Source organism: Dipodomys merriami, unplaced genomic scaffold (genome assembly GCF_024711535.1).
Source record: "Dipodomys merriami isolate MVZ:Mamm:240054 unplaced genomic scaffold, mDipMer1.0.p SCAF_1444, whole genome shotgun sequence".
NCBI lineage: Eukaryota > Metazoa > Chordata > Mammalia > Rodentia > Heteromyidae > Dipodomys > Dipodomys merriami.
In genome coordinates this window covers 88-72,176 of record NW_027202765.1, presented here as the reverse complement: position 1 = coordinate 72,176, position 72,089 = coordinate 88, and the positions used below count along the sequence as shown (strand labels likewise).

The 72,089-nt window shown below is 36.8% G+C and overlaps 1 long non-coding RNA gene and 1 pseudogene across 1 annotated transcript; both read right to left on the bottom strand.

The window, feature by feature from the left end:
- Positions 1 to 22,741: 22,741 nt before the first annotated feature.
- On the bottom strand, positions 22,742 to 70,216 carry LOC138826593 (uncharacterized). Its single transcript, XR_011371762.1, has 2 exons — positions 69,931 to 70,216; positions 22,742 to 22,884 (listed from the first exon to the last, which is right to left on the bottom strand). It is a non-coding gene; the product is annotated as an uncharacterized lncRNA (long non-coding RNA).
- Positions 52,473 to 52,572, bottom strand: LOC138826595 (U6 spliceosomal RNA; annotated as a pseudogene).
- Positions 70,217 to 72,089: the final 1,873 nt, after the last annotated feature.

The window sequence follows — 72,089 nt, the reverse complement described above, 5'->3', positions numbered from 1 at the left end:
GCAGAGGATGTGAGGCGGCCTGCAAGAGGAGTGGAAGTAGAGAGAGAGAGCAGAGAAGAGCAAGGATAGGCACGAGGGTATGTGGCTTCACATGCTCTGTTCGTGGATCAATAGAAAAATAGCCAAAACGAGAATAAAGGAAGCAAATGTACAGCCAAGAAGAATATAGTTAGAATAAAGATAGAGGCAATAAAGGTGCAGCCAAGTATATAGGAAGCCTTGAACCAATACCCCCTTCCTGCAAGCATGCTTCCATGAAGCTTATGCTTTGTCTGGCGTGATCTCTCACACAGATTCAGCAGGAGGTGTCATGGCATTTCTTCCTTTTTTATTTTTTAATTGAAGCTCATGAATGTCTTGGTGCACAGAAGAGATAAATCTAAAGATCATCCGGAAAATGACTGGAAATATAAGAATAAGAATTGGGAGAATTGATCTGACAATGGTAATTATAATTATTACATTAATCCAATCCAGAGGATTGAGGGCCTCCACGTTATGCTTAAAAAATGCTGCCAAAGATTGTAAGTATTTTACATCTAAATGAGCTTTACTAACTGCTGTAATTTTATCCTGTAAAGCCTCCATAACATGAGAGATATCTTTATCTCTCCAGACTCCTAACAAATGATTTTTGGTGGCATTCGAATTAAAAGAAAAGTTATATTTTAGAACAGTAACACAGATATATTTCAAACTAGCATGACATTTAACTGAGAGTTTTGTTTTTAAATTTTTAACTTCCTGACCTATAGCCAGAACCACTTCTTCCAGAGCATTTATTTTCATTTCTAACTTTTTATCTATAATTTCTTGTTCTGCTAGGGCTAATGAAACGTATTTGTTTAAATCAGTAACAAAATGAGCAGTGTTTACTTCATTTACTAAGGCTGCTGTAGAAATAGCTAAAGAGCTAATTATTGTTAATAAAGCACTTATTCCTAAAATCAAGGCCACAACAAAGTGTTTTGGCTGCAACACAATATCCAGAATTTTCAGCATTTGTAAAGCAGAATTTTTAAACCAAGGGTCATTTTATAGATCTACATGTAGCATTACATACGAAGGTCTTTTTAAAATAAAAATTACAGAATATGTTTTATCCAGAGAAGAAGTAAGACAATTAGTAAAAATATAATCCTTACAGCTAATATAATAAGATTTTCCTTGATTAATAGTGATTAAATTATCTAGTTTTCTAGATAAAATTCCCATAGGATAATCTACACATGCTCTTACCCCAATTGCAGTACTCTTAGTTTCTTTGGGCTTTTTCAGTAAAATCATGTTTGTTGCTGCAAAAAGTCTAAACAAATACAGATGAATGCCCATTTTATTGTGAAAGGGAGAGTGACTCACCAAAACGGAAGCCACCCACGCTGGAGTGAGCCATCTTTTCAGGGGTTCCCCGTGCCTATCAGGAGCATAGCCATTAAACTTTCCTGAATTATGTTTTAAGTAGGCGGCATAATCATAATCGGGGTTAGCAATAGAAAAATCAAAAATACTATCTGTTGACCCAAAAGGTTGTAAACAGAGGCCTTTTGAAATCCACATTCTCACCATTTCGGTGAGGTAATTAATACATCCCCAAACTGATCTTTGTCATGACATTTTTGTAGGCAGTTACCTAAATGTATATTCCTCTTGGGAATGAAAAAGGATTCGTTATAAGTATGAAAGCCTAATGTCATCATGCCAATTTCCCACATCAATCTTTTTTTGAACTTTTTATCATTGGATTGATCAAGGGTATCAGTCAAAAAAGTTCTATAGTTTATAGGCAAACACCCGTGGAGATTTTCTCCTGATTGCGTTATGCAAATTGGAGTGGTATCTGTCATTCCTTCATAATTAATTGTTTGAGAAGTCATATGAGAATTAGAATAGTCCTCCAAACCCCCTAGCAGGTCACTATTATTTGTCATTACTTGTATTATATCCTCATCCCCCCACCCCATCCCACAGGATGTAGAAGAGGAGGATTAGGAACATATGCCCAGTATTGTTCTCCTGAAACAGACACTGCCTGCACAGCAATAATGGCAAGCATAGCAAAAAACGTATTTTCAACAGTGATAGTCTTTGCTGTAGAAACAACAATCTCCTCTGCAGAATGGGTGAGCCTCTTAATTTATTCCCAGGTTGGTGGTTGGGCTTCTTTTGTTGTCTTCGCCTGTTGAGGAGAAAGGTGAAGACTTTTGAGCTTTGGCATCGCTTTCTTCATTTCCATCTTCTGTTTTGTTTTTTTCCTGGGTTTCTCTTATTTTTGTAGGGCACACAAGTCGGTTGCGATTCCACATGGGTGACTCGGCTCCTGTGGAAACACACATGTATACCCTCTTCCCGAGGTGATTAATACATCAGGCCCTTTCCAGGTGCCTCTGAGCAAATCTATCCTTTTAACTTTTGGCTGAACTTTAAATCCAATTTCACTCCAATGTTTATGCATAAGTGTAAGATTTTGTTGATTAGTATTAAGGTGATTAATTACAAATAAAGCATGATGGTTTCTCTAGTTAATAAGTCAGCCATCATATTTCCAAATGAAAGAGGACCCGGTAAATTTGTATGTCTCTTATGTGTTCAATAATTTTTTCTTTTCTAAGTTGAATTAATTTTTGTAACTGTTGTAACAAGTCTATAATTTTTGATTGTCCTGATAAAAGAGCTGTCTCTATGGCAGGAAATAAGTTAACCACATGCTCAGAGTCTCTGTAAATGTTATGCTGCTGGGGAAATATGGTTAAAGCTTAAATTACAGCAATAATTTCCGCCTGTTGCTCTGAAATGTCAGATCCCTTTTAATAATAGGGAAGTGGTCTGGAATGTATACCACCGAAGTCCCATTTGAGAACCCACCAGTAAAAACTGTTAGAGCTCCTTCAAAAAGTGTTGTTACCACTAATGGAAAAATGGTTTTTACCTCTTACACAAATTTTAATGAAGGATGTTGAGGAACATGAAATTTTATTTGTCCTGTATAATTTAATAATGCTAATTTCCAATTCTCATCATTCTGAAATAATATTTTAATTGTTTTTTATTTTCAGTTATAATTATATTATACATTTCTTTCTCAAGTAACCCTCAGGACCTACTCCTTGCCTTGACAATGAGTTGGCTGCACAAATATACCTAAGAAGCTATCATTCTTGTCTGACTGTGATGCAAGTGAAGCCATTCCAGGACTCCACCTTGCCATAAACATCTTGTATAAGATGTCTTTAATGTTATAATATCCAAGTCTTTATTATAGTCCAATTGGACCACTTTTGCTTGTAACTTTTCTTCCACCAATGAAATTTTTCTAACATTATTGGAGTGAATTGTCTCTTAGATTTAGGATTAGAATCCCCTTTTAAGGCTTCAAACAATGGGTGTAATTCTCCTGTGGTAATTTTCAAGTAGGGTCTAACCCAAATTATGTTTCCTAGTAATTTTTGAAAATCATTCAATGTTTTTAATTTATCTAGCCTAATACTCATTTTTGTGACATGATGTATTATTTTTCCTAAATAGTTTAAAGGTTTATTATGTTGAATTTTATCTGGAAAATAAGCAAACCAAAGTTGGTCAATTGCTCAATGGTTAATTGTTAAAATTTGTTCTGTTACATGTTTACTTTCAGCAGCTATTAAAATATCATCCATATAATGAATAATATAAGCATTAGAAAACTCTTCCCTAGTTTTTTGTAAAGCTTTATCCATAAATTTTTGACACAATGTAGGAGAATTTTTCATGCCTTGTGGCAAGACCTTCCACTGATATCTCTGCCAGGGCCTTTTCAAATTACATGAGGGCACATGAAATGCAAATCTTTGAAAATCATTAGGATCCAATTTTATTGTTTAAACAATCCTGAATATAAATGATTATTATATAATGTCCTTTAGGAACAGCCACAGGAAATGGAAGTCTTGGCTGAAGAGCCCCCATGTCACACATGGTGTTATTAATGGCTCTGAGGTCTTGTAACAACCTCCATTACCAAGATTTCTTTTTAATTACAAAAATTGGAGTATTCCAAGGGCTATTGGATTCCTCTAAATATTCTTACTGTATTTGCTCATTTACCAATTGTCCTACAGCCTGTATCTTCTCTTGAGTTAGGGACCACTGATCAACCCACACAGACTGATCATTTTTCCATGATATTGCATCAGCAAACTTCTCATCAGCGGCCGCTACGAAAAATTTTGTACAGTAACGGAATTTGCAGTAACGAATTTTAGTTCAATGTTTTGCAAAAGGTCTCTGCCCCATAATGTAATGCAAAGAAGATATAATATAAGGTTGAAAGTTTCCAAATCTATTTTCACACTCCCACTTTAAAATTTTTGAACTTGAGCAACATTGTTAGCCATACCCAATCCTATTAATGTAGATTCTGTCTTCATAATTGGCCAGGATGAGGGCCAGTCTTTTCCTAAAATACATGGTGGGTCTGCCCCTGTGTCCAAGAGACCTTTAATAGGCTTTCTATCCACTTTTATAGTTTTCATGGGTCAATCCTTAGAAATAGATTGTACCCAGGCCACAGTTTCTGTGGAACTGAAACCTCCTGTACCTCGATCTTGTTTTAGGATTTGATTTGGAAGATGGACATAATTTAAAATTAAGATTTGAGCTAATCTTTGATCCATAAGTATTTGCATACTTTTTAAAGACCTTACCATTACGTTAATTTTCCCTTGGTAATCTGCATCAACTACTCCGGGTAATACCTCAAAGTTTTGTTATAATTTGAGCTTCTACCAATTATCAAGCCCACAGTTCCTTCAATTACAGAACCATAAACCTGAGTTTCTATTAGCTGAACAGCATGCATGATAGAGATGATGTAATCTCTTTTTGCTGCCAGATCAAACCCTGCATTTCCTGGAGTAGCTCTTGGCAAATCCCATACTGTAAATGGAGGAGACAAGGGATTTAATGGAACTGATCCCTTAGGGGATTTTTATTTAACAGTAGGTGTTTCCCCTCTTTCGTTTAAGGGGCGGAGGGAGCACGCCTCTTCTTGTTTTTTGTCTCCTTTTCTTCTGCTGTTAGGAGAATTCTATCCTTATGATATTTTGATATACACTCATTTTTCCAATGATTGCCTTTCTTTCATCGTGAACAAGGTCCAGGCGCTTTACCCTTTTTATTGTTACTAGGTTTATTTTGCTTTTGTTGAAAATCTTTACTCATGTGTTCTGACTGGCCACATGAGAAACAGACCCCATTTCTGGCCTGAGGTCGTGTCTTATGTAATTTTTGTTCATAAGCACTGAATGGTTCTCCTTTCATTGCTGCAGCATATGCCATTCCTTGAATGACTGCTGGTGAGGCATCTATGCATGCTTTAACATTATCTTGCAATGATCCCGTCAGGAACTGAAAAGTACTTAATACATAACTTTTCATACTTGTTACCTCCTCCCTCATTTTTCTCACAGTTTTCCTTCTCCTCAATACTTCTCACAAGTTGATATGTACATTTCCCATATATTGTCTTGTGAGCATTGCTATTCCATTGGTTTGCCCTTTGTCTTTTTTCTGACCATTTTGTTTTTCCTCTTCCATTCCCTAATTAAGGTAAATGTATACACAAAATACAGGGTACCAAAATAAGGGGGATAAACCATAGAGAGAAAACCCAAAACAAAATAGAAATCATATACTACCTTAAAAACAGCAACCGCAAAAAGAAAAAAAGCCTCTGTTTTCATATCTTGGAGTTCATTTTGCTCTGCTTCAGCTTATATTGTAATATATATGCATAACAAAGCTACTGGAAAAGAATTGTTGCATGGACACTATATCATGAAAACAACATTAACTGTTTCTGATGTTAAAGGTGGAATTAGGATTGGTGAATTCACGATTCTGATAAAGGAATTTCAAGAGTTTTACAATTATGACAGGTAAATTTCAATTCTTCAACATTTTTAACAACTTAGCCTATTAAGAAAATTTAAAATTGCCTGGGAAAAGAGGCTTTCATGCAAAGAAATCCATGGAGACTTAGTGGAGAGAGATCAATGTGGGTGAAGATGGCTCATTAAACAAACAAACAAACAAACCAATAAACCTCAGAAAACTTGCTGGAAATCCTGTAGGTTCCCTTGAAAATGCCCTTACCCAGGAAATATATTTTCAGTTCGTGAAACAAGATTGTAGTGGAATTTAAATTCAAAGTTCTTTAAAAAAAAGACATCAAAATTTGTGAATTGACCTTTACCAAACTGTAATTCTCTGAAAAATATATTTTGAGTCAAAATATTTAGAGAGAAAGTGTCCTGAACAATGAAAGAATGTATTGGGTTTACATTTTTCTGTTTGTAATTCTTTCCACAATGTCTTTGCACATGAAGCACTGAAACACAGAAAAAAAATCTGATAGGATAATTCAAACCAATGATTTCACATTTCTATGTGGCTCACAAAAAATAATATCCTTATTAAGATGAGATCGTGAACACTTCTCTTATTACATAAGCCAAAAAATTTTGGGATCAGAAAAGAATTGAGGAAATGAAAAATGTAAGAAAACTCTTTTTAGGACCCTAGCTAAGCATATTGGCTTCAACAGTGGAGAGAGGCCAAAACTTTTTGATATAGATTCTCTTAATATTTTAGCTACCTAAAGTGATTTTACAGAGCCTATTTGCCTCACTACGATGAAGAACAGATTGAATGAATACATGAAAATAAATTACACATCCTAATGAGGCAACTTAAAAGAGTTCTAAATGAGAAACAATGAAGATGGAGCAATGGGGGAGGCTGTGTAGTCCTTCAGCTTCACTAAACTTGAAGCCAAGAAGCTGTGATTCATTGGAAATCAGGAAAGAGCTAAGAGGAGGACATAGAAGAAGGACATAGAAGCATTGTCCTTTGTAACAGACACTGTCATCCTAGTTATGGATGATTTAACTCTATTTTCCTTGATACATCTTGTTGAACAAATGCAAGAGCAAGAGAAAAATAATCAATTGAAATAATTTTGCAAAGAATAACTGCACTTTTCCTGATATTATATCTAAGGAGAGACTTAAGAGAAAAGATAAAAAGTGGAGTATACTTTGGTTTCCTCTAAGCATCTTGTTACCAAAATATATCTTTGAGGTTAGAAACGATTGAACCCAAAAGTGGTGGAACACTTATTTTTGTTGGCAATTGAGACACAAGAAGACTTTCAAGGTTAAAAAGAAGAAAAGAAAAAAGTATAGTGAAATATTTGTGATCACAGCTTCTTGGATTGGTTTTTGTAGACAAAGTTTTACATTAGAGTTTGTCCTCATTAACATAGAAGTTGGGTATTCATGACAACCAAATTCAAGAGGGAAGTTTAATGGACTCGCTAGGAAAGTAAAAAGAAAACCACTAGAAAACCCGAAAGTGGTGCTGTAGCTCAAGAGGTAGAGTGCTTGCGTTGAGCTGAAGAGCACAGGGACAGCACACAGGCCCAGAGTTCCAGCCCCATGACCAACAAAAACAAAAACAAAAAAATAAATCAAATTAGTAACAGAAACTGAGAAAACCTTGATCGTTCATCTTATATAATGGTTGGGAGAAGAAGGGTAACAAGAAATCTAAAGGTTTCTACATCTATGGCCAGGCAAATGTGTTAGTCATGTTCTTGGTGATAAGGATTACAGGTGAAAATGATCGATTTAGGGGAAAAAACTCTCTGATAGTTCTAACGTTTATATTAAACAGATACAAAGATCGATCTGTTTAGATATCATCAAAATATCCATGACCATGAATATGAAAAAGAATGATAAAATTGGGGGCATTATTAAAGGGAAGAAGAAAAGAAAAGTTATGATATAAGTGTAGCAATGTGAGCACCAGTGTGGACAAGATTGGAAGAAAGAGATAAGGAAACAAAAAAGTTATAGAAACAGATTTACAGAAGAAAAGAAAAGAAAGAATTTGCAGGAAGAAAAGGTCAAAACTGTTACAGAGACATTGAAGGAAATATGCTATTTGGATCTGAAAACTTAAAGGACATAGACAAGTTCAATAAGAACAGTGTTTTGGTGAACTGGTAGGGATGTGATTCATATTGATAAAATTTTGACATATGAATGTGAAGCCATAAAATTCAGATCCATTAATTCAATAGATCCTTTTTATTTTAAATGTTGGGAACAAATGCTTTTATTCTGACCTTAGAATAATAATGAGCTCCAAGAAAATGTCTCTAAGAAGCCTTTCAATTCAAATATCACTGTTTGTCTCAAAATGCCTTAAATTCTACATCTTCTAATGTTGGCATAGAGTTACACTGTGGAACTTTTATCCTCAGAGAGTGAGTACTACCCTATTGGTTAACATGGACAAAGTACCTTCATAAATAGACTGGGTGTTTGCAAACAAGAAGTGGTAGCTGAACAATGTTCTTAGCAGTTTGTACAGATGAAATGGAAAGAGAGCAATCAAAAGGAACATGCAAAAAAAACAAAGGCACAAAATAGAATGTGCCAAGTAAATGCTGATGTACAATTTCAAATAATGTGCTCAGGTGTGAGGGTGTGTTCAAAGTACAACGTCCGACAATATACTTGTATACCTTGAGAAAAAACTGCATTAAACTATTCTGGGATTATCATACAAGTAGAAACCTGTTACACTGACTCTCTAATCAGTCACAACATCATCAATTTAGGGAGTATTTTCCAAGAGCATACTGAGAAAAAGAGGGCTCATCACAATTAGTGTTCAGGTTGAAGTAACGACAATCACATAACGTTTCATTTGTTTTCAATTATTTTGTAGCATTAAAGTGGGAAAAAGCAAAGTAAATATTTTGCATGTATCTAAATTAAGTGGAACGAATTATATTGGTCTCTAACTTGGAAGTTATAGGCTATGTTTTTTTTATATACTCTACGTTGGGACAATGATCTGCTTTCAGTTATTTTCTTCTCTTCCCCTTCTTTTGTCCTTCCACTTAAAGAGACATACTTGAGCATGCATTTCTAAATCCTTCAAAATTATCTGAATTTCTCCATACTTCTCTCAGCCTCCTATATCTTTCTCAAGGGAATATCTTCTTAGTACCATTTTTTTTTATCCCATATGATATTGGATATCTACCTGCCTAATTCAGTGCAAGATACACATTAGACTCATCCATATATCTCAACACTTGTACCACCATAAAATCCTATCCTACTTAGAAATCATGATTTTAGTATGTCTGGGGAGGTGACATCTGTCATTTTTGAATGACCGTAATTGATACTTACATGCAAGCATGTTTTAAACCAATATGCCTCTCAATAGATGAATGAATTGGCATGTCCATTGCGGTGCTGTGGGCTGTGGCAGGGACGAGGAAGAAAAAGGTTGGCTACCCTCGGTTATTAATCCTGGGTCCCAGGGCTGGCCAGATGGAGAGTTTCCCTGCATAGCGTAAGCATTTTTATAGGAATTCCTTTATTGTCTATTTTTTATCTACACACTCTTGCCCAGTGCTTTCCTTTTTATATTTAGGGCAAATTCCTGGTCCTCTCTTGTTAACATCAGTAGCCTTTTTACAGTTCTTCTTTATATGTCCCATTTGACCACATCCAAAACATTTTAGATTAGATGGTTTGTAAAGCATTCCAGGTAGTGGGCATAATTTCAGCAAACAACTGCAAACGCCGGGATTCGGATGTAATGTCTTTACATGCCCTTAAATATGTATTTACATCCCCAGATTCTTTAATAGGCAATAGGGCTCGTTTACAGTCCTCATTAGCATTCTCATAAGCCAACATGCCTAGTAGTTGTTACAGTGCAGCCTCTCCCACAACAGTATGTTCCAAGGTCAGTGTCAATCGTGATAAAAATTCAACATAGGGTTTATTAGGTTTTTGAATTACTTTAGTCCAGGAGCCATAATGCTCTCCTACCAGCCGAATCCTCCCCCATACCTCAATACCTATGTCTCATAACTGCTCATTGATCTCTTCAGGAGAGTTCACTTGCATATGAGCATCTGCATATGGTTCTGTTCCACTCAACATAGGACAGGTTATGATCTGCAGGCGTGGATTATTGCTCTGTGCATTTTGTCTAGTCCTTTCTGTATATAAGTCAGTAAACTATATTTGCCATTGTAGGTATTCAGGTTCCTTAAGCAAGGCTCTATAAAGCGTCTTCCAATCCTCGGAAGCAAAATTATCGGGCAAGCCCATTAAGTAATTCCTTAACATAATGATACTGAGGACCATAAGTCACTGATTGTTAAGTTTACCAATATCATCGACAGCAACACCCTCATATCTGGTTGGTTGAGCTATACCATTCATAGGAGGTGGTCAAATTGCAGGTTAAGAAAAAATATGCATTTCTTCATCAAACTCACTGAGCCTTCTGTTTTGTGAAGGAGTGATGCAGTAAAAATTGCTTGCGCAAGCTGAGGAGAGGAAGGCTGTTTTACTTTCACCTTCTCAGATTATCCTTTCACTCTGCTAATTTCTAACTCCATATGTAGTAATCTTGATAAAATCAATTCCATTTGCTCAGACATTCTATTTACGCTTTCAGTTTGTTCATTTTCACCTTTCTTTACCTCTTGTTTTTTCTCCTAATTGTGATGCAGCCTTATCTATTGCGTCCTTAACCTCCGAGTCCAATAGTAAACCTACAATAGAAGGCGCTGCCTCTTTCTTTAAGTCCGCTATTAATCTTTTCTCATTTAAAGCTTTAAAAAGGGTATGTAAAATAGCCCAAATGGACCAAAATGTAACAGGAATCCTTTCCCCTTCTCGAACATCTCTTTCTACAATATTTTACTCATTTCCAATTATCAACATCTAATGCCCCATCAACGGGGAACCAAGGATTCCATTCCCTAACTACATCAATACACATTTCTATGTCAAAAGAAGAAATAGTTACACCATAAGCAGCAAGTAAATATTTTAGCATATGTAAGTACGGAGTAAACTTAACTTGTTCCATCACCCTGTAATTAAAAGTACTTACCTGAATATCCCTTCCTGTAATCAACACTGCAGGGTCCAAGTTTGTGTGCCAGTTGTCAATGTCTCAGGCATTGGGGTCCCTGGGTAAGGGTCGCAAAATCACCAGGACACAGGGGTTGCAGAGTGCAAACAGCATTTGCCACTGCATGCTGTGCTTTATTGTTAGTGGGTATTTAAAGACAAGCAAGTATTATCTTTGCCAAGATTTATTCAGGAGACATTCACAAAAAGAATTTCAACAGATACAATTTTGCTTAAACTATGAGATAAGTCTTTGTATATTTTTATCTAAACTATTTTAGAGCAAGCTCAAACCATTTCCCCCTACTCTGGAAAATGCTTGGCTAGCTGTTCGTCTATGCATAAGTAAGCAGAAGAGCTACTTCCTCAGCTTTGAGACATGATAGCTTTGAGATAGGGAGAGAGAACATGTTCCCTCTCTAGGCTGGCATACCAAGAGCTTTCCACATACACAAACACAGTCCTCAGATAATCCTGAGGCCGGAGCCAGCATCATTCTGCCCTTCCATCACAGACCCTGAGTCTTCACAGAGATTGTCTCACCAACTCTTCTATTACTTTAAGCAAAAACAAAGCAAAGCAAAGCAAACAAAATAGACATTATCGTTAATTAAGCTGCCATTAAAGATTCTAGGCACAATTATACTGTTAAATGATGTTAGTAAATATGTTTTGTAGATACTGATCACACATGTGTCACAAAAATATCCATGGATTCATAACTAGAAACTCTGAAGTGTAAAGTATATTAAGTAGGTGAGTTTCATTAGGTAGCCAATGAAGAGAACACCACAGGGTTTTCAGTCAGGTAAAGAAGTTTATTTACTGAACTGCTGCCCATGCCATACATGGTGGAAATACATGTAAAAAAAAAATGGGGCGATCCAACCTCTGGCAAGGATGAATCTATGTGAAGGACCAGATGAGGTGTGGCTGTTTGTGGGAAACTCTGGCCACACTGGATCTGGATGTGACTTCAAGTTCTGGGACTCACCTCTGGTCAGAAGGAAAGTGGGACCAGAGGCTGACCAGGTTGTGACTTAACAGGATGGGGAGGTGGCTGCCTCCAGGTGTGCCAGATACTAGGCAACACATAAAGGGAAACTTAGCCAAGAAGTGGCTGCATAGGGTCTGCATGACCTGGGGCAGACCTAACAACAAATACAGGTAGTACTTCTGACATATGACTCCTGACTCCAAACAATTCATTCTCAGTCATGTTCTTTCTTTCTTTCTTTCTTTCTTTCTTTCTTTCTTTCTTTCTTTCTTTCTTTCTTTCTTTCTTTCTTTCTTTCTTTCTTTCTTTCTTTCCTTCCTTCCTTCCGTCCTTCTTTCTTTCTTTCTTTCTTTCTTTCTTTCTTTCTTTCTTTCTTTCTTTCTTTCTTTCTTTCTTTCTTTCTTCCTTCCTTCCTTCCTTCCTTCCTTCCTTCCATTCTTTTCTCCCTCCCCTCTCTCTATTTTGTTTAATTGGTTGGTCGTAGGGTTTGAACTCTGGTCTTGGGCAATGTCCCTCAGCTCTTGAGCTCACGTCGAGCACTCTACCGCTTGAGCCACAGCGCCACTTCTGGTTTTTGAGTGGTTTATTGGAGATAAGGGTTTCACGGACTTTCCTGCCCAGGCTGGCTTTGAACTGCAATCTTCAGATCTCAGCGTACTGAGTAGCTAGGATTACAGGTGTGATCCACCAGCGCCCAGCTCTTTCTCTCTCTATCTCTCCTCTCTTTCACTCACCCTCCCTATCTCCCCTACCTCAGCATTCTCAACTCTCAAATAATGAACACTTGCTGAGTTGAACTCACAGGCTGGGAGAGCAGCTCAATTGGCATATGTGAAATTTATTTAATGTTTCTTTCTACTTCTACCACAGGTCACTGGAATCACATAATGAACACTCAGCAGCATGGCATCTCAAGCCCTTTGGAGGAGGAAAGCAAGCATGCTCACTTCATTCTGTGAGGTTCACCCTGGGAAGGTGGAGCAGACTCCTCCCTTCTCTTGCTAAATCTCAGCCCAGATTCTGCATCTATAGAGGTGACTGCCTCCAAGAGTCCCAGTTACTCAAGTGAAACAGATACAAGGCAGAGACTTAGCTTCTTGTGGTGCTGAGATTAATGGCAGCATGATTCAACATGATCCACTAGTTTATTGAGATTGGGACTTCTTAAAGTTTTTGGTTAGGCTATGTTCAAATTTTGATCTATTTATTCCTGATTGCTAACCATGATTATAGATGTGAACCAGCACATCAGACCATTCAAAGTTCTTTATCCCACATGGAATACAAGAAATTTATTTTACCAAATGACATACAACTAGACAGACAGCAAAAGTAAGTCCTTAATTCTGGTTAAGATGTGTTGTTAATGTGAAACAAAATTACTTAGCAAAATATCTGACTACTGTGATTATACTTTCAAACTTACCCTACACTTTAATATCAAATCACTTATATTTAGCCAATGATTCACTCAAATTACCTGTAATCATTTATGTCTGTCCTATCTTCTAGCAGTAGGGAGAACAGGAGCTCACACAATTAACTAAAGTGGTAGAATTTGAGAGGATCACATATCTCAATAGGTCTAGGAAAAAAAGTATCAGCCATATCAACCTACTAGGTAGGGATATTGGAATGCAATCATGATCCCTGCTTTTTGGGCTGGGTGCAAAAATTGCTACTCTATGCGTAAAGTAACTTAAACTAGAAAGGAGTGGTGGAGTGACTCCAGTGGTGGAATACTTATCTAGAAAACAACATCAAAACTCAAATCAACTTCCTAAAGATAAAATAAGACGAGGAAAGAAAGAACAACTCATACTGAGCATGTGTTCATTGTAAAGATTTACACTAAATTATTGTAGTTATAAATGCCATCATTTATTTCTAGGAGCACACACATTTTGTGTCAAGACTAAATGAAAAATTAACACCATATATATAAAGCTTTGGTAGAACACAGGTTTAGCTTACAATGGTGAACACTTAAGTTTGCATGTGCAGTGGTGTTGCAGGGTGGTTAAGGTTTATCTAAGCCCATCTTTTTGATGGACTTGACATGATGAAATTACCTAAACATACATAACCACATACAGTTCACTGGACAGATACTGCTGATATATATATATATATATATATATATATATATATATATATATATTCCACACACATGTATGCATTTATATTTTAAGTGACAGGTAAATAAAAATAAAAAAAATATAATGAATACATTTAGTGAACAGATAACTTTTCCAAAGTATTACTTTACCTGAACCAGTTCATTTCGTAAAGTCTCCAATGCTAAATCACACTTTCATGGCAGCTGATCCCCTTCAGCTTTTTTGTGAAATTGTTTTTTCTTTGTTTTACAGGTGAAAAGCCTGCCAATAAATATACTTTCATGACATTCCTTTCTTTAGAAAATGCAAAGCACGTTGTGTTATCTGGCTCTTTATGTATCATCAATATAACTTTTTTTTATAATTTCAAGTACATATTGTCTAAGATCTCACTCATTCTCTTCCAATAGTACCTATGGGAAGGAGAAAATGAAGGATTATTCTGTTACTTTGAGAGTTTCTGTTATTAATAACTGCAATAAATATGAAAATGAAACTCTGAAATTACTTAGAGAGGTAACTTGAAAGTTAAATTTCTACACGCTTATGTTACTCCCTCAACTAAAAAACAAAACTTAAAATAAGTAACATTTTTAGGTGGGTGGCAGTGGCTCATGCCTGAAATCCTAGCTACTCAGGAGCTGAGATCTGAGGATAGTAATTCAAAGCTAGCCCTGGCAGGAAATCCATGACACTCTTACTTCAAATTAACCACCAGAAAACCAGAAGTAGCACTGTGGCTCAAGTGGTAACATGCTAGCCTTGATCTGAAGAGCCAGGGACAGCGCCCAGACCCAGAATTCAAGCCCCTTGACCAAGAAAATTAAAAAGGAAAAAAGGGGGGGAAAGTAATATTTTAACGCTAATGTGCATATATACACAGAATTTGTCTAGAAATAAAACTATAACAGCACCTGGACTGGCAAAAAAAGAGATTAAAGTGAAATTGCCTTCAATAATTCATTTAGACGATCTAAACTGAGGGCAGGCTATTGGAACTCACATCACTAATGGAAGAGGTAGAATTTGAGAGGATCACAGATCAGAACCAGTGTGCAAGGAAAGTAATAAGAGTCTCATATCATCCTAAAGGTTCTCATGTTGGAATGCATTTGTGATCCCCGCTACTTGGCAGACAGAGGTGAGGAACTTAGCCTGTGTTCAGCCCTCAGCAAAATGGATAACCTATGAACAAAGTAAATGAATCGAAAAAGGATTATTCTAATGGTAGAATACTTGTTCAGCAAACAAAATATATAAATTCATACTCATTTCCTAAAAGAGGAAAGGAAAGGGAAGAAAGAAAGAAAGAAAGAAAGAAAGAAAGAAAGAAAGAAAGAAAGAAAGAAAGAAAGAAAGAAAGAAAGAAAGAAAGAAAGAAAGAAAGAAAGAAAGAAAAGAAAAGAAAAGAAAAGAAAAGAAAGAAAAGAAAAGAAAGAAAGGGAGGAAGAAAGAAAGGGAGGAAGAAAGAAAGGGAAAAGGAGAGGTATAAAGAAAAAACTCAACATGTGTTAGATGTTAACAATGACCCTAAATCATTTTAGCTTTAAATGCCTTCATTTAATTCTGGGCAGAGACATTTTGTATCAAGCCTGAAAAAAACCATAGCATACCGCATACAAAACTTGGGTTAAATACAGGTCTGCCCTACACTGTTAACAGAACCCCAAACTAGACTAAGGCATCTAATAGCTGTCTAATTTTTGTTGTCTTTTGTCAATACTGCTTTCTTATCATATTGATTAGTATGAATTCTGTGACCATTATAAAATCACATTTGTAATAAAATTTCCTAGGTGGGAACTTCAAGGATGAGGTGGTGTGGGGTTTCTGGTGGAGCCGTGTCTGGTTCAAGGGAGGAGTTGGTATTGGCACAGCCTCTGTGGTAAAGCAGGGCGGGGCTTTGAGGGTGAAAGCCAGTCTGTGTAAGGCTTTGAGACAGCAGGGAGGGGACAGGAAAGACTAGACTTGTTAGGAGCAGGGTCTCTTGTGGAGTAGGTGGGACTTTAGGATGGAGACTGGCAGGTGGATGGGTTTTCAGTGGAAGAAGGCATGGTCACTGGGGAAGAGGCTGTTTGAGGCAGAGCTTTGAAAAGGAAGAACAAGGCTACAGAGGAAGAGGTTACTTAGAGGAGGGGTTGTGGTGTAGCACTGTGAGCCCTGGTGGGATATGTAGGGTGAGGTTTCCCATAAGACAGGGAAGATAATGAAGGCAAGAGGCTGACAAAAGGTGGGGATTCTGGTGCAGGAATGCAGAGCTATGAGAGAGAGGCTTTTCAAGGTCTGTGAGAGGGCAGAGTGGTGCTAGAAAGAAGTGGGCTAGTAGGGGGCGGGCCTTTGGGAAGTGTGTTAGGGTGGAGGTGGGGTTTCTGGCAGAGCAGGATGTAGTAACAATGTATGGAGGAATTTTTCAGGACCAGAGCTTTGTGAGAGCAGAGATAGGATCCAGTGGACTAGATTAGTTAGGACAGGGTTTCTGGTGTAGCCAGTTACCACTTCGAAAAGAGCAGTGAGTTTGGGTGGGGATTTCAGTGTTGCAAGGCAGGACATTAGACTTGGACAGGGTTTCCAGTGGGGCAAGGTAAACTTCAAAAAGGGATTATGAAGGGACAGGAATTTACAGTTGAGCCTGGTGAGGCTTCCAGAGGGAGGCCAACAGATGCAGTAGTTTGCAGTGGAGCAATGTGGGTGTCGAGAGATGGGATAGTGTGGTGGGGGTTTTCTAGAGCAGGTCAGGGCTTGGAGCCATGGGGTTAATTGGAAGAGGGACTTTGAGAAGGAGTGGAAGGTCTACAAAGGTGTAGAGTAATTATGGGCAGGGTTGAGTAGGGTGTGGATCTGTGGGAGGAGCCAATAAGGGGAGGATTCATCACGGGAACAATGAAGCCATTGAGAGAGTAGATATGGGAGGTAGAGAGGCCCATGGTGGAGCAGGGCTGGCTTTCCAAGCAGGAGATGGGCTGTGTGAGAAGCTTCTGGTCAACTAAGGGGGGGCTACAAGGGCAGTTATAGAGAGGTGGAGGGATTTTGGTGTAGCATGAAGGGAATTGTGGGAAGAGGTAGGTTCAGGGCTGTGCTTGAAAAGTTCGGCTACTTAGACTAGTTATGGATCGAGTTTCTGATGAAACCAGGAGGGGTCGAGGGAGAAGTTTGGTTGGGAGTGGGGTATGAAAGGGACGGGAGGAGCTTGGAAGTAATAGAATATGGGAGTAATGGGACTCTGAGGGAATAGAGTAGTTAGGGACAGGGTATCTGGTGGATGAAGTTAGGAGTAGAGGGAGGAGCCCAATGTAGGCGGGGTTCTTGGTGCAGCAAGGTGGATCTTAGGAGGAGATATGGATGTGGCTTGGTTTCTGGTGGTGCAGAGCAGGGATTCCAGGAAGGGGTGGAGTGGAAGAAGGATTTCCCTGTAGCAGAGGAGGACTTTCAGGAAGGATTCTGGTTGCAGTCAGGCCTTTGAAAATTTATAGCAGGACTACCAGGGGGTAGGTTAGTTAAAGTTTGGCTTTTTAAGTACCAGGCTGACTGGAAGTGGGTTTCCAGTGGTTCCAGTCAAGTTTTATGGGAAGGGGAGATAGGAAAGGGACAAGACTTAGTGAAGAGTGGGGCTACAAAAAATAAACAATTACTCTAATAGGAACACCATTTTCAGTCAGTGTAGAATTATATTACTTTTATGTATGCGAGAGATATTGGAGAAAGTAAGCAAGTAATAATTCTTTCCTATTGAATTTTTTTTTAAATTCCTGTTGAGTGAAAATAAAACCACAGGTCACATCAGGCTCAGAGGCCCACAGTAGACCAAGAAATATGAAGCACTGGGCTGTATTCCCCAGCACAACCTTTAAGGATTACAAAAAAAAATTAAAATATCTCACTTGGTCATAATGGATATTCTATTATCTTAAAATTGTGAATGAAGGGCTGAGAAGGTGACTCAGTGGTAGAGCGCTTGCCTTGCATGCTCGAGGCCCTGGGTTCAATTCCTCAGCACCACATAAGCAAAAAGAAAAAAAAAGCCGGAAGTGTTGCTGTGGCTCAAGTGATAGAGCGCTAGCCTTGAGCTGAAGAGCTGAGGGACAACGCCCAGGCCCAGAGTTCAGGCCCCACGACCGGACCCAAAAAAAAAAATTGTGAATGAATAGAACTTTTACTCTGACCGTTTTAGAAATCCTAAAACTAAGTAAGTGATAATGTTTTAAATTTATATAATATGGGAAGTATATTAAAATAATTAGGAAAATATAAAATTGTACACAGAATATTTGTTGTCCAGCATCAATTTTAATCTAAAAGAATTTAAAACCAGAAAATTGCCATATAGTGAGATTGCAGCATGGTTTCTTTTCAGTCATCAAAATGGTGACTTAAGGAATGTGTCTTCATCATTGGATGCATCGATGTTAAAACATATTTTAAAATGTGAAGCACTATACAGACCCTGAAGAAACTCAGAGGGATCTGTGAAATGAGGTTGGAATAAAATTAATGAATAGTTACAGTAAGAATTGATCTTCACTAGGCACATAAATATTTTCCAGAAGAAAAGACTACATTGAAAAATAAACAAAACAGTGAAAAGGAAGCAGGCAGGCAGACCTTGAAATACACATTATCCAATGAAGAATATCTAGTGAAGCATGATTGCAATAATCTTTTACCTAAGTTACAGTACTGATCTATGTTCTTCCCTAATGCCAAGTAACAAAGCCATGAAAATGCAGTAATAATTTTAAGACATTAGACTTTACAGAAGGAATTCAATGAATGTATTTCTAGAAAGTAAAGATAGATGTCTGAGATAAAGAGTAAAGCAAACATCCCCAATTCTTAGCCCTTCGAGGTCAGAGGGGTACAAGCCGAAGCACAAGGAGAATGGACAGAAGTATAGTAATGCATACCAGTAGTTCCCAAGATGCAATGATGAATATAATAGGGGAGAAAATCAACATGACCATCACAAGACTTAGCACTGGAGAATAGAGAAAAGAACAGTGAAAATCCATGGAGAATCACAAAGAATGCCCTTGCATATTTGACAGAAGTGTGCATTGTATGGCATTGAGGTCTAAAATATGTGTAGGTATTATAGGAAACTATTTGTGCTCATATGGTGCCTCAAGTAGTGATAAACTTATGATTTACAGGACATTGAGTAATAATAAAGGCCCTGTTTCAGTAGTTTAGAGTTAAACCTTGATAAATTCTGTTTTTAAACACCTAACACCCTATAAAACCAAGACAAGAAGAGTTCAAAAAATCAAATCACATAATGTGTATGCAAAAGGATTACATTATTAAGGTAATCTTTAAACAACACACAATTTTATGTGACTAGTCCTGATTATAAATGATTTGTTTTCCATACAGATTTTAGATGCACAAAAACAACAAAAACAAAACAAAACAAAACGAAGAAATGACACTTGGCAATAGAGCTAGATGCCAGTATCTCATCTCATGAGGCTGAGATTGTAAGACCATGGTTCACAGATGGCTGGGGTAGCAATCCACGAGACATTTATGTTCAATTGTTCAATCAAACACATAGTGAAACCTTGGTTAAAATAGTACAGATTCAGTCAGACATGAGTGAAAAAAAACAAGCAAGATTTTGAGGCTCTGAGTCAGTTTCATTGCTGCACACACGTGCACACACGTGCACACACACACGTGCACACACACACAAACACACACAGCGAATATTAAGAGTGTAAAAAATGAACCTATCTTACAGGACTATCCTAAGTATATATTAATTAATAAAAATGAGGGAAACCATAGAGCCTATGTTTCTTTGAGTCTGGCTTCCTTCACATAATGATTTTTTTCCAAGTCTTTCCATTTTCTTAAGAAAGGAGCTATGTCATTCTTTCTCATACAAGCATGAAATTCCATTGTTTATATATACCACATTTTCCTGATCCATTCATCTACTGAGGGGCATCTGGACTGGTTCCATATCTTAGATATGGTAATAATGCTGCCAAAAACATACTTGTGCTGGTAGTTTTAGTGTTTTATTTTTTGGAGTCCGGTCGTGGGTCTTGAACTATGGACATGGACGCTGTCCTTCAGCTCTTCAGCTCAAGTTTAGCACTCTACCACTTGAGCCACAGCGCCACTTCCGGGTTTTTTCTTTTTGCTTATGTGGTACTGAAGAATTGAACCAGGGACTCTTGCATGCCAACACTACCACTGAGCCACCTTCCCTGCCTGAGAGAAGATATTTTAACTTATTTTCTACACGTGAATTAATATTAAGCAAAGCTATTTAAAATAATTACTTTTTTACTCTTTAGAGGATGAGTATATTACTCTTGGATATCTTTGAGGAAAAGAGTTTAGACTCATTTCAACTGATGCTTTGCATTGAAATTACAGGCTAAACTGTCTTCTTCATTAAACAAAAGCTTCAGTTCTTTCATATTAGAATTATAAAATCATAATACCTGAATGGTGATTTGTTTTCCTTTGCTATTTTCAATTCTATTTTTCATCCATTAGCTATCTAGAGATAATTTCGACAAATGCCCATGAATGGGAATGCTGGCTCTAGAGCTATGTACATTTGACCATACAAAATGATGCTAATTGAAATGGACTCCAAGACATGGAAACAACAATTACTTTTTTTTTCAGATATCAACCTTGATGTCGGTAAAGAAGTGTAACTAGATGTGATTTTATTTCATTTGTCTTTGATTTATCTCTGGACATCTCTGTCTTGATTCTGGTACCTTCCATCTTGTATATACATTATCTGATTTGGAGAAGGAAAGGGAAATAACATAATGATGAAAGAAGTGACCCATTGCAACAATGATATTCACAAGACAATATACCGGCAATGAACTTTACAACTTTGGGGTGGGGGGTATGGTTGAGGTGGGAAAGGATAGGAGAACAACAATGGAGTGGGTAACAATATACATCAAGGAATGTACCTTACTCATGTAACTGTAACCACTCTGTACAGTACCTTTAAATAAAATAAAATTTAAAAAAGTGAACCTACCCTAGAAAAAAATATCCCTTTCAAAATAACCCATCTGTAATAGTACTTGTGAGGGATTCTAGAGTCAAACTGTTATACCTGGAAAGGGATATATTGGGAAGCCATCTCAAACAGTAATCAAAAGGCTGAGAGCTGTGCTCTGGAAAGGTCAAACAGTTAAGGGAAGACAGGGGTATGGGTTATTACCTCAAAAGTATTTAAGTTAGAGCTGTTGGACACTAAAAGTTTAAGACTTTGGAAACAAGATGGATGTCTGTGCTATGGTTGTAATGATTATTGCTCCCTTCTGCTCCTTAATAATAAGGGATTCAATTATCACTATGTATACAAACAATACCTCAGTTAATAATTGTAACCACCAACTAGATTGATGCCTCAGTTTGCGGACATACCTGTAGCCACTCATTACCCCACCCTGTAGTAGAATGAATATAAAGCATTTAAAACAGGATTTGGGGATCCAGAAGCTGGCAATGAGGCTTTGGGTCCTCTGGTATCTTCTTTCCTATCACTTCCTGTGATTTCTCAGTTCTTTGGCCAGGTATCCCATCATCTTTGCTGTTTCATGGCTGTGGTTAGTGACAGTACTGATATTCGGAACACCTCAAAACAAACTATGGAAAACACTTCCTCAGAGAAGATTCACAAATGTATAGGAGCACCTGGAAAGAAACCTAAAATCAGCAGTCATTCTGTGATCCTCTAACAAGAAAATATAATTCTGGTGTACCTTTACTTCGGATATATATAAGAGATGGACAATTGTCCCTTTTGTACATTTGGTATTTGGTATTGCATAAATTTTCAGAAACACATATACATTGTGAAATAATGTTATTTATTTCATAGGTCACAAACCTGGTCACTGGAGTGATGACCCAAATGTCTTATCTCAGTTGCCTGATTCAGACTTAGATGAGTGTGAATTGCATAATTGTGAACATTTTTCCATGAAACTTAACAACACAGGTCACTCCATACCTCTAAAGATTTTACATATATTATAGTAATACACACCTAAACTGGTCAGCACTCACAGCACATCGGTGTGTTATAATTGTCTTCAGATCAGAAATATTCTAGAGTTTAAAGTAGAATGATGGGCTGTACATTTTCAATGGAAGAGTGATGATCACCCCCTGCAATTATTCTCAGTGGAAAATCCTTCCTATACATTTTACTGACTTAGCTTCTGCTCTGTGCTTTACCATTATCAGGGAGGGTCACATTGTATAGAGCTACAATACTGCAGCAACCTTAGCTGTCTTTGAATTTTACCTCTAATCTTAATACCAAGGTCAACTCCGAAACTCTAATCACATCATTAGTGGACACCTGAACTTTCCAAGCTTGGTGAAAAATTCAGATATCATTGCTCATTGCCAGTGTTAAAGATCTCACTCTATAAGATTTATTGTGTTTCTTCTTGTATTTCCAACACTGCCTTAGATGTTGGTTTTTGATATAGAGCTTTTAGTTTGCATTTGATTTATGGAAGTGTTAGTAATGCCAGTTGAACTGCATATATTATAATGTAAGTAATTTGATGTTTTGACATATGAATTTAATTTTGGCAATTGAGGAAGTCAATGCACATCACTCACAAAAGTTTCTTTATATGTACTGGTATTGCTTTATTGTGAACTTCCTAAAAGCCAGTCATAGGAGCACATGTCCTAATCCCATCACTTCTGTCACTGAGATGAGTCTTGAAATGTCCAGACGACTTGGCACTTCATAGTGAGAAAGTTTCTACAATGAAGGGTGAGAGAATAGAAAAAAGAGCAAATGAATCTTCCAACTGTTTTGTTACATGTTCTTTACACTTAGCCATTAAGACACCATAATAGTATTTTTATAACTTCTTACCTACTTTTTTCCTGTTCTGAGATGTTTTATTTATGGATCTCTAAGAAATCATATAAGAATCATAAAATAAATCTATAAATCATATAAGAAATGTTAAAAAATAGTTTGTTAGGGATATATAACCTAAAAGGAATAATTTCAGGAAAGTATTAAGCACATAAAATGTAATGCACACCTAAAATTGTCTCTTTATTTAAAACTTCAGCAGTTTTAGTTTATTTATTCTAATAACAAAGATTATAAATTGTTACAATAGTATTCCAAATGCAACACAGAACTAGAAAAATGAAGGGTAGCACTAAAGAATGCTACTGCTACTACTAATCGTGTAAGAATAAAATTTAGGCAAAACTCCTTCAGACTAAAAGCCACAGGACAGCCCCAACATTACTTTGTTTCATATGAAGACAAGACCTTTTTTTGTAAAGATAAGTTTTCACAGATATTAACAGCAGTTGGGTATATATTTCTTAAGGCCTTCAGGAAGGATTCTCTGACAATGTTGATGGAAGCTGACTTCTTTGGGACCTACTACACAGTGTGCAGTCACCATTCCAAGCACTGCACCTGCATTAGGGTAATTTTCGTGCTCAAGATAGTTCTTCCAGTTAGGAAATGAATTAACTATTTTATTAAAAACAGAAGTAGGCAACAAGGCCAAACAAATTTCCCAAGTACCAAATACGGATCAGCTGCAGAACCATAATTCAAATCCAGGTTTCCACCAGGCATATCTGAGGATATTCTGTAGGTTTCACATTCATTACCTTTCAAGATGTATGGAGCAGATGAACCCACAATATCTTCCTAATTATGGTTATAATGGCAATAACATTGCTACAGAATATACACATTTTTAAATTAAAAGGGTGTGGGTAATGACATTGTAGGTGATCTTTATACCAAATAAAGACTGAACCAAAAAGAAAAGTAAGGGGCTGGGAAGGTGGCTCAGTGATAGAGCGCTTGCCTTGAATGCATGAGGTCCTGGGATCAATTCCTCAGCACCACATAAGCAAAAAGAACAAAGTTGAAAGTGGTGCTGTGGCTCAAGTGGTAGAGCACTATCCTGGAGTTGAAGAGCTGAGGGACAGCACCCATGCCCAGAGTTCAGGCCCCACGACCGGACCCCCCCCCTAAACAAAATAAAAATAAAAGAACCTAGGCCGCAAATTTTAGTCATAGTACTAGCACTCATATAACATATATATATATATATATATGTGTGTGTGTGTGTGTGTGTGTGTTTGTGTGTGTGTGTGTGTGTGTGTGTGTGTGTGTGTGTGTGTGTATACACATATATATGCTTCCTAAAATATACAGTGAGTTAATTTGTCGAACCTGGTCATAGATTAAACATGAGGTGTGAAAAAGTATGTAAGTCTGAAATGACTCCAAGGTATTTTGAGAAGACAGCTGGGAGAGTTATCACTTAATCAAATAGTAATGAGGGATTGGTTTGTAGATAGAGATCAAAGCTCACTTTGGGATATTTTGAGTTTGTTAAAATCAGTTGTTAGGAGTTGTCAGTAGACAGGATGCTATTAAGGACTTGAATTAAAGTAAACAGAGATGGAGAAAAACTACAGAAATAATTACTGTACTCAGTGGTAAAAAAAAAAAACATGAGAAGGAATATTACAGAGCTAAGCCCAGGGATACCCAAATATGTAAAACATGACAAATGAAGAAAAACAGTAATAAGTATGTAATGCAGACTTATATGGGTAGGTATTTTTAATGTTTAAGGGCTATGAAGTGATTGTGTGAAGACCTAAAATTTAAGAAATTCGTAAGTTCAACTATCCTTTGGGTCAACCATAGCTGATAGTTTAAGTAAAACGGAGCCACAATAGTGTGTCTTGATTTACCAAAGTGAAAATAGGTCAATATTTGGAAAGCCAATTTTTGGACATGTCGTTGGAGTGGCAATTACTGCAGTTTGTTCAACTGTCAGTAGAAAGCTACAGGTTTAGCACAATGATAGAAATCTTTCAGAGATCTGGTAGATTTTCCCTCTGACTTCAATTTCCCTTTTTTTCTGAGAGCTAAAATATCACTACTGGAAACCTGTCCAAATTGTGCCTTTGGCAAGTTAACAGATAGTCAGTCTATCACATGCCCAAATAAAAGAGAATTGGAACAGGTTTACATTGAGCACTCACAGTAGACGGGTCTCTGGACTTTCTCAGGAAAAGCCTTCTGCCATTGTGGGATGGATAGGGCTGGATAACATGCAAAATAGACACCATAGATTGAAAGTATTCTGCTAAGTTACCACGTGAGATAACGGAAGGTTTAACTGCATTGTATTGACTTTTATGAATCAGTTAATCAGATTCTTCATGCCATATGATTTTACTAGACTGTAAAATGCATGCTTATTGCATTTCCTTTGTATAACATATAGTATGTTTTGAAATTTGGTATAAAACATTTGTCTTTTCATTTATTTATTTTTAATATGTATTACTCTAGTTTTCAAGAGTAGGGAAATGTCCTGGAACTTTGTAAATTGATGTCATATGTAATTTATTTTTTTTAATTCTTATTTATTGTCTATTGTAGCCCCCGGCTATATGTAATTTAAACTGTAGTTTTCTTCAAGTGTATCATCCTATGCTGAAGTTTTTTTCTTACAAGCTTTCTAATAAATATGTAGTATATTCAATTTTGAAAAGTACTGCTGTACCTCCCGCTTATTTGTGGCATTTCTGAAATCCAAGTTCCTCTGTGTGTCAGGGTGGATACTTTTGCTTGTAACAGTTTTGTTATTGAATACATAGCATCTGACTACTTAGGGAACAAAAGATGTGAAGTTACAGTATCCCAATAAAGAACTTCCAGGACAATTCAAGGGCAACTCATGTACTCTCTATGTAGGTGAATAAGAGCAAAGAAAAAAAGTCTTATACATGAAAGTGACTGGGAGTGTGTGCACATAGTTATTCACTTATTTATCTGTTGTTATAGTTTTATATATTCAATATTATTCAGAGAATCACACCAAGTGTGCCATCACAGGACAGAGAGTTAGACAAGAGGGGGGAAGCCAAGGCAAAAAGACACATCTGAGCGCCTGCCAGCCACCGCGGCGGCGGCGGCGGCTGCAGGGTCGCGGCACAGCTGGGGCCATAACTGAGCGCTCACACAGAGAGTCGGGGACTAAGGAGCCAGACACAGCAGGCGAGCGGATTCTACTCAACACCAGCAAGAAATGACAAGGAGCGGACAACTTCATCCTGCAGTTCCCAGACCAGAGACGACCCAGGATCCAAGACTCCATGTGAGTAGAAGCCCGATATCCTCACTCCTTCTCAGGGAGCGGAGGAGGGAAGGCCACCCCTCCCCCCCCAGCACCGGAGATCTCCGTCTTGGATACCGACAAAGCTCGGAGGAGCTGCCAGCTCCAACCCAGGCCTTGGAATAAAACGAGTCATTTAGCAGGTCACAAGAACTTAACGGCGGCGAAGTGACCTGCCAGACTCGGCTCCATCCAGGGAAAAGTCACCTAGCTCAGGCACCAGCCATTGGAGTGGCATTCCTCACTGGCTAACCAGAGCCAGAGGCTGCCTCTCCCTCTAGCAGCCTCAACAATCAATTGAAAAACAGAAACCCTGAGAACGGCTCCAGGCGGGGCTCTGTTAGTTTTGTTTTTTTTTTCACAAAATATCCCCAGGAAAATGCTACTGATTGTTGAAAGACCTCAACTCTACCCAGAACCTAGCCTTACCACTGCATCCCCCTCTTTTGTGATTCTCAAAGCAGATCACCCTTCCATTAAACTAATCGGGGAGGGGCATCTCAAAATCTTGGGTAAAGCAGAGCATTTTTCTGCCTGTTCGAACAAACTGACTTAAGAAACCAGTCAAGCCACATGACTTCAAGCTGACCAGAGACTCAAACAAGAGGCTGTTTACAGACAAAGGGGAGATACAGGATTCTTCCCACCCCTCCGAAAAAATCAAAAAAAAAATCAAAGAACTTTTTTTTTCTTCTCTTCCTCTTCTTTTCTTTTCTTTTTTTTCTCTTTTTTTTCTTTTTTTTGGTACCTTTTATATATATAATTTTTTTTCCTTTTCTAAAAATTTTATTAATCTTTAATTTTTGCCTTTTTTTGAAAAAATAATTATTTTCCGGTAACTTTTTTTTCCTCTTATAATTTTTATTTTAGGAATACATGAATGTGCGTTTTCCTTTCTTTTCTTGTCTTCTTTCTCTTTTTCTTTCTTTCTTAACTATCTTTTTGTTTTTTTTGTCTAGCTCTACTGAACTTCTGATCTTTTTTCTCCCTTTCTAATCCTTTTCACCTTTTCCTCTCTTTTGATCTTCTGTATGTGACTTAACTATTGTCCTGCACATCCTCAGATAAACCCATAGTTGACTATTACACCCTATCCCCCATTGTGTACACACTTAATCCAAAAATTTATTACTCAATTCAAAACCTCTGAGACTTAAATTCCTTAATAGCAGTTCTACCTCTTTATACCTATATAATATTTTAAGCATTTTCTTAAGTTTTGCACTTCTCCTCTATGTCCCTACCCTTCTATTAATATACTCACATTCCTCTCTAAATAGATGGTCTTTTAATCTCCATAATAATATTAATTTTTACGTTTCTATTTTTTTCTGGTCTCTTTTCATTTCCCTTTCACTTTCTTCCTTTTCTCTCTCTCTCTACTTCCATCCTACCCAACCTATTTCCTGCATTGAGATTAGGACATAGTTAACTCTCCCTGTGCCTCCCCACACCAATCTATTCCTATTTTTTACCCACATCTCTCCCTAAACCTAAAAATTTTTGGTTTTCCAAATTCTTTTCTGCAGTTTGAAACCCATTAACATATAGTTGTTTGATGTTGAATAGATGTATCTGTTGAACTAGAATGTATCTGTAGACTATTGACTGTATAAATGCAAACGTTGGTTGATGGTTGCCTTAAGATAGTGTTCTAGAACAAAACTGGTGCTATTTTCATCTCAAATGGGCAGAGTAAGCCAGAAAAACAAGAAAAATGGCAAATCCGGGTATCTCAATTCCCAATCTTGATAATCAGGGGTCAGAACAGATAATGAACAACCCAGAAGAGAGTTCCCAAATAGCGCCACAAACACTGGTGGCAAACATGATAAATGAGAATTTTGACAACTTGCAAAGGACCTTGTATGAGCGTGAAAAGGGAGAGAGAGGAGGCATCCCAAAAGTTTATACAGGAATATCATAAGCGTGAGGAAGCTACTCAAAAACTGATACAGGATTTGCGTAAACAACTTGAGAATACTCAAAGAGAAAGGGAGGAATGGCATGAGCAGGCTGAGAACACTCAAAGAGAACTGCAGGAATCCCCCGAATGGGAAGAAAGGGAACTGCAGGAATCCCACAGACGGGAGGAAGCTAATCAAATAGTAATTCAGGAATTGAGAGACCAGGTAGAGAATACACAAATATCACTAAAGACATTCATGGAATCCATTAACAAAGAGCTGAAGGAAGTCAGGGAGACCACAAAGGGAATGCTGAATGGAACCCAAGAGAAGGAATGGGAGTCCAAAGAAACCATAACCAATCAACTAAGTGATTTGAGAACAAACACTGAACACCAAATTAAGGAAGTAATGAAATTCCTACAAGACCTAAAACAGAGCTTCAACAAAGAACTTGAAGCCATCAAAGCTGACCAATTAGAAGGAAAAGAGATAAAAAACAAAGTAGAGAGTCTTGACAGCAGGTTAGACCATGCAGAAGATCGAATCTCAGGGATTGAAGACAGCCTAGATATTATAGAGAAAGAACATACAACCATCCAAGACAAGTCCAAGAAATATAGATCTATCCAACACCTGGAAGACACCATCAGAAGGCCTAATCTAAGGATAATGTGTGTAGAGGAGCACCTAGAAACAGAAGTTAATTGTCTAGGAAATTTATTTAACAGGATCCTAGCAGAGAACTTCCCAAACATACAAAAATATAGGCCTATTCAGATACAAGAAGCTTTTAGAACCCCAAATAGACCAGACCAGAATAGGACATCACACAGTCACATTATAATCCACACAGGATCAACTCAGACCAAGGAAAAGATCCTTAAAACTGTCAAGGAGAAAAGGGTAATCACCTATAAAGGGAAACCAATTAGAATCACCTCAGATTTCTCAGCAGAGACAATCAAAGCAAGAAGAGCCTGGAATGACATATGCCATGCCCTAAAAACAAACAATTATAAACCAAGAATACTGTACCCAGCTAAACTCTCCTTCATAACTGAAGGCCAAATAAGAGCCTTCCATAGCAAAGAAATATTGAAACAATACATCTCCACCAAACCAGCCCTACAAATGATTCTTAAAGATGTCCTACACATAGAAAACCAACAAGACCGCAACAAAGGCCAAGAAACTGCACCCAAACTGAGAATCCAAGAACCATAGGAAGAACCCAGTTTTCGCAGCCCCCAAGAAGGTGGATAACATGGCAGACACTCCCAAATAGCTCTCAGTCCTATCTCTTAACGTTAACGGACTGAACTCTCCAATTAAGCGACATAGACTGTCTAGTTGGATTAAAAAACAAGACCCTTCTATCTGCTGCCTGCAGGAGTCACATCTTGCCCGTAAAAACAAACACATTTTCAAAGTTAAAGGCTGAAACAAAATCTACCAAGCAAACGGCCCCCATTAACAGGCGGGAGTTGCAATCCTAATATCAGATAAAATAGACTTCAAATTAAAATTCGTGAGAAGAGATAAAGAAGGTCACTACATACTAATTAAAGGATCTCTCCTTCAGGAGGATATTACAATTCTAAATATCTATTCGCCAAACAATGGAGCACCCAAATTTATCAAAGAAACACTAGTTTCCCTCAAATCCCATATAGATCGAAAGACATTAATTGTTGGGGATTTTAACACACCATTCTCCCCACTAGATAGATCAACTCGGCAAAAACTCAACAGAGAAACCGCAGATCTAAACAGCTGCATAGATCAACTAGACTTAACAGACATCTACCGAACATTTCACCCAGCAGCATCAGAATACACGTTTTTCTCAGCAGTACATGGAACGTTTTCCAAAATACACCACAATTTAGGCCACAAACCAATCTTGTCTAAATTCAGAAACATTGAAGTTATACCTTGCATTCTCTCTGACCACAAGGGAATAAAATTAGAACTCAACACCAAAAGCCACCAAAGAAAGTCCGGTATATCATAGAGGCTGAACAACACACTGCTGAATCAAGAGTGGGTCTTGGAAGAGATTAAAAAGGAAATTCAAATGTTCATGCTTTTCAACAAAAATGAACACACAAATTACCAGCTCCTCTGGGACATAGCAAAGGCAGTACTCAGAGGTAAGTTTATAGCTCTGAGCTCCTACATCAACAAATTGGATAGATCTGAAACTAGCAATTTAATGACACAACTAAACCTCCTTGAAAAAGAGCAGCAAGATAAACCTTAATCCAGTAGACATAAAGAAATAATCAAAATTAAATCAGAATTAAATGAATTAGAATCCAAAAAAACTATAGAAACAATCAACAAAACAAAGAGTTCGTTCTTCGAAAAAATTAACAAAATTTACAGATCCTTAGCAAATCTTATCAGAAAAAGGAGAGAACACACTCAAATTATTAAACTCAGAGATGAGAATGGAAACATCACCACGGAAACAACCAAGATTTAGAACATTATAAGGGAATACTTCTCAAAACTTTATGTTAATAAGTATGGGAACTTTACAGAAATGGAACTTTTCCTAGCAAATATTGACATGCCAAAACTAAACCAAGATGAGTTATACCAGCTCAACAGGCCCATATCAAGCATTGAAATAGAAACAGCAATAAGAGACCTCCCAGCTAAGAAAAGTCCAGGACCAGATGTTTTTATAGTGGAATTTTACAAGGCCTTCAAAGCAGAGCTCACACCAATACTCCTCAAACTCTTCAATGAAATTGATAGAGAAAGCTCACTACCGAACACATTCTATGAAGCCATCACAACACTCATCCTAAAACCAGGCAGGGAATCATCAAAAAAAGAGAACTATAGACCCATTTCATTGATGAACATTGATGCAAAACTTCTCAGCAAAATTTTGTCCAATCGACTTCAACAATTCATCCAAAAAATCATACACCATGATCAAACAGGATTCATTTCAGGGATACAAATCAGGTTCAATATACGCAAATCAATTAATATTATTCATCACATCAACAGGAGCAAGAATAAGAACCACATGGTTATTTCAATAGATGCAGAAAAAGCATTCGACAAGATCCAACACACCTTTATGATGAAGGTTTTGGAAAAATTAGGAATCCCTGGAACATTCCTCAACACAATAAAGGCTCTATATGACAAACCTACAGCTAGCATTATACTCAATGTTGAAAAATTAAAGCCATTTCTTCTTAACTCAGGAACAAGACAAGGATGCCCACTCTCTCCACTTCTCTTCAATCTAATATTAGAATATCTAGCTACAGCAATAAGACAAGATGCAGACATAAAGGGGATCCAAATAGGGAAAGAAGAAATAAAACTCTCACTCTTTGCAGATGACATTATATTGTATTTAAGAATCCCATAGACTCCACTCCCAAATTATTCAAGCTGATTCAAAACCTTGGCAAAGTAGCAGGTTATAAAATTAACCCCCCAAAATCAATGGCTTTTCTGTATGCCAACAATGAGAAAAGTGTGGCTGAAATTAGGAAAACATCCACATTCGTAATAGACCCACAAAAAATAAAATATCTAGCAATTAACTTAACTAAAGAAGTGAAGGACCTCTATGATGAAAACTTTAAAATCTTAAAAAAGGAAATCAACACAGAACTTAAAAAATTGCAAAATCTCCCATGCTCCTGGATTGGAAAGATTAACATTGTGAAAATGGCAATTCTTCCCAAGGGTATCTACAAATTCAACCTGAGACCTATCAAAATTCCACCCTCATTCTTCAAGGAAATAGAAGAGGCAATCCAAAAATTCATATGGAAAAATAAAAGACCCCGAATTGCAAAAACGCTCCTCAACGGAAAAACACTGCTGGAGGACTATCAATACCAAATTTCAAACTCTACTATAAAGCCATAGTAATCAAAACAGCTTGGTATTGGCATAAGAACAGACCTCAGGACCAATGGAATAGAATTGAAAACCCAGAAATGAACCTACAGACCTACAGCAATCTAATCTTCGATAAGGGAGCTAAAACAATAGAATGGAAGAAAGACAACCTCTTCAGTAAATGGTGCTGGCAAAATTGGTTAACTACATGTAGAAAACTTAAGCTAGATCCTTATATATCACCCTGCACCAGAATCAACTCCAAATGGATCAAAGACCTTGAAGTCAAAGCAGACACTCTGAAAACATTACAGGATGGAATAGGAGAAACCCTAGGTCTCCTTGGCTCAGGCCGAAATTTTCTGAATAGAGACCCGGAAACACAACAAATCAAAGAAAGGTTGGACAAATGGGATTGCATAAAGTTGCAGAGCTTCTGCAGGGCAAATGTCATAGCTAGAAAGATCAATAGAAAACCCACGGATTGGGAGAAGATCTTTACTAGCCATACAACGGACAAGGGTATCATATCTAAAATATACTTGGAATTCAAAATATTAAACCCCCCAACAACAAATCCTCAAAGAAACAACTGCCCAATAAATAAGTGGGAGAAAGACTTGAAGAGAAACTTCTCTGAAGAAGAAAGAAGGATGGGCAATAGACACATGAAGAAATGTTCAACATTGCTAGCCATAAAAGAAATGCAAATCAAAACAACATTGAGATATCACCACACTCCAGTTAGAACGGCAAAAATCAAGAACTCTAACAACAACAGATGCTGGAGGGTATGTGGACAGAAAGGAACTTTACTTCATTGTTGGTGGGAATGTAAACTTGTTCAACCACTTTGGAAAGCAGGATGGAGTTTCCTCAAAAGACTTCACGTAGAACTCCCCTATGACCCAGCAATCCCACTTTTGGGCATTTACCGAAATGTTTACAAAGAAGACCACACTAAAGCTACCAGCACAAATATGTTTATTGCAGCTTTATTTAACATAGCTATGATATGGAACCAACCCAGATGCCCCTCAGTAGACGAATGGATCAAGAAAATGTGGTATATATACACAATGGAATTCTATGCCTCCATCAGAAAGAATGACATTGCCCCATTTTTTAGGAAATGGAAAAACTTGGAAAAAATTATATTAAGTGAGTAAGCCAGGCCCAAAGTAACATACGTCCCATGGTTTCCCTTATTTGTAATATCTAGTATACGTATGAGTCAAGCGGAAAAGGTCGGATAATGTGATGTCAGGAAAATGAACACTTAGATGTATATTTTAATGTTTTTTTCTTTCATGCATGTGTTTCTAATGCATTTATAAGATTATCTCTTTGCTATATTTGATGTCAGTATAACTTGTGGAGGAGATGGGGAAAAACCAGTTGTTTAAGCATGCAGGTGGACCTGTTGCAACAATGAGAATTACAAGTTGTCATGTCCAAAATGAGCTTTACAATGTTGGTGTGGTGGGGGTGGGGGAAGGATACGGCTGGGTATTGTGAGGGGAGGGTGGAGGCTGGGAAGTGATGTGAAGGGTAAACAAAGATGAGGCTGCAGTGCTTGGTAAGAAATGTACGCATTATGCTGTCCATGCAATTCTAACCCCTCTGTACAGTATGTTCACAAATAAAATAAAATAAAATTAAAAAAAAAAGAATGAAACCTGGTATTGTTCTCTGGTAGAGAAATAACTCGGAGATTAGAACATTTTTCTTTTAATATGTTGCCTGTTCCTACATCTAAAATGAGGAAGTCTGTTAATACATAATACATGTTATAATCTATTTAATATATTTATACAATGTATAATATATTCTATATTATAATATATATTATATATAATAACTGAGTATTATATATTAATAAGGAAAAATACAACAAAATTATCTATGTCCACACTTTCCCAGCCATGATTAGGTTCAGTAGAGTTAGGTGCATTACATCTCAACAGGAAAGTTCTATTGAAGTTTTGATGACCTTGAGCTAGATAAGGAGAATTTCTGTAAAAACAGTCTCTCTTTAATCATGAGAAAAGATAAGTTTGGAAGTTTTTTTTGTTTTATTTTTTTGTTTTTATTTGGACCAGACAAGGAGCCTGAACTCTGGGCCTGAGTACTCTCTGTCACCTCTTCAATTCAAGGCTAGTTCCCTACCACTCAAGCCATAACAGCACTTCTTGCTTTTTTTGGCTTATGTGGCACTGAAGAATCGAACCCTAGGCATTGTCCCTGAGCTCAAGGCTCGTGCTCTACCACTTAAACCACAGCACCACTTCTGGCTTTTTCTGCCTGGGATTGCTTTGAATCATAATACTCAGATCTCAGCCTCCCGGGTAGCTAGGATTACAGTTGTGAGCCACCAGCGCCCAGCAAGTCCCTCTCTTTTAGATATTATTCTAAAAGCCTCCTATCCAAGGTCACTCCTAAGATAATAAATGGACATATGCCAATAGTTCCTTCATACTCTTATCTCCTGTTATGGCTATTGTGTGTCTTTTCATTGTATTCTGAACCTACTTCACAGTTCTCTTCCTAATCCATGATTCTAGATGTATTACTAATAATTACCTAAATTTTGTGGCTATAAACCCTAAATTACTCAACTATTAATTTCATTTAATTTTTTTCAGTATGATCGTGGTTCTGTACAAATCTGAGATTATATTAACCTCTTGCATCTACCTCTTGGCATGAGCAGAGCCTGGGCCTAATCTACTTTAAATGCAAGAGGTTAGCCAAAGAACAGCCTACAGTATTCCTGCCTAGGAGTCAGTACAGGTAGTTGAGTGCCTGAAAGAAGCAATGCATTCCTGACATGAGAAGGGGTGAGAGAGACAACAGCCTATAGAGCAAACTGGCAGTCACAACATTTAACAACTTCTCCTTTGGGGAAACTGACTTCCTGCAAAATGGCAATGAGATAACATTAATTTTCTTATATGAAGGAAGTTGTCATGTCTCACTACATAACTCCCTTGTAATCAAAGAGAGGGTCATCCTTTTGTTTCCACCTTAGGCCCAGTCTCAGTTTATGTCAGACTTTGCTCAGACTCTATTCCTACTAGAAGGTCCCTGATGAGGAGGAAAGTGTGATCTCTTGGCTTCTGACTGGCCCTTTGGGACCTGAGGCCACTTTTAGTTTTCAACCTGTTCCTTCTGACAATGGGAAAGCTCATTCTCTTCATTGTGCCCTAGTATCGAATCTCTTCAAAGAATGTCAAGGAATGACAGATTCTGTCTGAGTGAGTGAGTTTCTCCATTTCCAAAGAGGTCAATTAATATCTGATTCTGAGACCCAGGTGAAAGTCCTTTACCAGATCCTCCAAGCTGGAGTGGATGTTAGCTCAGACTCCAAGCCATCCTCATATTTCTCTAGCTCTTTCTCATGAACCAAAAGGTTACAGGAGTTTAGTTCAGAAACAAGGAGAAATGAGAGAAGCAGAAGAACCATTGGCAGGGTGAGGAATTTAGAGATTTTGGGTGAAAAATAGGGCTCAGAAAATCTAGAATCAAGGGGCTGGGAAGGTTGCTCAGTGGTAGAGAGCTTGCCTTGCATGCCTGAGGCCCTGGGTTCGATTCCTCAGCACCACATAAGCAAAAAGAAAAAAGCTGGAAGTGGCGCTGTGGCTCAAGTGGTAGAGCGCTAGCTTTGAGCTGAAAAGCTGAGGGACAGTGCCCAGGCCAGAGTTCAGGCCCCAGGACCGGACACCCCTCCCCCCAAAAAAGAAAATCTAAGATCACTCACATCATTAGGGAATCACATCATAAGATTAGGGAATAAATGTAATAAATTACTACCGAAATTACTAATTCCACTACTCTACATTACAAGTGTTCTGTCAAAAGTTAGCTGTCCTAGCTCTATTTTGATCAGGAAAACAGAGCACATGCTTTCCTAACAAAGTTCTACTGAGTATCTTTATCCATACCCCAGGTTGTTCTTACTCTCTACTTCTCTGTTACTTTCCTTTGCTGCATGCAATCAATGACACTTGAATGTGTTATCATCTTCTAATCCATTTGCTATAAAGGAAAACAAATTATGGGGAAACGTATATCTATGGTACATTTTCTTCTATGGCATATTTATTTGATGTTATTATTATTTTAATAGTTTCATTGTTAATACTTGAGAAAAATATTTTACTATTACCAGTAATTAGTTGCACATTTTTTTGGTATTTTTCCATGTCTGTGTATTTTTTAAGCTTCTAACATCGTCTTTTCCCCCAACAGTTGCCTTCTTAAAATTGCTTCAAATTATAAACTATATATGATGGTCCTCTATGTGTTCATTGATATATTTAAATTTTGATCTAATATCTGCATATTATAGGAAATCTCAACCTATTGTAATTGGTCTGAAAATCAATATGGATGTTCCTCATTAAAGCAAAAACACAATGCCACAAAATTTAGTGAAAGTAGGATTAGGTATATATTCAAAATATTTAGCAATGATACAGTAGAAACATTCACTTCTCATATACCAGAACATGTATATAGCTATGAATAGCACATTTTCTTCATTCCCTCTTTCTGGTGCATCTAGGTTGATTACACAGCTTGGTTGCTATAGAATATTGCTGCCATGAACATGTATGTTCATGTTGATTTATATTCTTTCAATATGTATCCAATTGCAGTAAACGTCATCAACATATCTGTCTTTTTGGTATTGTGTAAACTTCCATTAAGATATCCCTATGGGTTGCACTAGTTTACAATGCCACAAAACCAAATATAGTTCCTGATTTATTTACCTCTCCAGCAGTTTATTTATTTGAGTGGTGGTAGCTATTCTGGTGTGTAAGATAGGATCTCAGTGACTTTCCTCTTTATTTTCCTTCGTATTTGCTATGTGGATATGAATCTCAAAAATTTCATTTATTTATTAAATACTTACATTTATACTTCATTCCTGATTAGTGTCTTTCTTTTTCTTTGGTATTTGATCAATTTTTAAGATTTATAACATTTGATTTTTTCCCATTACAAATACTCATTTCAGTTAGTAAAATGATTTTTTTTCATTACAGTGGTGCACAATTAACTAAAAACAACAGATTGTACATTTATATCACTGGATGTTTTGTTTGTATTTACAGCCAGGAAATTGTTTCAATAAAGATGCTGAACTTCTTTCATTGATATACTGAAAGTATAGTATCTCATATTGGCCTAAACTAATCTCAGAATTAACAGTCAGAGCCTGGGCCACCACAGTCTGGCCTAAGTAAAACCACTAACAAAGTATAAACTGCATTTAAAGAGAGCAAAGAGCTTCATAAAAGATCGAAGAAAGGCATCCCCTTCATTAAGCAAATGTTGAAGTTCACAAGCATACCTTAGGAAACTGAATATCAAGAAGATCAAAGGATAAAAGTATTTAGAAGGACAACATTAGAACTCAAAATTGGGGAGGTGGGACAAACAATAGATACCAAAGCTCAATGCTGAAGGGAAGGAGAATTTTACCGCAAACCTCAGCTGTGTCTGACTCTCTCACACAACACACACAGACACACACACAGACACACACAGACACACAGGCACACACACACACAAACACACACACACACACACACACACACACACACACACACACACACACACACACACACACACACACACACACCTAGTGAGAAATCTTTGCCAAAGGACAGGCATTCTGGACTTAGACACCGAATACTCCGAAACTATCCACTGTGAGGGCCTTTACTGAAAGTACCCATTGTAAGTAGACATTTACTGAAAGTTAGAACTCAGGTTCCTGGAAAAACCGTGAAATGTCACAATAAAGTTCTGCCTATAACTCCCCTAGCAACAGCCATCAGCGGATGACAGGAAGTACCTAAAGCTACAGATTATTTTTAATTTTTAATGTTTTTTTTTTACTTTTTTATTGTGAAAATACTGTACAGAGGAGCTACAGTTACATGGGCAAGATAATGAGTACATTTCTTATCAAGCATTGTAACCTCCTCCTTTGTTTCCCCCTCCCATCCCTTCCCATTGTCCCCCCCGCCCCCCCATCGAATCCTGCTCCCCACTTCCCCTCACCAAAGTTGTAAAGTTCGTTTTTCTCCATAAGAACTTGTACATCTCATTGTTGCAATGGGTCCACCTGTATCCTTATTTAAACGATTTGTTTTTTTTCCCCTTCTCCTCCACAAATTATTTCTTTTTGCTTAGCCTGCACTCGCTAGCCCATAAGATTTTTATATGATTACCCAGTTAACAGAAGGGTCGGGGATCTCAACTCTGACCCACTGCAATGGTGACAGTTGTGAGTCCAGGCTCGACCTTGCAATAAATGACTCTAATGTGGTCACATGAGAACTGGCTCCATGGTGGTCTTTGGGGATCCTTATCTAAGCACAAGGCTAGTGTACACAGAGAACCCCAGGGGCAGCTGTATCTGGAAAAATGAAGCTTTTTTCCTCTTCTTTTTAGATAATCAATCATGATGTTGCAGTTGGCTCCACAGTTGCTCCACACCTGAGCAGGAGGAAGGAAAGGATGCCTTAGACTGCAGGACAGCCTTGTGTACCCCTGGATTTATGTGTAAGAAAGCAGTTTGTGATCCTCTAGGCAGGGGTAGCCAAGCTGAAATGGTGGTAAACTTTGCCTGGAGGGTGGCACCCTGTGAGCCCTGCATGCATGGTGAAGCAGCCTGGAAAGCCCTGTGAACATCTCCGGGATGGCCTCTCAGTGGCTTGGAGAAATTGACTCCTTTAGTTGCACATGGCAGGAGGCAGGAGGAGAGCAGGAATCCAGAAGATGTGAGAGGCACAGAAGCAAATGCACCTCTCCATTGAAACTCCTCGGTCATTCTAAGGAGGTTCACAACCCACACGTAGTGGCCACTGCACAGGTCCCCAGAGGCCCTACTTGTCTGGGGAGCAGTTCCTGGTCCTGATCCAGAGCTGGAACTTCCAAAGTGGCCCTGAGCTTGGCTGGGCTGGAGCAGAGCCTACCAGCCATGCTTCCTCTGCCCTTCTGAGTATAGCATCCTAGCAGCTGCCCAGGCTACAGCACCCACAACAGGCCACCTCCTTGGGGCAGGCTGAAGCTGTGCTGACAATTCCTGCCTGGTGCCTGCTTCAAGGCAAGAGCCAGGCCTAGCCCACAGCAGAGCTGGCCCTCACTTCCAAAGGCATCGAGAGAGGCATGACAACCACAGGCCCAGCCTTGCTGCCCTCACTGCCCCTAGAGGTTACCTATAAGTCCCTGCCTTTGTTCTTGAAATTCTTCAGCCATTGGTTGTCTCATTTTTCATTTTCTGTTTGGGTGGGACTCGAGACTTCTTCCTCTCCTCACCAAGCTAACATGCCCTAGCAAAGCCACCCTAACTGCCAATCTACCATATATTATGTGATTTTTTGTTTCTCTTCTATTTTTTTCCTCCATGGTATAACCCGTTTCCACTGTATTTGAGGTCTGTGAGCTCCAACTTGCATATACAAATTTCTAATGTGGGGAGGGGAAGGGAAATAAAATGCTGAAAGAAGTACACAGTATGACCCATTGTTACAATGAGATGAACAAGACACTATGTTGAAAATGAACTTTACTAGTTGGGAATGAAAGGTGAGAGTTGGGGCGGTGGGGAGAAAAGGGATGGCAGGGAAAAACAAAAGAGGAGGTAACAATGTTCGTTAGATAATGTACTCACTAACTTACTTATGTAACTCTAATCCCTCTGTCTACCATTTTCACAATTAAAAAAAACATGAAAAAAATTATCCTGGAGTACATTAAGTTCAAATTTCCTAAATGCTCTGTAAATTAAGACCAATTTTAAGTGGGAAGTAGGTTCTCAGAAACATTTTTTTGTCAGTGTTTGTGTTGTGCATTATTACCCAAGTGTACATAAATTAACAGAAGGATAAACAATAGGAATAGGAGAAAGAGAAGTTCTATGTTTAAGTATAATGGTTCAATACACTGTAGAAGACTCTGCAAATAAGACAACTTTGAAACAATAAAGCCAAGGCCAGTATTTAGACCTATGGGAGTGACATAGAGAAAGCATTACTCCTAAATGGAACATGAAGGATGAGGCCACTCCCTTTCTTCTACTAGCTCTAAATCATGGTAGCTAATCATGCAAATTTGTAAAAACAAGAATGGAAGAATAATACTTAAGATTCGGAATCATTGTAGCATTCACATTGTAGCATTAACAAATATGTACCCTCTATCTGTTGGATATGTTTCACTTCGGTTATAGTGTCCTTTGAATTATGAGTACAGTGTCCTTTGAATTATGAAATACTATCACTTGATATAAACCACTATATGCTTGCCTTTCTTTAGCCACTAATGATTTCCATTAGAAACCTTTATTGATACAATGTCATGAATTTTTACGTTTATCTCTTATAGGTTTTTACATCTCACATTTAGTTTGATAATCTTTTTTTATTATAAATTTTTGTATAAGGATTGAGGTAGGCCAGCCACCTGTAGGTTACTCCTGTAATCCTAGCTAGGCAGGAGTCTGAGATCTAAGGACCACGGTTTAAAGCCAGCCTGGGCAGGAAAGTCCATGAGACTCTTATCTGTAATAAACCAATAGAAATCCAGAAGTGGTGCAGTGGCTCAAGTAGTAGGGTGCTCACATTGAGCTGAAGAGCACAAAGACAGCTCCTGATCCCAGAGTTCCAGCCCCATGAGTGACAAAAAAAAAAAAAAAAGAAACAAAAAAAAAAGGATTGAGGTAGTAGTCTAAGATCATTCTGTAAATCCCGAAAGACAATAGTGCCAATATACCCATTTAAGATTCTATTTTTATTTCATAAAGTCATAGGATAGTTTTCAAAATCTATTGACCATACAACTGAGAATTTATTTTTAACATATCTGTTACATTCTTCTATGTGTCTGCTGTTGTAGTAGAACTATGTTGCCTCCACTACTAAACATGATAAAAAGATTCAAAGCTAGTATGCAGGGTGAAGCTACACCATTTTACAAGATTGTTCTGACTGACCTGTATTCCTTGAATTTACATAGGAGTTTATTGAGCAGGTGGACCAATATTCTACAGAGATATCTAGATGTTTGATAGTCACTCATATTTTGTACCTTCAAAAAACACAAGATCCCAGATATTATATATAGAAAAATGTCTTCAGAGTATACTTGAAACAACTAAAATTAACTCAGGAATTAGTTAAGATTTAGATAAAACTGTAGCATAACAAAGCTGAATGATAACAACTTGAGCTGTACAACAGAGGAAAGTGAGAGGGGAAAAAATGATGGACCACGTAGGAGCTTTATGTGATTGCTATTGTGTTTCAAAAACTAGAAAGACTTCAGAGTAGAGAAGGAGAAAAATAAAGTGTCCTGAGACAAGTTTCTTTTCAATCCATCTAATAGCTTGTACTAAAATCAGTGGAAATGGGAAAAATTAAAATAGAAATTAAAGCATTGTATATACATGTTGTAATAGGAATATGATAATTTTCAAAGAAATAGAGAGAATAGTTAAACTCTAAAGGGAGAAGGAATGAAGAGAGAAAAGAAGCAAAGTTAAACCTTTATCAATAACACACACAACAGTTTGGAAGTGGAAATATTCTAAATTACAATAAAAATTGCTAGCGTGGATAGAATATGGATGACATGTTATTATATATAATTTTGAAAAAGCATACTAGGAATGAAAGTCATGGTTTAAAACACTATTTGGATTATAACTAGACAGTATAGCTCAGTGGTAAACCATTGGCTTTGCATATGTGAAGCAACGGTGTGAACTCCCAAGCATTACAAAGTACACAGAAAGCACACACACAAACACACAAAAACCACATAAACACACACACACACACACACCACCTACACGTATTTGCAATATTGATATTATCATATTAAACGGAGGAAATTATCACAAACAGTAAAAGTATGTTAATATATGAAATAATAATATTGCTCGTAGTATTTAAAAGTTTGGTAGAAAGAAAATAGTCACAATATACTTGGATTTTAATAGATTAAGTAAATTGAGAATTAATAGAAGACATGAGAACTTTTGCAAATAAGTTTTAAACAATAAACATTTGAAACATGTGTCCTTTTATTTTAACAAATGATTGATATTACTGGTGTTTTAACTCAAGATTTAGAATATGATAGCGAGGTGCTGTATATAACGCTAGGGATGGTTATATCCATAATTATTTCACTCTGAATATTTTTATTCTAAGGCCTCATAGTTTACCAGTCTCTCCCGAATTACAAACTCTATTTACACATCCCACCATAGCTGGAAAATGGATGTCACAAATCACCATGCCGAGCTCAAAGCTTTTTTTTTTTAATTCAAAGTAAACGTACTTCCAAAAAGTGACCAAGTAATGAAGCCTTTCTTAGTAAAGTATGTGCTTCTTGAAAATACTGTAAGTATTTGTTACCTGCACAAATATTTTTATACTATAAGAAAATAAATGTATTTAGATTCACTAACCATGTAAAATTAAGAAATTAATTTTTAAATAGCCACATGTTAAATATTATAAAAGCAAAATATATGTGTCTGAATAATTTACATGGGTAAAAATCATGCAAAATTAAATTAACTGATCCTAAACTTTGAAAAAAGAATTACTCTAAAGAAAGAAAAAGAAATATTTAAGCTCAAAATTTGAAATTTAGAAAATAAAATGAAGTAGGGGCTGGGAAGGTAGCTCAGTTGTAGAGCCCTTGCCTTGCAAGCATGAGGCCCTGGGTTCGATTCCTCAGCACCAAAAAAGAAAAAAGAAAAAAGCCGGAAGTGGTGATGTGGCTCAAGTGGCTCAAGCGCTAGCCTTGAGCTGAAGAGCTGAGGGACAGGGCCCAGGCCCAGACTTCAGGCCCCACAACCGGACCCCGCCCCCCCCCCAAAAAGTAAAGAAAATGAAGTATACTCTTTAGTTGAATTAATTAAGTGTAAATTCTCTGTATATCAATTTTATAATAAAAATGAACAAAAACAGCAAAAGTACCCAACAGCAAAAGCATCAATAGTTCTTGTTTTGAGTGTAAAAAAATATCGTTGGAATATATAACAATGTTCCTTCCCGAAGAAATGTACTCATTACCTCATTTATGTAACTGTAACCACTGAGTACATTACCATTACAATAAAATTAATTTGAAATTAAAAATAAACCAAATAATATACCAATTAAGAATTCTTAGAAGCCATTGGTGAAAAACATTGTAAAAAATTCCCTAAATATCCAAGAAATATACTTTGATGATACTATTTAAACGCTTCAACTTCAGCAGAAAAGCAAAAAGTTTAAAAACTGTTACAAAGTAAAGTAATAAATCAGAATATATTACCATTAATAATAATCATATGATGAATTTATAGTGTTAGTCAAGTATGTAATAAATGAGGCAATTTGCCATTCATTTGCACTTAATAAGTGAAAAGAATTTTCTAGGTCTTTTAAAATTATCATAAGTTTAATGAAGAAATTATTCTGTCACATCATATGATAATCAAAGCTGATATTAGAACAAAGAACAGATTTATTAAGATTTTGGATGTTAATGTATATACTTATTTTGGTTGTGGAAAATGTGGGGATTTCAACTTGGGGTATATTGTTCTTGCAGGCCGGCATCATATCTGTGGTTAATTTTAGGATAGTAGTTCCCTTTCCACAAGAACATGCACCTGATCTGTCCTTTTAGCCTTCCCATCATCAATGGCATCAGAGTTGCACACCAACTTTTCTAGCTTGCTACTTTGCCTGGCCTGGATCCTCAGTCCTTCCAATCTTAGTTTCTAGATAGCGCAGGATGATGGAAATGATCCAATTCACCCAGCTATAGATTGAGAAATAAGTCCACTAAATTTTGGCCTGGGTTCTGTCCTCAAGACACCTAAGTAGTTAAGAGTACACATGTGATACCCTGGTGCCAAGCAGTAAGAATATTTTTAAAGCAAGTAGACATATATATATATAACTTAGGCTTGTGAATACCTCAGGAAAAGAATAAAAGAGCAGTGAAGCAGAGAGGATAGGTAGAATTTTAACTAGCTACTCAGAGGCTGAATAAGCTTAGCTACCTACTCGGGAGTCTGAGATCTGAAGACCACTGTTCAATCATGAAAATACAAGCGATTATCTAAAAAAAAACACACAACAGAATTGTAGCAGTGGCTGAAGTAGTAGACCACTATCCTTGGGCACAAAAGGTGAGGAATAGTTCCCAGGGACTATCAAGCCTCAAGAATGATGAATGCAAGCATGAGCATATGCACATGTTCGTGTGTGTACTTGTACATGCATGCACACATATACAAACACAAATGAATATTTCAATGTGAAGTTATTTATTTTTTTACCTTGCTGTACTTTATTTCCCTGTATTAGTTCACAAATTAACAAAATCAGCTAAGGACCTATTTACATAAAATTCATCATGTTTCTCTAAAATCTACTCTCTTTTTGGAAGCCTGCATTTATTTGTCCCAAAAGTAAATTATTCAGGAAGTCAATTCATCACTCTCAAGTCTATAGTATTAGATGATTGTTTAGGTTCCTCGTAGCAATATGGTTTTTTGAAATTCTGCATCAAGCAATATATTTCTTTTACTAGAACAGAAACCTCTGTCAAACAATTAATAATAGCTTATTCTCCTCCTGGCATTCATCTGTAGTTTTATTTTCTTCATATATTTCATGATCTCTCTGTGTATGCCAAAGTCTGCGCTTAGCATGTGTATACCATTCATAGATACTGAAATTGCTTTGGAATAAATAATGTTCACCCTGACTATCTTGAAAAAGAAGCATTGGTTTCTTAGCACTTTAAGTAAGAACTTGAGGGAAAGAAACAAAAGGAAAAGTGAGGAACAACTCAACACATAGATTCAAATGAAACAAAACAACCCAAGAAAACAAAAATTAATTCAGTACTCAAGAACCTGCAGGAAATGAAAGATTTAAAAAAATCAGCTATGACAAGCTTATGAAATTCGTGACTACATGGGAGTGCAGTTGGGAGGATAGTGGCTAAAGCCCAGACTGAACAGAAAGTTCTGTACACAATGCCATGCACCTGTTATTCTAAATTCCAGGAAGAATAACATGAAGTGCACTGAGACCAAGTTCATACACAAGTAGGAAGCAAGTTTCTAGCTGAAAAATAATCAGGATAACTTAGGGCTGGGGGCATGACAAAATGGTAAGAACATCCATTTAAGGGGCACAAAACACTCAATCAAACTCTAGTATTAGGGGTAAAAAAAAGCTATGATTTAAATAATTAGAACAATTGTAATACTTGAGTATTTGAGTGGAGAAAAATCCATTAGAGAGATAGAATGAACCCATGTTCCAATCTACTTTAGTGATAATATTTTGTGGTACTTGAGACAAAACAGAGTTACCTTGCAAATGAGCATGGATGTACATTTGGGTGATGGAAATACTCTACTTACAGAGGTGTAAATTAGAATTTTTGGGTAGATTGTAGTTCTTGAACTAAGAGCCTGGGTGATGTCCTTGAGCTTTTTCTCTCAATGATACTTCTCTAATACTTTGAGCCACAGTTCCAATTCTGATTTTCTGTTGGTTGTTTTGAGATAAGAGGCTCATGGACTTTCCTGCCCAGGATGGCTTCAAACCATGATCTTAGCCTCCTGAGTAACCAGGATTCCAGGCATGAGCCGTTGACGTTTTTAATAATTCAGTAAATTGTATAGTTACAGAAGTTATAAATTATCATTGTAACCTGTGTAATATATGTGTATATATAGATCAATGCATACAGTTAGAAATACATTGACATATTTTTGCATCTACAGTAGATTTATGAAATCATCCTTCATTATAAAATAAAATGGAAACAAATTTAATAAGGAGCAAAACAAAGGGAATTTTTACACGTTACTACTTGTTGAATGGAAGATGAATTGTGAGAATCAGTTTGGGAAAACCATCTCTACTTTAACAAAATGGATAATTGCTATTAATTTCAATCAACTTTGGTGGGGGGGAGTATTGGATGAGGGGGCGGGGGGAGGCTGGGAACGGATGTGAAAGGTAAACAAAGGAGGAGGCTGCAATGCTTGATAAGAAATGTACTCCTTATCTTGCCCATGTAATTGTAACTCCTCTGTACAGTATGTTCACAAAAAAATAAAATAAAATAAAAAAGAAATAAAAAAGAAAAAAGTATAGGGAAAGGTTATATAAAGATCCATTACACTTAAATCATGATTTATTTAATGGAAATTCCCTTGTACAACTAGTTAACATAATGAAAATATAATTAAAAAGAATGGAGACATCTGATCTTAAACTGTGTTCTCTTAAACCATGAGTCAATATAATAGTTTCCTCCTCAGAAATTTTCTTTGCAGGTATTTTCCTCATAGTGACAGAAAAATGATCAATGCAATGAATATCAATACATCACATTGCACATCAGAAAGAGACACAATAAAAATCACAGTAAAAATGTTAGAATTCACCACATGATAAAATAACAGGTAGAATGTGCCAAATGCTAATTGATTATTTTTCCAAGTACTTTACCTATGGTATCTAATTTAATCCTCAGAATAATTCCATAAAGTGGAACTACTTACATTTTTAATTCTCTGATGATGATATTGAAGTCTTCAGAGTTGTAATTACTAGTACAACATTGCACACATGTAAGTGTTAGCCTGAGGTCCATCCCCGACTGTATCAATTAACCTCATTCTATTTTATGACTAAAATTCTAGGAAAAATTCCTAGAATTTTTGTGTACACTCATAATATTACATTTTATCTTTGTTAGAAAATAGGGAACTGTAATATGAAAACTTGAAGTTCAGAATCAATGTATACCTCCCTGGTGAAAGGAACTGCTAAAATATAACATTCTTGATTTCTAGGTCAAAATAGCAGAAATCATATTCTATCCCTTCACTCAACACTGCACTGCCTGGGGAGCCTAACTCTGTTTAACACTGTCTTACTGAAAGAATGACCTCCCCAATTCCTGATGGAAACAGACTGCAGGTCTTCTCGACCAATCATTTCCACATTGTAGCTCAAGTAAGTTGTTTACCATTAGAAGTATTTTGATAGTTTTTTATACCCAACATTTTGAGACAAAGGTACTACTTTAAAATGCTATTAAAGCAACACTGATATAAAAATCACCTTTGACCCCAGATAAATAATTTGCCTTTCATGTACCCAAAAATGCAGTCTGACCTATTATTAATGTTAGGAATGAGGGGATAAAAAATCATAGACAAGAAGGCCTAAGCATGAATTAAAGCCTCTCCAACTTGTGAATACAATTGGTTTAAAAAGACATTAAGGGCTGGGAAGGTGGCTCAGTGGTAGAGTGCTTGCCTTGCATGCATGAAGCCCTGGGTTCGATTCCGCAGCACCACATAAGCAAAAAGAAAAAAAAACGCAAGTGGTGCTGTGGCTCAAGTGGAAGACCGCTAGCCTTGAACTGAAGAGCTGAGGGACAGCGCCCAGGCCCAGAGTTCAGGCCCCACTACCAGACTCCCCCACCCCCGAAAAAAAGATATCAATACTACTATATTTGTTCAAAATTTCTTATGATACTGAAGATTCAATTGTAAACTGTTAACACTTGAAAATAATTCATTTTCTTGGGAGTAGGAAACAAAACACAAGGTTAATCCTAATCATATTCAAAGACATTTATTTATACTACAAATTCACTCTCGTAACTACAAAGATTCTAAAAATAACTGAAGCATAGTGTAACGAAAGACATAATTTAACTTCATCATATACATTCAAAGGACTTTGCTAATAGAAAATAAATTTATACTAATAATTATCTCAGCCAATTCACTTCCATTCTTTTATTCTATATCTTTTATTTTCATAAAAACTGGCTTTTCATAAAATGATGCATAAAAAGCCTATATACCCACTTACATTTTCAGATTTTAACAATGTTTATTTCAGAAATGTCTTTAGCTGTATAGTCAATGAACTGAAATAACACTAAAATATTCAAAGGGTTTTCAGAAATTGCAAGACTCGCTCTGTGATGTTATTTATATTGGAAAGGATATTCAAAAAGCCTTATTTGTTAAAGTTGTGATAGTTACTCCCACAAAAGTACTATTAATGAAGAAACCTTTGTATGTATAATACAACTTCAAATGCATCCACAATCTGGAGGTGACACATGCTTTTTGTTTGTTTTTGCAATGTATATCTAACAAACATATCCACAATACTGATTTTCAGTAAATATGATGGGATATTCAAACCTAAAAAATACGGGGTTTATTATCTTAGTGTGAATAGATTCAAACTTACAAAGAAAGTTATTTTCAACAGAAATCCGGAAAGAGTTTATCCACCTTGAGTTTCACAGGAATAACTGGAGAGTAATAACTGTTTGGTCAAGTTGGTCAAAATTACTCTATGAGTATATCTTAAAAGTATATCCAATTTAAGAGGTCAAATACATATTTTGTACTGAGAGTCATATTACAGCAATGACTTACTACATAATTATATGTGTATTTTCTTTCCTAGCATATACTAAGAGCTTAAAGTGATCTCTTTTATCTAACTTAATGGTGTAAATGCTTTGATTATGATGATGTTATTATTTTACAAATAAAATGTACAGAAGGGTGGTTCCACTGAAATGACAGGATGGAACACTGATAAATAACAATATTGCAACATAGCTCTTTTCAGCCTCACTGTCCACATTGGCAAGCAACATTGCAACCGCACACACACACACACACACACACACACACACACACACACACACACACACACACACACACATGTGTGCACATGTACACACACATATACATGAAAGCCAAATACAGGGTTTATTGTACATAAAAGTTCAATTAAAATATTAGTCATTAGAAAAATGATAATTTGACTTATTACAAAATAATACATAATCTAATCACCACGGTTGTTACATTTTACCTGTCTCTCCACATGTGTCCACTTAATTTATTTTTAGTTCATTCATTTATTCATCATTCACTAGTTTGGTGCCAATACTGGAGCTTGAACTCAAGGCTTGGCTCTGTCCCAGAATTTGTTATGTTTTTGTTTTAGTTTTCTCAATGCTAGCATTTTACTGCTTATACTACAGGTCCATTTCTAGCTTTTGCTGGTTACTTTCAAACCAGAATCTAATGAACTTTTTTGTCTGGTTTCAAAGCACAGTCATCAGATTTCGTCTTTCTGATTAGGTAGGATTAAAGACCTGAACCACCCGTGTGGATCTTAATTTTTCCTGTACATATGTAATGCACATACTTAGATAGTAATTTAAAACTGAGAGCATAGAAGCAAGATGTACAGTGATGATATTGTCCTGTCAGAAATTCAAGTTAGTAATGTAAATTTCTTCTTAAGACCATACACAAAAAATACTTAAGAAGAAACCTGATGTTGTGTGTGTATATGTGCATGTGTGTGTGTGTGTGTGTGTTTGTGTGTGTGTGTGTGTGTGCTGTTGCAATATGTTCCACATATAAGCACTGTGCAGCGGTGTCCAGCCATTCACAGTTATTGCATGAATATCTGCCTTGAGATACCAACTCATGGGCAATGTCTAGGTGTCCACTCTAGGCTTCATGATGAAGAGGGGTATACTCATCCTCATCCCTAGTATTCATATAAGTGGCCCTTTTGGAAAGTACTCTCCACACTGTAGTAAGCTGTAAGATAAGCACTCTACCACTGAGCCACCTTCCCAGCCCAAGGATTAAGGTTCTTGCCTGTAATTTGGTCAAAGCTATGTCTCTTTACATAGGCGACTAAAAATGTATTTACTAATTTCAAGTAAATACATAAATTCTATTTCCATCTCTTTTAAAAAATAAAAAAAAAATTGTTTGCTCTGTAAATTGATTAGATGCATGGATTTTGTGGCTAGCTATGTCATTTCACATATGTATCTCTTTTCCTCTTTCTCTTTCATGGTTCTCATAGACAATATGGTTGCTCCATAATTATCCTAATTTATTTTGCTTTTATATTTTTAGTTTCATCATTTCACTTTCTGCTCTGCCATTTCCCAGAACAGCACCACATAAACAGAAAAATCCAGAAGTGGTTCTGTGGCTCAAGTTGTAGAGCGCTTGCCTTGATTTGAAGAGCTAAAGGAGAGTGCCCAGGCCGAGCTCAGGCCCCACAACTAATTTAAAAAAAGAATCTAAATACTTGATAATTCTACTAACAGATCTGACTGAAATCAGTTGAATCACATTTTTCCTGTACAATGAAGGAATAGGTCCAGGCTAGGAAAGCAGCTACAGAAGGCAGGCAGAATGTATCTGTGACAAAACTTTGTGGAAAATGGAATCGAGGACTACTTACTGGTGATTCACTTGCACTTGAAGCATGAATCAGAACTATTGCTTGCTGATTCTGAACTATTGCTTTGATCATTATATTTTCCAAGAAGAAAAAGTGAAATTTAATTGATAGTAAAGGACTATTAATACATTTTGACTTCTCATTAAGCATCTTCAATAATCAAAATAACTTGAATGCAATAGACAGGCCTATTTTTAGATGAAAACAACTGTCTTTTATAAGATTATTTCTTTGTTGCTTTGTATGTCCCTCCCCCACAGTGTAACCCCCGCTTTCACTATATTTGATGTCTGTATAACATGTGGAGGAGATGGGGACAAACAAGTCGTTTAAGGATTCAGGTGGACCTGTTGCAACAATGAGAAGTACAAAATGTCATGTCAAAACCAACTTTACAATGTCGGTGTGGGGGGGGAGGGGGGTATAATTGGGTGGGGGGAGGGGGGAGGCTGGGAAGGGAGGTGAAGGGTAAACAAAGCAGGAGGCTGCAATGCTTGGTAAGAAATGTATGCATTATCCTGCCCATGTAATTGTAGCCCCTCTGTACAGTATGTTCTCAAATAAAATTAAATTAAATTTAAAAAAATAAAAATAAAAAAACATAAAAAAACAAGAATTTAGGTAGTCATACCAAGGACTTCTATTTTACTACTGCATTATACATTTTTTCTAATGTTGGATACCAACATTAGAAAGCTACTAGAAAGCTCTTAAAGCCCATATGTTGAATAGTGAGTTCTCTTACACTATAACATGATATTTCCCAAATCATTTACAAAGAAGGCATTGTTTCCTATTTTCTCATTCCTAGAATAAGCTGCACATGAAGAAACCAAGGGTCCTCATGTTCAGACAAGGAACAAGATGAAAAAGTGAGGAATGGTATCAATTTCAAGAAAAAAAAATGGAGTAGGATCCAAGCAAATTTCTTACTATGGTGTGAAGACTACTTTCCAAAAAGGCCACCCAGATGAATACTAGGGATGAGGATGAGCATAGCCCTCTTCATATGGAAGCCTAGAATGGACATTTAGACATTGTCCATGAGTTGGTAGCTCAAGGCAGATATTCATGCAATAACTCTGAATGGCTGACACCCCTGCACAGTGCTTATATGTGGAATAATACCAGAGTGGCAGATACCAATCCCCAAATTAAAGGCCTCTGGTCCTCCTTGCATGTTGCTGCTGGGAATATAAATCGAAATGATACTCTGTTGAACCATTATATCAAACCAGGTTTGAAGAACAGCTTGGAAGAAATTGCATTTAATATTGCCAAAAGGAAAAGTATGTATCACTACCTCTTTGAAGTTGTGGAAGGCTGTACAAATTGTTCTCATAAGTCGTAATGGTTTGGTTAAGTTTATTAAATTTCAAAAATGCCAGTCCATCCTCTGTGGCCCTACACATTTTTTCACAATAAAAAGCAACAGCAATATCTTACTTTTAAAATTCATGGATTCCATGGTATTCTTCCAAGTGAATTGCCTGACTCTGATGTCAAAATGCATTCAAGAGTTTTTTGTATACATCTATAATGATTTCTGCAGAGATTGTGATTTTTTTATCAGAAATAATTTTAACTTATCTGTTGAAATGGTGCTTTTGGGAAACAAGTATGTCTATGTTTGTACAATATCCATAATCTATTTCATTCGCTCCTAGATATAATACTTTGAATTCTACATTTTTATATAATGTATAGTTTCATTAATAAATGTGTCCTTTCAGATTGCATTCCATATAGAAGAAGTTTAAAATTCCTTTTTATCCTAGGTCCTTATATTATTTTATTTCTTTGGGATAACATGACAATGTTGTCTAATTTCAGTTTTGTAATGGTTATGCAATGTAAAGGCCTTTCTAAGGTGAAGATTTAATATACTGATGTCAAACTAACCTTTAATTCTATGAATTACATGTATTGTTACACTTGTATTTTTGTAATCAACTTTTTAATAACTGTTTTTATATTTCTTGCATCAGAAGAATGACAACTATAGAATACTTCACAAATTTTCATATAATCCTTGTGCAAGTGCCATGTTCATCTCTGTGTTATTGTAATTTGGGTAGACCTGCTGCTGAAGCATGAAGTACCCTCTAAATTTAAATACTTAATGATGCAATCTTTATACAGGCATATATCCATGGTTGCCTATTTGTAACAAGGAACACTTATTGTTCCTTAAATTGCGATTGATCTTATTTCTCTAAAATTCTGTGTATAGTGGAAAAGCTTATATCATTTGGTCGATTGCTCATATTTACAATTTTTTTGTCAATGACTATTTTGTCGTTTTCATTTTAAATTTGATCATACTTTGAAGCCTTTAAAGCTAAGTCCAAAGGTGATGGCTTTTCAAGTACTTATTTATCAACTGAGTTAGCTTTGTAGAGCTAATTGATTCAAAGTAAGCCTTGCTTGAGAGCTACTTCTAAACTTCTGCAGCTTAAAATTTCCCAAATTAGGTCTTGCTGGGACAAATGTCTACCTGAACCTTTACCCTTCTTCCTTGTAGGAACAGACCAACCAGAATATCTCACCCTGACAGCATAGATTGTCTTACTGGAACAAAATTAATCTTAGTTACAAGGGATCATAGAGAGATGAACAGTTCAGACAGAATTCTTCAGAATAGAAGGTATTTTATCAAAATATAATTGTTTATTATACTTATCATTTCAAAAGTAGCTAAAGCCAAGAAGGTGAAAAAATTTTCATATGCATGATTACCTAGTGTCCTGGCCTGTCTATCATCCAACCAGGCAGGAACTTACACTACTGACTCTCTATCACCAAATATTTCCATAGCTCCTGGAAAAGTCCATATGTTTCTCCTTGAAATTAGCCCTTAAATTGGTAATGTTTTAATCACAGTGTTTCCTCTTGCCTCTAGGCTGTAAATCTACAAATGGTAAAGCTTTAAGTCTAACTCTACCAAACACTGAGGTGGAGATAATGGAAGAAAACTTTAAAATAGAGTTGCCTTTGATTCCCTAACCACAACACAACAATGCAAAACAATTTTTATATTATATATACTTATATATTTTATATTTATAAATATAAAGTATGTGCTGATTTTAAATTTCACACAATGAATATTACTAGAATTGATAATTTGACAAATATATTGACACTTATTCTGATAAATAGAATGGAATATAAATAATTAGATTTAGGATATATATTAGAATATAAAAAGTATCAATGCAATATCTTCGGTATAAACTTGTGATACGTTCTATGTGTTCGTGATCTTCTGAAATCACATGGTAAAATAACAATATTGTTTTCTGCTAATCTATAACGGATTTTACTCTGATGCTCTGTTTATTGTTTTAACTCGCTGGTCCCAAAGTGTTTTTCTCCATATTTCTGAAGCATTCTTACAGATTATACCCAAATTTTGCTGATATGATGTCTAAAATCTATTATTTTTCTGAAGGACCCACGGATCCGAGGATACCAGTTCCTAGTTATCTGTATCATCAGATAACAAGGGCAAGACTTCTCACATAGGCCCATGCAACATGCCAACAGAAAATAATTGAAGACATCTCAATTTCTCATTTCCTATAATATTTCAGGACCCCACTTCCTTACAAGAATTAGCAGAATTCAATTGTGAAATGCAAGGCAAGTTAAAATGAAAGATGAGATCACAAAATCTGAGAGAAAGTACTATAATTCAAACTTTCAATTTACAGATGATCAGCCCATATGAGTCAACAAAATTACAAATGAACAAGATTATTTTTAATACCCCTCTCCTAATGATTAATGAAAGATTTTAGTGCAGCCAAAAAATAGATTCTGTAATGATAGATCCATAAGTGGCCTAACAAGGCTAGGAATACTTGATTTAGAGGTCAAATATAATTTAGAAAAACATTAATTGAGAAGATCCTTAGTGCTTCAAAACACTGGTACTTCAGTAAAATGAGGTTCTGTAGTATAAAAAAATGTTGTCATTCTCAAACCAAAGATAACCTATATTTAATCTCCTGAAAGTATATTCATTTTCAAATAAACTATTTAAAATCACATTTGCCAAAATAGCACTTGACAAGTAGATGATAGTGACATTACCAGGATTTCAAGTGTAGGGAGCTAGTTACAATAGAGTTGATTTACATACCCAGCACCAATAGCAAACAAGTTCAACCATTCATCAAAGTGTAGAAATAGTACTCCCCACCATTTGTGTTGTTCAGTAGGTGCCTTCCAGAAATGTGTTAAATAGATCAGCCTCCCATATTTCAAACCCAAATATTAGCTAATAAAGTAAATTTTATCACATAAGAAGGTACATTTTAAAAAGTCACTAATAGTTGCCTTATCATGTGTTGTTTTATATTTTCCCTATCTGTCTAACATAGTAAGAAATATGACTTTAAGTTTTGAATATGGGTACTAATGAGAAATGTGACAAAAATAAAATCTGTCTTTTATTTGTATCATATTCCTCTAAGTAGTAAATTTTAGTTTTCTTCTTTTTCCAAAACTTATAGGTAGTAGAAAAAATTATCCTATGTAAAATAAAATAATCATACACCATTTTACAAAGCAATTTATAAAAACTGGTAGTTAGAAATAAATTCTAAGCCATTTTTAAATTTTCTTGTTGACTAAAGATATAAAATCATGTCTAAGTGCTTCACATCTCCAGTCTTGCTAGTTGTTATTGCAGATGAATGAATTATGGAAATATAAGCTGACATCAGTTCAAGTATATGTGGGAGTGAAACTCCATGGAATGTATATAAACGTTTCAAAGTATTAACAGGCAGTTTAACAGAATGACTATCAGGAAATTGAAACCAGAGAGGAACAATAATAAAGAAATAGAATGAATGAAAAATGGAACACGGGGCAAGTACAGCTAGAATACTCAATGTACATATGTAATGAAGGAAGTGCTAAATCTGAATTCAATCTTGGAGAAAGAGTTGGTTGACATTGATAGAAGGAGTGACTCTGATCCAGGAGCATTAGACAATCAGATGGACATATTTAATTGTAAAACACTTGTACAACCTTTTGAAATTCAGTTAAAAAAAAACAACACACAAAAATGACAACCAAACAGCAATCTCTAGAGAGTATGAATATGACCTCTCAAAATTTTAAGCAGTTAATGAAGGGCAGTCTTTGGAAAAGCAAACAATCTGTTCAAAGAGGGCAGTTTGGGGTAGGGGAGAATTTTGACCAGATTTAGAAAGATTGTCTAAGGTTATAAATCACCTATATCTTCTGCAAATATTTTCTTCTGCGAGTGCTCTTTGTCGGAACTGGATACTCCAGTCCTGAGTCACACTTGATAGCTTGTGAAGACAGAATGGAAGAAACAAGATCAAGAACCTATTTCTCCACTGGAGAGAAAACAGTCCTCTCTGTTTTCTCTCAATCTCCTCACTACTCCATTTTCATACTTTTAACAACGTCAAGTAATTTTGAATTATATCTTTCCTTCTTTGTTCTCACAAAGTAATTGTTCAAAATAATTCATTAAATATTATTTGCCATTATTTTCTATCATGCTGTTTACTTGTTCAAGCGAGTCCATTAAACTTCCCCTTTTCATTTGGTTGCCACGAAAATCCAACAACTATGTTAATGCGGACCAACGCTAATGCAAAACTTTGTCTCCAAAAATCCAGTCCAAGAACCTATAATCACAAATATTTAGCTATAATTTTTCTTTTTTTTTTACCTTGAAATCTTCTTGTGTCTAAAGTGCCCACAAAAATAAGTATTCCACCACTTTTTGGTTCAATCACTTCTAACCTCAAAGATATTTTGCTAACAAGATGCTTAGAGGAATCCTAAGAATACTCCACTTTTATCTTCTCTCTTAAAACTTTTATCTTCTCTCGTAAGAATCTCCTTAGATACCATATCAGGAACAGTGAAGTTATTCTTTGCAAAATTATTTCAATAGGTTATTTTCCTCTTGGTCTTGTATTTGCTCAACAAGATGTATGAGAAGAATAGAGTTAAATCACCAATTCCTTGGATGATATTGTCTGTTACAAAGGACAATACTTCTATGTCCTACTTCTATGTCCTCTTCTTAGCTCTTGCCTGATTTCCAATTAATCACAGGTTCTTGGCTTCAATTCTAGAGAAGCTGAAGCACCATAAGGCTTCCCCCACTGCTACATCTTCATGGTTTCTCTTTGAAAACTCTTTTATTTGGAGGTGGAATTTATTTTCATGTCTTCATTCAATTTATTCTGCATTATACTGAACCAAATAAGCTCTGTAAAATTACTTTAGGTAGCAAAAAGATTAACACAATCTATATCACTATATAGAATAGTTTTGGCCCCCTCCATTGCTGAAACCAAAACGCTTAGCTAGGTCTTCTAATATCGTGTTTTCTTACCTTTTCTATTTGCTCGAATCTTTTCTGATCCCCGATCTTTTGGGCTTATGAAATAGGAGAAGTTTTCACTATCTCATGTTAATAAGGATATTATATTTTTGAGCTACTTAGAAATGTGAAATCATTGAAGTATCCAATCAGAATTTTTTCTGTGTTTCAGTGCTTCACGTGCAAAGACATTGTGGAAAGTATTAAAACAGAGAAGTGTAAACTCAATACGTTCTTTCATTGTGCAGGACACTTTCTCCCTAAATATTTTGACCCAAATAAGCTTTTTAAGAGAATTGCTGTTTAGTAATTAAAGGTCAATTCACAAATTTTGATGTCTTATTTTAAAAAAAAACTTTGAATTTAAATTCCACTACAACCTTGTTTCACACAGTAAGAGTATATTTCCTGGGTAAGGACAATTCTCATGGGAACCTATACAGGATTTACAGCAAGGTTTGAGAGGTTTGTTTGTTTACTGTGAAAATGAGCCACCTTACCCACATTGCTCCCTCTCAGCTAAGTCTCCATGGATTTCTTTGCATGAAAGCCTATTTTCCCAGGAAATTTTAAATTTTCTGAATAGGCTAAGTTAAAAGTTAGAACAATTAAAATTTACGTGTCATAATTTTAAAACACTTTTGAAATTCCTTTATCAGAATCTCAAATTTACCAATCCTAATTCCACGTTTATCATCAAAAACAGTTAACATGTTGTTTTCATGATATAGTATCCATGAAACTATTATTTTCCAGTGGCTTTGTTACGCATATATATGAAGGTATAAGCTGATGCGGAGCAAAATGAACTCCAAGATATGGAAAGAGATATTTATTTGCAGTTGTTGTTTTTAATGTACTATGTGATTTCTATTTTCCTTGGGTTTTTCCCCTATGGTATAACTCCTACTGTGTTTGATTTTGGTACCCTGTGTATTGTGTATACATTTACCTTAATTAGGGAAGGGAAGAGAAACAACAAAATGGCGAGATAAAGGACAAAAAGCAAACCAATGCAATAGCAATACTCAAAAGACAATATGTTGGAAATGTACATTACAACGTGTGAGGGGTTTGGGTGTGAAGGAAAAACGTGAGAAAAAATGAGAGAGGGCATAACAAGTTTGAAAAGTTATGTATTCACTGCCTTACAATTGCTAACCCACATCACTTTCACATTAAAATTAAATTTAAAAAATAAGCTGCATGAAATAAAATTTCACTGTATTGGTATAGTAAATATTATTCTTTATGTAGTAACTTTTTAAAAATTCAGTGCTATTTGGCATATAATTTGAATTAATTACCCCTTCTTTATCAGAGGCCATCAACTTGAATGTTATCCAACTAGAAAATTTTTTCACAATATACTTGCCAATATTTTCAAAAAAGAATAAATTAGTACTTTCTCATACTAAAACCGGAAAACATTTAATTCTATGGAAACCCATAACTTTTAAAAGTAAATAAGTTGTTAAGAGGACAGAATATGTGTGTTCTTCAAAATTCCTATGACTAATAACTACTCACTTTCAAATTCTCAACATTCCATACCTGAGAGATTCAAAATAGTTCCTGTTTCCGTGTTATGTAATTCTGCAATAGATGCATTTTCCAATGGGGTGTTACAGATTGAGAAGTGAACAGAAAAATAGCCACATTCTGGTATAGGATAAAACTATAAAGCACCGGTTATAATTAATTCTTCAAGAGTAAGCAATTTTTTTTATCAGATTAAGCTATTATTTCTATGAACATCAATCCCAAAATTTATGCCATAAAGTCATCCTAGACCAACAGTTTCCAACTTGTAGGGTGCACCTCAAAATTCCCTTAATTCACATCACAAATAGATTATCTGTATTGGGAAAAATATTACACCTTGCTAATGTGGTGCCCTCCGTGTTCCAGAAAGAACACCACAACATACTAGGTTGCATCATTTTTCCTCCACTGATATTCTTGCAAATATTATTTATATTTATACTTTTTTACTATCATAGATATTCAGGATGCTAAAGATTGGAAGATTACAGTTCAAAGCCCACCCAGGCAGGAAGGTTCCCTAGATTCTTATCTCCAATAAACTTCTCAGCAAAAGCCAGACACAAGTAGTACTGAGGTTGAAGTGGTAGGGCACAAGCCTTGAGCTTAACAGGCTCAGACACAGTGTCCAGGTCCAGAGTTCAAGCCCTATGACAAAGCAATAAAACAAAAACAAAAATAAAAACAAACCCAAATCCTAGCATTTTTCTCACTGTATACAAAGGCACGTAATTAAGGAAATTGCTTCCTGGGTTACATACAGGTAGAAGAAAGAAGATGTCACACAATTATTCTCTTCATACCATGTTATATTAAAGCCTCAAAAATTGCTTTTTCTAAATTTATAAATTAATATCATCAATTTCTTGGCAACTCTGTCTAAATTATTCACATTATCATTTTCTACATGAAGTTAGAATTATCTATTAACTGAGTTCTAATTATAACTCGCTTGAAACAATATGCTAGGTAAATAGAATGCAAGAAACATCTGTAAATTTGTCAATTAAACCCTCTACCTAAAAAGAATTTTGTAGTATCCTATAGAATATGAAATTACAAATGAAACCAAAATATTTTTTGAAGTCTAAACTCCAATTTAGCAAGATCTATAAAGACCTACATTAGGTAATCTTTGCTATTCCTCCAGGCTTAAGCTTTTGTAATCCTTCATCCTTTCCTTGGAATCTAACAGAATGATGATTACTTACTTTTTCAAATTTTGGATGGGAATCATGAACCACTTTGCATCTAGGAATGTTCTGTAATGAAGAGCGCATTTAAAACACAACTGAGGAGGGGCTGGGAAGGTGGCTTAGTGGTAGAGCACTTGCCTCGAATGCATGAAGCCCTGGGTTCAATTCCTCAGCACAACATAAGGAAAAAGAAAAAAAAGCTGGAAGTGGCGCTGTGGCTCAAGTGGTAGAGTGCTAGCCTTGAGCTCTAGAGATGAGGGACAGTGCCCAGGCCCAGAGTTCAGGCCCCACAACCGGAACCAAAAAAAAAAAAAAAAAGAGTAAAAAAATAAAAAATAAAATAAAACAAAACTGAGGATTAGTTGTATTTCAATAGAAAACTTGGCTTCTCAAAACATAATGAAAAAATTAGCCCAAATTTCCAACTGTGTATTCCTTTCTTGTTTTGTTTGTTTCATTAAGACAAAATTATACTACCTGGTCCAGCGAAGTTCTCAGTAGTAATTCCAGTCTCTAATCTCCTGTCAGTTTGGGTGCTAGAATTCAAGGCTTACATCACATTGCCCCACCATAGTTTCTTGGTTTATTTCTTTATCTGTTTGTTTGTTTGTTTATTTATTTTGGGGTCCAGTAATGGGGCCTGAAATTTGGGCCTGAATGCTGTCCCTCAGCTTTTCAGCTCAAGGCTAGTGCTCTACTACTTGAGCCACAGAGCCACTTCTGGCTTTTTTCTTTTTGCTTATGTGGTGCTGAGCAATCAAACCCAGGGCTTCATGCATGCAAGGCAAGCACTCTACCACTGAGCCACCTTCCCAGCCCCTTCTTGGTTTATTTAATCTAGATACAGACTATCAATTCTGAACTTTTCCAGTGATATTATCCACTAGACTTCTCAGACTGTTCATGCACTATTTTCAAAGATGTTCTAACATTTGACACAGGGTATGAACATTTTCAAATGCACCTGCCGGGTCTCTGATTCATTCCTCCATGGATCCTATCCCTTTAATATTGATTACTTGACTCTCTTACTATCTCTGGTCCCTACTTATGTAATATTCTCAAACTTTTTTGAAGAAAGTTCACTTTAGTATTTTAATTTTAAAAATTAATTTCTAATTTTAAAAATTACCACTTGATTCTAGTCTCACTCAGGACATACTTTCTATTATTTTCTAACTTTTCTACATATTCTGAGAGTTGCTTCATTTGTGTATATGTGTGTGCACATATAAGTGCCTCTGTGTGTATGTGTATGTTTATATGTATGTATGCAAAAGCCTCAAGCTCTTATTCATCATTCTTGCTCATGACTGTTATTCCATCACCTGAGCCATTCTTCCAATCTAGCTTTTGGCTGGTTAATTACAGATAGTGTCTCAAACACTGTTCTGCCCAGGATGGATGCAATCTGAACTTCCCAGACTCCTTTACATACTTAGGTTTCATTTATCCAGTAGAAACAACTTTTAAACTACAAACATTTTTGTGAGTGTAAAGTCTAAGCTGTAACCCAGATTTTTAACTCAAGAATTCATATAAAGATAGATGAACATACACATTACATATGTTGAATGTACACGGTTAGAAATGTGATCTTAAGCTGGGTGGTGGTGAGATCTGAGGATTGGGGTTCAAAGCCAGCCCAGGTAGGAAAGTCCAGGAGACTCTTTTCTCCAATTTACTGCAAGAAAACTGGAAGCCGCACTGTGGATAAAGTGGTAGAGCATTAGCCTTGAGCGGAATAGCAGAGGGACAGTGCCCAGGCCCAGAATTCAAGTGCCAAGACCACCACCAACAAAAAATATATAAGTAAGGAAAGAAAAAAATGTGATCTTATCCACCAGTTGATGGCTAGTATAATCCCTGCTCTCTCAAGATGGAATTTTTTCCTTATTAAATCCATATCTGACTTGCATTGGAAACAGAATTATTCTTCCATTCTAATTTCTACAAAGTTGTGTCATTAGCAAGCGTGATTAGGAAGGGAGTGGCCTCATACTTCGGGTTCCACGTAGGAGTAATGCTTTCTCTATATCACTCTCATAAATCTACATATTGGACTTGGCTTTATTGTTTCAATGTGGTCTTATTTGTAGAGTCTTCTATAGTGTATTGAACCTTTATACTTAAACACAGAATTTCTCTTTCTCTTATTATTGCTATAGTTAACACGAGTTAACAAATTCATGTACACTTGGGAAATAATGTGCAGCACATATACTCACAAAAAAATGATCTAGGAACCTTCTTCCTCTTTAAAATTCGCCTTAATTTACAGAGAATTTACAAATTTTGAATTCAATATACTCATGAATAATGTATTTATAAGAAATATAAATTTCATATTTTCTCTTTACTAAGTTGTCTCTGAAATACGTGTTACATCAGGTCCAAATGTGTTCTTGTGTTATTTCGGTGAAGCCAGAAATCATTCATTATACCTCAAGCAGCACCATAGGTTGTTCCTGGAAGTAACTGTTACTGGATATGGAAACTGATCCCAGTAGAGGAATGGAACATAGAGTATTGACAAAGTTCAAGTTAACATGTGCTTTCCTTTATACTGTAAACGAAGAGAATCTGAAGGCTTGAAGGAAACTTTGTCCCTGAATTTTTCTAGTGTGTTTTTACTTATATATAATTTTTCTGTAAACTTCTAGTTGAGAGTATTACAAAAAGATATAATGTGCCATTTGATGGCCAGCATAGAACAAAAAGAAAGAACGTTGTTTTAAATATGTTCTTCTTCAGGGGCTGGGAAGTTGGCTCTGTGGTAGTGCACTTGCCTTGCATGCCTGAGGCCCTGGGTAAACTTCCTCAGCACCACATAAGCAAAAATAAGCCAGAAGTGGTGCTGTGGCTCAAGTAGTAGAGCGCTAGCCTTGAGTTGAAGAGCTGAGGTAAAGCGCCCAGGCCCAGAGTTCAGGCCCAAGACTGGATCCCCCCAAAAAAAATTCTACTGCAATGAAACAAAGACATGGATGTTTTATAGTGTTTTTTGGATGGATATTTCACCCCGAGATGATTCTTTTGTTGCAGAAGTCAGTTATCAATTACTTTAGTTTGGTCCTGAGTTCTCCAGAGCAATAAGGATTCCAAAAAAGCATCCAGTGCGTATGATCAGCAAAAGGAGCCATTTCTCAGACCAATACTCCTTTAAGGAGGGTCCAATGAAATATCTGTTTTTTTGTTTGCTTTTGTGTTTAGCTTGTGTTGGTTCTGGGGCTTGAACCCAGAGGCTGAACCCTGTCCCTGAACAGTTTTCTTTCCTGCTCACCTACCCCCAAAGCTAGTACTCTACTGCTTGAACCAAAACTCCACTTCTGGCTTTTTTGCTGTGTAATTACAAATAAGAGTTTGACAGCCTGTCCTGCCTGGTTTGGCTTTAAACTAAGATAGTAAGAAAGCCAAGTGACATCAACTGTATAGACTTCTTTTTTCAAACGAGAAATATTAGATGAAGTTTATTGTAAAGCTAATATTTTACAAGTTTTTTTCTTTCTTTATTATTGTGAGCATAACGTATAGAGGAGTTACAATTACATGGGCAAGATAACGAGTACATTTCTTATCAATCATTGTTGCCTCCTCTTTGTTTCCTCTTCCCATCCCTTCCCATATTCCCCCCTCCCCAAACCCGATCCTCCCCCCCACCAATGTTGTAAAGTTCGTTTTTCGACATAATGACTTGTAAATCTCATTGTTGAAATGGGTCCACCTGTATCCCTAGTTAAATGATTTGTTTTTAGAGCATATGTCCAGAAAAGAATCCATAACATAACTCAGCAAAAGTAGGTGCACTGAATCATTTTGGAATTTTTTTGTTTGGGAAGATTATTGAACTTGTCATTCCTTTTGGGGAAACTTAAAGTCATATTTCACCTTTTTGTTGGTTGTGGGGCTTGAACTCTGATCCTGGGTGCTAAGCTAGAACATGACCTCCGGGTTTCTGGTGGTTAAGTGAAGGTTAGGGTCTCGTGGACTTTCCTGACCAGGCTGGCTTTGAACCACAATCCTCTGGTCTCAACCTCCTGAGTAGCTAGGATTACAGGAGTAAACCACCAGCACCTGGCTGATAGTTGCATTTATGTGCACTGAATGACACTGTGTAGAAAAAGAATGGAAATTTTAACCAAATGATATTGCAGCAATTCAGAAAAATTGAAGTAGCAATAGATATGTCCTCCTTTCCATTTTGTTACATTAATGACTGATGAGCTATGGGACCCTTACATTAGCATCCTGTGCCATCTGTATAGGTGTATTTAGTATCAGGAAATGTTCATAGAGAAATATAGAAAGAATAAGATTTTTAGAAAGCAAAGGAGATAAGGTATGAAAGAATAGCTTAGAAGGAGATACATTTATCACACAGAGATTAAGAGCTAGCCTAAGAGATTTAGAATGCTAAAGGCAATGAGGAACAGCCTAGCTAACAATTAGTTCTACAATAACCAAAAATGGTTCTCAAGAACAGTTTCTGGTATACCTTAATTACTATCATTTATTCCTTCTATCTGGAGTTATTCCTTATTTTCTTTCACAACTATTAATTAACCTCTGCATTTTTGGTGCCATAACTGTCCAAAAAGATTTCAAAGTCACACATAGCCTACCATTCCCTTTGTGATTAACAGTGACGACACAAATCCTGGAATGGTTGAATTTCCAGAATTAAACGTTACCTGACATCTAAGCACATCCCTGGCATTAATTGCTGTGACTTAATGAACAAGATTTTTTCAACACAGTATCCTCATATAAGTAAATTACATGAATTAGGAACTGTTGTCAGGGGTCAGTATGGAAGGAGCAATTATATATTCCAAGTGTGGGTTATTTATTTTGCATTTACTAACTGAATGTTTTTGTGTTCTTTTGATTTGATTTGTTTTTGTTCTTTTTGCCAGTAGAGGGGCATAAACTCAGGGGTAGGGAATTTTCCTGAGCTTTTTTTCTCTTGCTCAATGCTAGCTCTCTATCATTTGAGGCACAGCACCACTTCCAGTGGTTTTGTGTGTGTGTATGTGTTACTAAGGAATTGAACCCAGGGTTTCATGGATACTAGGCAAACACCGTACCATGAAGCCACATTCCCGGAGCCCTAAATAACTTTCTTAAGATGGCATTACATTTTCATTCTGTAAATACATATCATAATTTTGGCCAGGTGCTAGAAAATGATGTAGAAAGCAATGCAATACAATAAGTCTAGTAAGGCTGGATGGACAATGAATAACTGTTACCCTCTATCCAGGTAAAAGAAGGGCTTATCTCATGGAGCTGTTTCAACAAGCTGAGGAGACAGCTCCTGACCCACAGCCAACCTCCAGAATGAGAGGGCCAACCTTGGGTTCCAGCCACATGGGGATGCTGGGCCCCCTCCTCCAGCACCCATTTGACCAGTTCTTGTGAAAGAGAGAGAGAAAAAAAGTCAGAATTACAATTAAGTCTGGTGCCAGTGGCTCAGAATTCTAATCCTAACTACACAGGACGCTGAGATATGAGGATCATGGTTCATAACCAGCCCAGGCAGGAACGTCTGTGAGACTCTTATCTCCAAAGAACCACCAGAAAATCAAAAGTAGTGTTGTGGGCACAAGTGGTAGAACACTAGCCTTTTGCTGAGGCTTTTGGGAACATGGCCCATGCCTAGAGTTCTAGCCCCACGACTGACAAGAAGTGGACTTCCTACCACAAGAAGCGGACTGAATAGCACCCATTGTCCTAGGGAGCATTTTAGCAAAGTCAGGCAGAGCTTCCTCTGAAGTTGAAGTCATAAGTAGGTCACCTGGCTTCTCTCTGCCTTGGTATCTCCAGCTGCAAAACTCAACACAGTGAAGGATCCTCTTCCTCATGGGGATAGGGTAATGATGAGAGAGAGCCATGTTTTGTTTCATAATCCCACATCTGTTGCACAATTAATAACAGGCCCTGCCTGAGCCCTTTCTGGCTATCTTCCTGTCATTTCCTCACAGAATTGCCGAGAACCTTATCTGAAGACTACTCCCTCTGTTCCTAGCCATGCTCCAGAGATCCCTCTGTATAAATCCCTTGTTTCCTCACAACTGTCCTGTGAGGAGAATGAGGTCTGATTGTTACGAACCGACCCAGACCTTCACCAGTGGTTCAAGAATCGTCTGCTGTGATTTTTCTGCTTGCTCAAACTGACTTAAGAAATCATTAAACCACAGGAAAATCAAACACAAGTAGACCAGAGTCTCCAACAAGAGACAGGTTAAGAACACAAGGGAGATACAGGATCTTCCCATCCCCCACAAAAAAATCAAAGAACTCTTTTTTTGTACCTTTTACAATTTTTTTCTAAAAGTTTTTTTTTTAATTTTTAATTTTTTACTTTAATTTTTTTCTATTAATTTTTTTCTTCCTCTCATAATTTTATCACTTTTCAGAAACATTGAAGTAATACCTTGCATTCTCTCAGGCCACAAGGGAAAAAAATTAAAACTCAAAAGGAAAAGCCACCAGAGAAAATCCTGTAACACACTGGAACAACACACTGCTGAATCACGAGTGGGTCATTGAAGAGATTAGAAAAGAAATTCAAATGTTGATGAAAACACAAATTACCAGCTCCTTTGGGACACAGCAAAGGCAGTACTCACAGGCAACTTTATAGCTGTGAGTTCATACATCAACGAATTGGAGAGATCTGAAACCAACCATTTAATATGACATCTGAGTCTCCTTGAAAAAGAGCAGCAAGATGATCCCCAATCCAGTAGATGGTAAGAAATAATTAAAATTAAATCATAATTAAATGAATTAGAATCCAAAAAAAAATCATAGAAAGAATCAACAAAACAAAGATTTGTTACTTCCAAAAAATTAACAAAATTGAAAGACTCTTAGAAAATCTTATAAGAAAAAGAAGAGAACACACCCAAATAAATAAACTCAGAGATGAGAATGGAAACATTACCACAGAAACAACCAAGATTCTGAATATTATAAGGGAATACTTCTCAAAACTTTATGCTAATAAGTTTGAGAACTTGGCAGAAATGGACCTTTTCCTAACAAATATTGACATGCCAAAACTAAACCAAGATGAGTTATACCATCCTAACAGGCCCATATCAAGCATTGAAATAGAAACATCAATAACACACCTTCCATCTAAGAAAAGCCCAGGACCAGGTGGCTTTACAGCATAATTCTATAAGCCCTTGAAAACACAGCTCATACCAATACTCCTCCAAATCTTCAATGAAATTGAAAGAGAAAGTTCACTACTGAACTCATTCTATGAAGCCATAATAACCCTCATGCCCAAACCATGCAGGGACACATCACAGAAAGATAACTATAGACCCATTTATTTGATGAACATTGATACAAAACTTCTCAACAAAATGTTGGCCAATCAAATTCAACAATTCATCCAAAAAATTCTACACCTTGATCAAACAGGATTCATTTCAGGGATGCAAAGCTGGGTCAATATACGCAAATCAATTAATATAATTCATCACATCAACAGGAGCAAAGATAACAACCACCTGGTTATCTCAATAGATGCAGGAAAAGCATTTGACAAGATCCAACGCCCCTTTATGATGATGGTTATGGAAAAATTAGGAATCCATGGAACTTTCCTCAATGCAATAAAGACTATATATGACAAACCTACAGCCAGCATTATACTTAATGGTGAAAAACTAAAGCCATTTCCTCTTAACTCAGGAATGAGACAAGAAGGTCCACTCTCACCACTTCTCTTCAATCTAATATTAGAATGCCTAGCTACAGGAATAAGACGAGATGCAAACATAAAGGGATCCAAATAGGGAAAGAAGAAGTGAAACTCTCCCTCTTTGCAGATGTCATGATCTTGTATTTAAAGAATCCAATATACTCCACTCCCAAATTACTCAAGCTGATTCAAAACTTTGGCAAAGTATCAGGGTATAAAATTAACCCCTCAAAATCAATGGCTTTTCTGTATACCAACAATGAGAAAAGTGTGGCTGAAATTAGGAAAGCATCTACATTCGTAATATCCCCACAAAAAATAAAATACCTGGGAATTAACTTAACCAAAGAAGTGAAGGAACTCTATGATGAAAATTTTAAAAACCTGAAAAAGGAAATCAAAAGAGATCTTAAAAAGTGGCAAAAACTCCCATGCTCATGGATTGGAAAGATAAACATCGTGAAAACTGCAATCCTTCCCAAGGCTCTCTACAAATTCAGTGCGATACCTATCAATATTCCAACCTCATTCTTCAAAGAAAGAGAAGAGGCAATCTAATAATTCATAGAGGATAATAAAAGACCCCGAATAGCAAAACGATCCTCAACAGAAAAAACTGTGCTTGAGGAATATCATACCAAATTTCAAACTCTACTACAAAGCAATTGTAATCAAAACAGCTTGGTACTGACTTAAGAACAGACCTCAGGACCAATGGAATACAATTGAAAACCCCGAAATGAACCTACAGACATATAGCCAACTACCCTTCAATAAGGGAGCTAAAATAATAGAATGGAAGAAAGACAGCCTCTTCAGTACAGGGTGCTGGAAAATTTGGTTAACTACTTATAGAAAACTAAAGTTAGATCCGAATATATCACCCTGCACCAGAATCAATTCCAAATAGATCAAAAACCTCGGAGACAAATCAGACACTCTGAAAACATTGCAGGATGGAATAGGAGAAATCCTAGGTCTCCTTGGCACAGGTTGAATTTTTTTAATAGAGACCCAGAAACACAAGAAATCAAAGAAAGGTTGGACAAATGGGATTGCACAAAGTTGCAGAGCTTCTGCATGTCAAAGGACATAGTTAGCAAGATCAATAGAAAGCCCACGGATTGGGAGAAAATCTTCACTAGCCATACTAGAGACAAGGGTCTCATATCTAAAATATACTTGGAACTCAAAAAATTAAATCCCCCAACAACAAATCCTCAAAGAAACAACTGCCCAATAAATAAGGCTAAAGCCTTAAAGAGAAACTTCTCTGAAGAGGAAAGAAGGATGGACAATAGACAAATGAAGAAATGCTCAACCTCTCTAGCCATAAAAGAAATGCAAATGAAAACAACATCGAGATACCACCTCACCCCAGTTAGAATGGCTATAATGAAGAACTCTGATAACAGATTCTGGAGGGGATGTGGACAGAAGGGAACCTTACTTCATTGTTGGTGAGAGTGTAAATTTGTTCAACCTCTTTTGAAAGCTCTATGGAGGTTCCTCAAAGCACTCAACATAGAGCTCCCCTATGATCCAGCAATCCCACTTTTGGGCACTTACCCAAATATTTACAAAGAAGACCACACTAAAGCTACCAGCACAACTATGTTTATTGCAGCCTTTTTTACCATAGCTAAGATATGGAAGCAACCCAGATGCCCTTCGGTAGATGAATGGATCAAAAAATTGGGTTATATATACAGAATGGAATTCTAAGCCTCCATCAGAATGAATGACATTGCTCTTTTTGTTAGGACATGGAAAGTCTTGGAAAATATTATATTAAGTGAAGTAAGCCAGAACCACAGAAAGATAGGTCCCATGGTTTCCCTTATTTGCAATAACTAGTATATATCTGAGTCAAGCATAAAAGTTCAGATAAATACATATTAGTGAAAAGAACCCTAAGATATCTATTCAATTTTTTTTCTTTCATACGATTGTTTCTAGTACATTCATAAGATTTATTTATTTGTTGCTTTTTATATCCCTCCCCCACGGTATAATCCCTGCTTTCACTGTATTTGATGTTGTTATAATTTATGGAGGGGAAGGGAAAAAACAAATCTTTGAAATAGGGATTAAAGTTGGACCCATTGCAACAATGAGACGTAGAAGTGGTATGTAGAAAATGAACTTGACAACTTTGGTAGGGGGAGGGGGAGGATCGGATAGGGGGTGGGGGAAGGATGGGATGGGAAGGGGAAACAAAGGAGGAGGCTACAATGCTTGATAAGATATGTCCTCATAACTTGCCCATGTAATTTTAACCCCTCTGGACAGTATTTTCACAATTAAAAAAAAAACTCGGCTGCTGTGGAGGAAATGTTTGAGATAATCCATCTAAATTGATGACTGTGCATGTTGCTACATGTCTACCACCCCAACTACAGATGACCAGGCCCGGTGGAGCATACCTGTCACAGATAGGAGGACATCAATCCAGCCCAGCCAGAGCATATAGAGGCTCTGTTTTAGAAATGCCCAAAACAGAAAGGTGGCTCCTCAGAGCCAGGGAGAGGAAACAAGTAGCGGGTCTTGGTGCCCTCAGAGGGGTGTCTGACCCAGTGTAGGGGTGGTTTTGGGGCAGCCACTCACATGTGCTCCTGGGGGAAGTTGCTTGAGGCTGCTCCAGGTGGGGCGAATGGGAATGGCAGTGGCATTGCAGACACATGTCCTCAGAGAACCAAGGCCTTTGACCAAGTTGGGGCTTTACACAGCCTGGCAGGGTGCCATTGCCTGGTTTGAAATTCTGAACCTTGGGAAGGCGGGGGGCGGGGGGCTGGGGACTAGGCAGGCATCTCAATTTCCTTCTCTATTCCAGTCGCCTTGAGGCTCTTCTCACCACTCAACCATCTATACCTTCCTCAACTGCTGGTAGTGTTGTAAACTAACAGAGGGAATCCTGGTGCTACCAGGCAGCATGGAATGTGGGCGTGGCCGCCATTCTTGTATCTCATTGGTCAGAAAGAACAATGAAAGAATGGGGGTGTGGCCAGAATCCTGTGATGCAAACAGCATGGGCGGAGTCAAGAAGATAGCAGCTCCCCCAGCCCTTTTCCCAGGGAACAATGTCCAATTCAGTTGGAGACAATAGGGTGACCTGCTTTAGCAGCATGGCTGCACAGATCATTGTGTATGGCTGTTTGTTCCCAGTCCCAGACCATGAACTGAGGATATGGGCACAGTCTGTGAGCTGCTTTTGCTCAAGGCTGGCCATCCACACTAGAGCCACAGGGAAGGGATTCTGGCTTTATTGGCACTGAAGTTGGACTTTCCTGCCTAGTGTGACTTCGACCATGATCCACCCATCACAGCCTTGTAAGTATCAAGGAAGACTGTTGAGGGCCACTGGTGCCTGCCTAATCATTGATCTTACTGATGTTCTTGGACAGACTGATAAGTTCCCTATCCTCCTGTTTAAGTGGCAGGAGCTATAGCCCACAGTTGGAATCCTGGTCCAGCCACCTCAAAATGGAAGGAGATCCTAAGAAACTTATTCTTGTCCATATGATTACCATTTACTCCATTTTCATACTTTTAACAACGTCAAGTAATTTTGAATTATATCTTTCCTTCTTTGTTCTCACAAAGTAATTGTTCAAAATAATTCATTAAATATTATTTGCCATTATTTTCTATCATGCTGTTTACTTGTTCAAGCGAGTCCATTAAACTTCCCCTTTTCATTTGGTTGCCACGAAGATCCAACAACTATGTTAATGCGGACCAACGCTAATGCAAAACTTTGTCTCCAAAAATCCAGTCCAAGAACCTATAATCACAAATATTTAGCTATAATTTTTCTTTTTTTTTACCTTGAAATCTTCTTGTGTCTAAAGTGCCCACAAAAATAAGTATTCCACCACTTTTTGGTTCAATCACTTCTAACCTCAAAGATATTTTGCTAACAAGATGCTTAGAGGAATCCTAAGAATACTCCACTTTTATCTTCTCTCTTAAAACTTTTATCTTCTCTCGTAAGAATCTCCTTAGATACCATATCAGGAACAGTGAAGTTATTCTTTGCAAAATTATTTCAATAGGTTATTTTCCTCTTGGTCTTGTATTTGCTCAACAAGATGTATGAGAAGAATAGAGTTAAATCACCAATTCCTTGGATGATATTGTCTGTTACAAAGGACAATACTTCTATGTCCTACTTCTATGTCCTCTTCTTAGCTCTTGCCTGATTTCCAATTAATCACAGGTTCTTGGCTTCAATTCTAGAGAAGCTGAAGCACCATAAGGCTTCCCCCACTGCTACATCTTCATGGTTTCTCTTTGAAAACTCTTTTATTTGGAGGTGGAATTTATTTTCATGTCTTCATTCAATTTATTCTGCATTATACTGAACCAAATAAGCTCTGTAAAATTACTTTAGGTAGCAAAAAGATTAACACAATCTATATCACTATATAGAATAGTTTTGGCCCCCTCCATTGCTGAAACCAAAACGCTTAGCTAGGTCTTCTAATATCGTGTTTTCTTACCTTTTCTATTTGCTCGAATCTTTTCTGATCCCCGATCTTTTGGGCTTATGAAATAGGAGAAGTTTTCACTATCTCATGTTAATAAGGATATTATATTTTTGAGCTACTTAGAAATGTGAAATCATTGAAGTATCCAATCAGAATTTTTTCTGTGTTTCAGTGCTTCACGTGCAAAGACATTGTGGAAAGTATTAAAACAGAGAAGTGTAAACTCAATACGTTCTTTCATTGTGCAGGACACTTTCTCCCTAAATATTTTGACCC